Source organism: Phascolarctos cinereus, unplaced genomic scaffold, assembly GCF_003287225.1.
Source record: "Phascolarctos cinereus isolate Bilbo 61053 unplaced genomic scaffold, phaCin_HiC Scaffold_4;HRSCAF=312, whole genome shotgun sequence".
In the NCBI taxonomy this organism is placed as follows: domain Eukaryota; kingdom Metazoa; phylum Chordata; class Mammalia; order Diprotodontia; family Phascolarctidae; genus Phascolarctos; species Phascolarctos cinereus.
In genome coordinates, this window is record NW_027555847.1 from 725,745,923 (window position 1) to 725,807,576 (window position 61,654).

The window sequence follows — 61,654 nt, forward strand, 5'->3', positions numbered from 1 at the left end:
CATAATGACTGCCCTTTCTCTTATCCTCCCTGTCACTCACACACACACACACACACACACACACACACACACACACATACACACACACACACACTCTAGCTGATCTGAGGGAATTGGAATGCTCCTTCCCACCATCACTCAATAACCTCTCCTACACGAAATCCACATCTACCAAAATCCTGAAATCCTGATGCCTGCTGTCTGCAGATCTCCAGGCCACTCCCCCTCCTTCCTCAATGGCCACAGTCAGCACTGGGCTTACAATCTTTCTCTTCTTGCCAACTCACATCCTCGTACTTGGGAACTTCAAAATGCATCCTGACTCCCTGCCCTAAGCTCCTGGTTCCTCTTCCTGCTCATTTCCCATGACCTCCTTCACCCCACCCCAGCCACACACAGAGATAGATTCCCTTGATCTTGCCATCATCCCAAAATGCCCCACTTTTATGTTCATGAACTCTGAAATTCGCCTTGTAACCCCAAGCCCTGTTACTTCTCACTGCGACGTCCAATCCCACAATCCGTCAGTTTTTCCCCCACCCAGGACATCATTCCTGAACTGGCTGCACTCTTTTTCCTTCCTCATCTTGGCTCCTTAGCAAACCAATTCAACTCTACCCTGTCCTCTTCTCCTAAGACCCTTACCCCTTAGCCTTATCACTAATCACATGCCCCCAAGCCTCAGCCTTGGATCTACCAGTTGCTGCTCAAACAAAGATGAAGAGAATCGTGAAACCATCCTGACTGGGTCCTCTACAAAGGTATGCCACAGAGACTCAGTGAGGTGCTCACAGTTGCCAGACATTCCTTTCACAACTTCCTAATGAACTCACTGTCCCATAGCAGCTCTTCCAAACCTTTGTGTCGCTCCTCAACCTTTCAGGGCTCCTCTTTGCCTTACCCTCTCACCTGAGAACTCTGCCTCATATTTTACTGCAAAAAATTGAGGCCACTTACTGAGAGCTCCCTCTTCTCCCCTCCTCCTTATCCCACATCCCCCAGATGCCTTCGGCCACCATCGCTTCCTTTTTCTTGACTCACATGATGAGCTGAAACTCCCTTTTGCCAAGGCCAGCCCCTCTACATGTACAAGTGATCCCATTCCATCTCTGCTCCTCTAGCAAACTGCCTCTCCTATCATCCCCGCTCCTTCGATTATCTTTATCTCTCCTCTATTGGCTGCTCCCCTTCTGTCTGTGAACATGTCTGGGTCTCCCCCATCCTCACAAATCCCCACTTGACCTGTCTTTCCACATCGTTACCCCATCTCTCCCTTGCTGTTTGTGTCTAAACTCCTTAAGAAGACCCCAGTCTCCTTTGCTAGAGATCCAGCTGTGCCTGCTAAAGGTGGGTGCCCCCAGGCCTCTAGCCTGGGCCTCTTTCTCCCCACCCCTGCTGTAGACTATTTCATTTGACGGGCTCATCGGCACCCACAGATTCAATGATCATCTCCATGCGGATTCTCAGATCTCCTTTCCAGCCCTAACCCTCCCTTCTGACCTCCCGTTTCGCATCTCCAACTGCCTGTTAGATATCTCTGGATGTCACATAGACATTTTAAACTCCCCCAAAACTGAGCTTAGCTCTTTCCCTAATGCCCCTCCCCTTGCTCTTCCCTGTTACTGTAGTGGGCAACGTGATCCTCCCAGCCCCCAGCATCACAAGCTGGGAAGCGTCCTAGACCCCTCACCCTCTCTTACACCTCCCTCCACCCAATGCTCATATCCAAGCTGTTGCCAAGGCCTTTCATTTCTGCCTTTGTAGTATCGATCAACTACACCTTTTTCTCTCCTCTGACCCAGCTCCCACCCTCGTGCAGACCCTCACCCCTTACCGCCTGCACTGTTATCATAGCTGCTGGGGTGGGGGTGGGGCTGCCTGTCTCCAGTCTCTCCACTCCAGTCCAACCTCCATTTAACTGAGTGATTTTATCAAACAGTAGGCCCCCTATATCGCTCCCCCTCCTCAGTAAACTCCAGGGGCTCCCTATCACCTTGAGGATCAAAAGTCAAATCCTCTGGTGCTCAAAGCCTCTCATGACCTTCCCCCTAGTCGTCTTCCATCACCCCCACCCCCCCCACACGCACCCCAATGTGTCCTCCGTCCTCCTTGCTGTTCTATGAACAAGTCACATATTCTCCCAACTCTGTGCGTGTCCTCCATGCCTCAAAAGCTCTCCCCTCCTCATCTCCCCATCCTGACAACACCTAAAAGGAGGAATAGGACCACTGTTTGCCCCAGCCTGTGTCTCTGAAAGCAGATGTATCAAACATGCTGCCTGAACAAGTTTAAAATGTAATTGGGAAGGCAGCTAGGTGGCACAGTGGATAGAGCACCTGCCCTAGAGTCAGGAGAACCTGAGCTCAAATCCGGCCTCAGACCATAACACTTACTAGCTGTGTGATCCTGGGCAAGTCACTTAACCCCATTGCCCAGCCCCCCTGAAATGTAATTGGGAAATATTTAACAAAGTAAATAAAATATAATAAAATATGTCACATTACATGTCACACAGTTTACATTCACATGTTACAAAAACACATTACATCTTAAACCAAAGTCACTACGAGGCCCATAGGGATCCTTCGATAGAGATTAGAGGGCTCCGTTTCCAACTGAGTTTGGCCCCTGCATACTCGGTGACACCTTTCCCGCCTGTTCTTCAATGCCAGTCACTCTTGGTCCTGCATGGCGTGGCATCCTTCATGTTGCCATCGAACATCTCTCTGCTGCTCTGGGGTCAAGCTGGTGGAAGGAGAAACAAGGAAGTGAATATAAATTAGTTTGGAAAACAAAAGGTGATTGACCTACTGCCCTGGGTGAGATTTCCTGGGATAGCATTTCCCCCTGACGAAGGCCACAGGACTGTGGGATTTTCAAGATAGTGACGGGATCATAAAGATCTGGGGCTATGTGGTAGCTCCAGGGCAAAGGAAAGTTGGAGAAATGGGAGAACGAAATTGAGGAAGTTAGGCCTATATTCATATAGAAAAATGGGAAGTACATAATTTCAGAGTTGATCTCTGTAGAGGGAAAGTATCATTACTACTGAATTTTCCCAAAGCCTCTGTCCACATCACGCTGAAGGTAGGGTTCTGTATGACTCAGTTCAGGAAATACTGCTCTAGGAATGAATTTTACCCTATGGAGAGATATTCCCAAGGGAGTAGGGGAATTTGGAAAAGACTCAACAGTAACTTGGTTCAATCAGTCAATCAAACAATCCAGAGTCATTTGTTAAGCTTCTATTAATGTGCTTTGGGCAGCTAAGAAGTACAGTGGATAGAGCAGAGGCCCTGGAGTCAGGACCTGAGTTCAAATCTGGCCTCAGACACTTACTGGCTGTGTGAACCTGGGCAAGTCACTTAATCCAATTTGCCTCCGTTCGCTCCTTTGGAAATTGAACTGGAGAAGAAAATGACAAACCACTCAGTATCTTTGCCAAGAAAATCCCAAATGGGATCATGAAGAGTTGGACATGACTGAACAACAAAATTATGTACCAGGTCTTATAAGTACTGGAAATACCAAGTAACAGTCCCTGCCTTCCAAACGGGGAGACAATATTTACATTCAGAAGCGTACAAAGTGAATATGAGTTGGCTTGGGGAGGGAGGTCACTAGCAGCTGGGGAGATCAGGAAACACTTCGTATAGAGGGCAGCATTGCAATTGAGTTTTGTCCGAAGCCAGATTCCAAGAGGAGGACAGAGAGTGTTGTAGGCATAGGGGACCACCTGTGCAAAGATGTGGAGATGGGAAACCAAGCAACATGACTGGGCCAGTAGGGCCTGTCTGACCATAGATGGGCTGTAAAGTTTGGGAAGCAGAGTGACATGGAAGGAGAATGGGAAGGTAGGAAGGGACAAAGCTGTGAAGGGGTTGAAATGCCAGGATCTAGAGGGAGTTGAAAGCCACTGAAGCTGACGGAGTGGTGGGGGTGACTTGGAAGATCCCTTCCTGCTTCTGCGTGGAGGGAGGATCCGTTGAAGCGGGGAGAGGTTTGCCAAAGAAACTTAGCCGAATTAGGAGGCAATGGCAACCTGAGCCTCTCTCCTGACATCCGTGGCGATGGATGGCAATCCAGCCCTTTAGTATCCTCTAAGGAGGCTTAAGCTAAAAGCCTGCGGAAAGCCAGTGTAGACCTTCGTCCGAACTGAGTGGACAACCAAGATCCAATCATGTTTTCCTGGAGCTGGATGGCAGTTTGGTCTCATAGGAGCCATTTTCCTCACTTGATAGATAGGGGCCCAGGATGTAGGACTGGCATGCGGTAGGCACTGGAGAAATGCTTATTCCCGTCCCCTTCCATTCCTGGCTTTAAGCAACAAGGGCTGAGCTCCCAGGTCCTTTGCAGTGCACCATGCTACCACAGCCTGTGTGGGCAGAGTGGGTAATTACTGAGGTGCCAGTCAGTCCCCTAGCCCACCATTTCTCCCCTTTCACCAGCTAACAAGCCTGCTTCCAGCACCCAATTACGTTCCAGTATGTATGTCACCAAAGGCTAGGGATACCACCGTGAAACAACAGGTCCCTTCTCTTTTCAAACTTCCCGTCTAATAGGGGGCACACGACACGGGCACGAATAAACCTTAGACAAGGTAGACTGAGGCAGAGGCAAAAGTCCTGCCACACACACTACCTGTGTGCCTGTAGGTGAGTCATTTCACCTCTTAAGGCAAGCAGGAGGAATTGTACTAATTCCTTCTGGGAAGGCACCACACTGTGTTTCTACCAACTTTGGTCCTTGGCGCAGACCTCCACACTTAGCTATGTCAGTACCTCCAGCCCCGTCCTGATAGGAAGGCCTTTCCCCATCCTTCTCTTCTGTGGTTCTCACAGCCACCTTATTGCCAGGTGAGATGATCTGTCCTCACTTTTGTATTGCTGTTCAGTCATTTCAGTTGTGTCCGACTCTCCATGACCCCATTTGGGGTTTTCTTGGCAGAGACACTGGAGCGGTACCATTTCCTCCTCCAGCCCATTTTACACATGAGGAAACTGAGGCAGACAGGGTGAAGTGACTTGCCCAGGGTCACACAGTTAAGTGTATGAAGCCCAGAATTCTATCCACTGTGCTACCTAGCTGCCCTCCCTTTACAGATGAGGAAACTGAGTCTCAGAGAGACTGTATGATTTCCCTCAAACCAAAGAGCCAGCAAATGACAGAGTTGAGATTTTTGAATCATCCATTGTGAAGAGTCTCAGCAGCTATTTAGTCTAGCTGGCATGTGATCAAGAAGCCCCCTCCAGGCTCTGCTCAGTTACCGGGGGGGGGGCCGGGGGGGCCCTACCCTCTTGTGGCAGCCCCCCTCACTGCGGGGAAGCTCTGAGTGTTAGGAGATCTCAGCATCAAACTGAAATCTGCCTCTTTGCAGCTGTTCCCTCCTGGCACCTTGTTCTCAACTCTCCCAATCAATATTCACTAGATGATTTCTTGGGACCTCTAAGAGGGCCCTATTAAAACACAAATACTTCTGGATAACACCTTGAGTCCAACATTCATATGCAAGTCAGCATAAGCAGGAAGGCACTCTGAGGGAGAGCCAGGAGGCATCATGTGACAGGAGGGTCAAACCACCACCACCACCACCATTACCTGGACCACCATCTTCCCCTGTCGTCCCAGTGGAGACAGTGCTGGCTGAACTGAAGGGCCCCCGGAATGGCAGTGCCCTTCAGATCACCAGCCCTGCTTCTGTCTTTGTCCCCATAGCCGTCACTGAGAGGAGCACTTACTGTGGAGAAGGCACTAGCCTTCTCAACACTGCTAACACCTGCCACTTACCAGCTATTACTGCTGGTCTCAGCCCGAGGGCCCCAGGAATGGCAGTGCCCTTCAGACCACCAGACCTGCTTCCATCCCAGCCCCCATAACCACCATCCTGGGGAGCAACGCCTGAGGAGATGTCGCCTGCCAACTGCTTCTGCAGGTGTGGAACCTTACCTCCTCAGCTCTTTGAAAGACCTAGAAAAAGTTCTCGCCCCAAAGGCCTTGGCGTGGTCAGGTGGCTCAACATCAGAGATGGATGTGATTTTGTCAGTGTAGGTGGCACTGGCTCCCTCTGCTTTCTTCCTGAGCCCCTTGGGCCCCCAGGACCTCCTACAGGTGCTATCTCCCCTGTTAGTGTGGCAGTGTGCTCCTTGACGAGAAAGGACAGGCTCTGCTTTGCTCTTTGTATCCCCAAAGCCAAGCCCGGGGCCCAGCACAGTTCTGGTGTTGCTCTGCAGTCATTTCAGTCGTGTCCAACTCTTCGTGACCCTGTTTGGGGTTTTCTTGGCAAAGACACTAGATTGGTTTGCCATTTCCTTCCCCAGATCATTTTACAGAGGAGGAAACTGAGGCAAATAGGTTAAGTGACTTGCCCAGGGTCACACAGGTAGTAAGTGTCCGAGGTTGGATTTGAACTCAGGTCCTCCCTGGAACTCTAGGCACTACACCACCCAGCTGCCCTACTTGGTATATAATAAGGGTTTTTAATAATATTTAACTGTTTAATTAATATGGAATAAAATTTAATAATAAATATTTTTTATTGCTATAAAACAGTACTGTATCAATACAGGCTGGTAAGTGCTTTTTTCATTCCTTCCTTTATTAGGCTGTTACCTGCAAACCCCTGAGTGGAGGGAGGGATCAGGACTGCCTGGAATGGGATGAAAGGGAGGCTCCTGGCTAGAGACCAGGGCTGAGGAGAGTGATGCACTCAAGGGGCCTGCCTGAGGGCTGGGCACCAAGCCCATTCCTCCACCTGCTTCCCTAACAAGGCCCACGGAGGCCACTGATATCAAAGGTCACCAGCATCGGGCCACCTCCAAGGAAACAGCTAGTTCCTAGCCACTGACCTGCCTGCTCTGGGCCGTACAAGGGTGCTTGGGGCTGCAGCTCAAGACAAAGGTGGCAGAATGGATCGCCAGGGTAGAGCAAACAAATGAAGCGGGAACAATCAAACACCTCCAGCTCGCTCCTAGAACCTCTTGAAGCTCCTGGGAGCAAAGCCGCAGTGGCAAGCAGTAGCTGTCTCTACCCCTGGGGGGACCACAGGCTCAGCCTCAGTCACTGCACTGGAATAGCCAAGGCCCCCTAGGAGAGTCCAGTAACCTCCTTGGTCTCCGTGGAACCGACCCCGCCCAGGATTCAGAAGGTCCGGGCTCACGTTATCGTTCTGCTCATCCAAGAATTGGGTGAGTTGGGCCCACGACTCCCCTTCCCCGGCTTCACCGTCCTCTTCCGTGAAGAGGGGAGCCGGGTGCATTGTAATACTGACAAGGACAGCAGCAGCAGCTTTGAGACTGGCCAGGGATGACCAGAGGACTGCAGGCTGTGCCACAGGATGACTGGCTGAAGGAGCCAGGGATGTGTAGCCTGGAGGAGAGGAGACTGGGGGCCACACCGGGGGCTGACCAACTTGTCAAGCGGCTAATAGAAAATCCCCTCTAAGAGGGCTGGTAAGTAGTCTGGCTTATTTGTCTTCAATATATACCAAGTATACAGCAGAAGCCCTAGTATTTTGTTCATTCATTTCAGTCATGTCTGACTCTTCATGACCCTGTGTTGGGTTTTCTTGGCAGAGATACTGGAATGGCCTGCCATGTCCTTCTCCAGCTCATTTTACAGATGAGAAAACTGAGGCTAACAGGGTGAAGTGACTCACCCAGGGTCACACAGCTAGTAAGTGTCTGAGGCCACATTTGAACTCAGGAAGATGAGTCTTCCTGACTCTGGGCCTAGCAATCTATCCACTGCACCACTTAGCTGCCTTTAGCATATGGTAGGGGCTTAATAAATGCTTGTTAAATAAGTGCAGGGGCCACTTAACTTGTTCAGCTTGGCCTTTTAAGGTCTGAATTGGGAGTAGTGGGTAGAAGCTGCAGTGAGGCAAATTTAGGCTTGCTATGAGGAAAACTGTCCAAAGGAGAATGGGCTGCCCAGAACATGGGGGGGGTGAGGAAGGGGGTCTTTAAGTAGAGGTAGGAGGTTTCTGGTCAGGGATGTTAGAGACTAGATTGGATCATCTCTAAGGCAACTTTCACCTTAGACACTGACTAGCTGTGTGACCCTGGGCAAGTCATTTAACCTCCGTTTGTCTCAGAGGCAGCTAGGTGGCACTGCAGTGGATACAGCACTGGGCCTGGAGTCAGGAAAAGCTGAGTTCAAATCCGACCTCGGACACAAAGTAGCTGTGTGTCCTTGGGCAAGTCATTTAGTCTCTGCTTAATCTACTGGAGAAGGAAATGGCAAACCACTCCAGTATCTTTGCCAGGAAGACCCCATAAGGGTTTGTGAAGAGTCAGACATGACTGAACAACAGCAATATGTACTAAACACCATGCTAAGTGCTTTACAAATAATATCTCATTTAATCTTGTATTTTGCAATTTTGATAAGGTTATTATTTCAATTGATTTTTAGTTGTCTTTCTAGGATTCTGAATATACCATCATATCATCTATAAAAGTTGATCATTTTGTCCTCTCTTTGCCTATGCAGATTCATTCAATTTCTTTTTCTTGTCTAGTATTTCTAGCACAGTTAAACAGCAGTGAGGATAACAGCCCTCCTTGCTTTGCCCCTGATCTTATTAGAAAGACCTCTAATGTTTCTCCATTGATACACACACACACACACACACACACACACACACACACACACTCTTGGATTTAGATAGGTACTGTTTGCTGTGTTAAGGGAAGGTCCTTTTATTCCTCTGATTTCTAGTACTTTTCATAGAAATGAGTATTAGATTTTATTAAAAGCCTTTTCAGCATCAAATCATATAAATTATGTGATTTTTATTATTTATGTTATTAACATGGCATATGTATGTATATTTGTATGTGTATATTTATAGTCTTCCTGTATTCATCATATAAACCCAACCTGTAATCTTTCTAATATGATGTTTTAGCCTACTTAGTAATATTTAACATTTTTGCATTAATGTTCATTAGGGACATTGGTCTATAGCTTTATTTCTCTGCTTTGTCTCTCCTTGGTTTGATATCAAGACCATATTTGTATCATAGAAAAGGACTCAATGGTATCTTCTATGATTATTGCCAACAGTTTATGTACTATTAGAATTCATTGATCTTTGAATATTTGATCAAATTTGCTTGTGAATCCATCTGGTCCTGGAGAGTTTTTTTGTGAGCTCGTTCATGGCTTAATTTCTTTTTCTCATATTGTTACTTAAATAGTCCATTTCTTCTTTTGTTAATCTATTTTATATTTTTGCAAGTATTTATCTAAGTATCAGTTTTGTTAGCATATAATTTATTGTTGTTCAGTCGTGTCTGACTCTTTGTGACCCCATTTGGGGTTTTCTTGGCAAAGAGACTGGAGTGGTTTGTCATTTCCTTCTCCAGCACATTTTACAGATGAGGAAACTGAGGCAAGCAGGGCAAAGTGACTTGCCCAGGGTCACACAGCTAGTGAATGTCCAGGGTTGGATTTAAACTCAGGTCTTCCTGATTCCAGGTCCACCTAGTTTCCCAGCATATGATTAGAAACACAATTGCTGAGAATTCCTTTATTTCATCTTCAGTCACTGTAAGTCCCTTTCCATTTTTGATGCAGATAATTTGGCTGTCCTCTCTCTGTTTAGAATCAGTTTAGCTAACTGGTTATCTATTTTCTTAGGTTTTCCCCCCAAGCCCCCTCGATTCTAGTTTTATTTCTCAATTTAGTGCTCCACCCAAGCTTTTCAGGCTTAGCATACATTACTACAGTGTGGCCAAACCGGCCATCCTATTGTTCGTCACCTATCTCCCACCTCAATGTCTTTGTACTGGCTGTGCCTTCTGTCCAGAATTCACTCCCTCCTCACCTCTGCTTCTCAGAATGTTCAGCTTTCTTCAAAGCTCCACTCAAATACCACCTTCGCCATGAAGCCTTCCCTGATCTCCCCACCTGCTAGTGCCCTCCCTCCCTAGCTCCCCTGGATTTATTTAGTATTGATTCTGCATGTAATGACTTTGTATACACGTCCATACAACTATTCCAGATATTTTAATAGAACATTAATTCCTTTTGGGCTGGGGCTGACTCATTTGGTCTTGACATCCCATGCATCTGATACAGTGCCTAGCACACAGTGGGTGCTTAATAAATGCTTATTGAGTAGTAGGTTAATTCTTGTTAAGCAGATGTACGGGGTAAGGGGCAAGGTCTGAGCTACATCACGAATTCCCACATTGGCTGTCAAACAATGAGTCAGCAGGTGTGGGCTTGTGAATCTCACAGGGTTCCACTTTTGTTTTTCAGTTGTTTCAGTCATGTCCAAGTCTTCGTGACCCCTTCTGAGGTCTTCTTGGCTGAGATGCTCGAGTGTTTTGCCATGCCCTTCTTCAGCTCATTTGACAGATAAGGAAACTGAGGCAAGTAGGGTTAAATGACCTGCCCAGGGGCACATAGCTAGTGAGTGTCTGAGGCTAGATTTGAACTCAGGATGATGTTTTCCTGATTCCAAGCCCAGTGCGCTATCCACTGTGCTACAAGGTCAGCAATTATAATAGAGCTCTGAAATGGGAGAAGTCACTTCCTTTCTCTAGGGCTCTTTCTCCATTTGTATGATGAGGGAGTTGGACCAAGAGATTCCTTCCCCTTTCCAGTCTAACAACATTTGAATCTCTGCACACTGGGCTTGGACTCAGAAGACCTGGGATTCAATCAACCAATCAATCCATCATTTATTAAGCACCTGCTATGAGCCGAGCACCGTGGTACGTGCTAGAGATATCACGACAAAGAAGGAACAGTTTCTGCCCTCACAGGGGAGACAGCATGAGCATATGTAATTATGCCCAAAAGTAGAAACACAATTAAGACAAGGAAACTTTTTTTTTTAATTTGGTGGGGGGAGGTATTGCTCCTGGACAGGGGGAAATAGGAGATACCTCATGGAGAAGGTGCTACTTGAGCTGAGTTATGAAGGAGTGCATTCCAGGGAAGGGTGATCATTGTCTGGGCAAATGCATGGAGACGGGATGAAGCGTCATGCACAAGAAACAGCAAGGCCGGTTTGGCTGGATTATACAGAGTGTAAATCAATCAGTAAATTAGAAAGCATTTATTAAGAACCTCTTATTTGTCAGGTAGGGCAGCTAGGTGGCGCTGCAGTGGATAGAGCACCAGGCCTGGAATCAGGAAGACTCATCTTCCCAAGTTCAAATCCAGCCTCAGACACTTACCAGCTGAGTGACCCTGGACAAGTCACTTAATCCTGTTTGCCTCAGTTTCCTTATTTGCCAAATGAACTGGAAAAGGAATGGCAAACCATTCCAGCATCTCTGCCAAGAAAACCCCAAATGGGGTCATGAAGTGTCTGACATGACTGAAATGACTGAAGAACAACTGAAATGTGTCAGGCAGTATTATAGGTGCTAGGCATATCAAGGAGTTTACAGTGTATAAGGACAGGCAAAATGAACATATATACATACAAAACAGATATGTGGCACTTCCTCTTGGATCAGTTTTTTAACCTGACTTCATGACTTGGGGTGTCCAGAAGCACAGTTGCTACTCACTACTGTCCCAGGGTTCTAAAGGTAGACCTGAGGGCCTATTTTGAATACTGTGGCTCCTGAGCCTCCACCCATATGCTCCTCATTGGCAATCAGGCAGCCAGCCAGATATTTACCATTTACAGATGGCTTGGTAAGAACAGTTGGTACAAAACATAACCCTCAAAACCTGCGGCACACTGTCCCACAAACACACCCAGCAGCCACGGGGAGAGTGAGCTCAAGTTTGAAGCACAATGGTACTGAGGCCCTTGTGTGGAGAACATGTGTGGCAAAGAGGCACCTGCCAACTATTGGGTGACTATTTCTGAACCCCTATTGCAGCTGATTTCACTGTCACTGGCAGCTCCCAATGGATGCTGCTAGCTGCCAGCATGCATCTCTGACCACTGATGGCACCTCTGAACCTCCCAAACTCATAAGATCATCTGAACACTCCTCTCCCAGAACACTTGTTCACTTAAGATCAGGAAAGAATAAATCCAAAGATACAGAGACAACTGTGTGCTTACAACCACCATGGTCAGGTGGGAGACAGGGCTTCTCAGTTGGCTCTCAGGGAGGCAGCTTAGAGCAGGCCTCTCATTTCTTTAAAAAAAAATTCATTTTTACCCACCTCCATATAAAAACAATTTTAATATACTTTTAAAAATTTTGAGCTCCAAATTTTCTCCCTCCATCTTTCCCCTCCCCCTCCCCAGATGATTAGCAATCTGATATAGGCTATACGTGTGCAATCACATAGAACTTATTTCCACGTTAATCATATTGTGGAAGAAAGCTCAAAGAAAGAAAAAAGAGAGAAAAGGAAAGGAAGGAAGAAAAAAAGAGAGAAAGAAAGAGAAAATGGTATTCTTTGATCTGTATTTGGACACCATCCATTTTTTCTCTGGAGGCAGATAGCATTTCTCATTATGAGTCCTTTGGGATTGTCTTGGATCATCGTATTGTTGAGAAGAGCTAAGGCATTCATTTGTTCTTCATACAGTATTGCTACTGCTGTGTACAATGTTCTCTTGGTTCTGCTCACTTCACTCTGCATTAGTTCATATAAGTCTTTACAGGTTTTTCTGAAATCATTCATTTCTTAATAGCACAATAATATTCCATTACAATCACATACCACATCTAGTTCAGCCATTCCCTAATTGACGGGCATCCCCTCAATTTCCAATTCTTAACCACCACCAAAAGCTACTATAAATTCCTTTGTGCAAATAGGTCCTTTTCCTATTTCCAATGTGTGGATTCCAGGACTGGAATGAACTTCCAGGATGTAGAGGTTTCTGGGGCGTGGTAGAGAAAGTTCAAAGTTCAGTCTGGAGAGGAATGAGATATTTATGGACATATTAGTTTGAGATTTCCTATGGGAAATCCAATTAGAAATGCCCCATATGCAGCTGATAATGGAGAAGATGAGTGAGACGAGGGCTGGATCTATAGATCTGGGAGTCATTTGCAGAAAGATGGCAATTAAACCCAGGATAGTCAGTGAGGTCACCAAGAGACAGCGTAGACAACGAAAAAGACCTAGCACAGAGCCTTGAGGAACGCTATGGTTAAGGGATGATGGTCCAGCAAAGGAGACTAAGAAGGAGTGGTCAGATGGGCGGGAAAGAAGCAAGAGAATAGCGAGAGTGAAGAACGGTGTTAGGAGGAGCGAGGCGTCAAGACACAGGGATGTGCTGGGAAACGTTACACTTACTCCTTAGTAACATTGTCTACATCACTTTCTTAAGTCTAGACCAGGGACGGGGACCTGCAGCCTCGAGGACACACATGGCCTCGAGGCTGCAGGTTCCCCAGCCCTGAGACAAACAACAAACAATAAATTCCTGATTCTTAGCATCTGTCAATTTCCAAGGCATAAATATTCACACTGAGAATTTGACAATTGCTTTTCTGAGTTGGTTCAAGCCGGCTTCAGCACACCCCTGGTTGCAGACTCAATGATAGAGTTTGGTCAGTTAAAGAGATTTCAGAATTCTCCATGGAACACTTAAGGATATGGTGAGATCAAGGGTGAAGCTCAGATGGATTGGAAATGCAGGTCATGGAACTGATTAAACTGAAGAACTGGGATTCCAAAATATCTGAGGGAGTTTTGATACATTGAAATCCTTTATTATAAAGTAAAGGTTAGGGGAAGCTAGGTGGTGCAGTGGATAGAGCATGGGCTCTGAAGTCAGGGGGACCTGAGTTCAAATCCAGCCTCAGACCAAACACTTGACACTTACTAGCTGTGTGACCCTGGGCAAGTCACTTAACCTCCATTGCCTAAAAACAAAACACACAAATAAAAAAATAAAGGAAAGGTTAGTGTGGAAAGGAAGACTTTTCACTCAGATACTGACCTCCTTGAGAAAAGTGAGAGAAGGAAGTGAGGGTTAGTAGATAGGATCTGGTGTGGGTGATTAATATGAGTACTGTAAATTCAGAGAAGGAACAGATGCTGAATAATGGTGACAGGGGAGAGGCTGGAAATGGCAGTGGGGAGCAAGGGCTATTCTGACTTCCCTTCTTGGACCAGTGTGGGGATAGGGAGGAAAGGGAGATGAAAAAATATTTCAACACAGGCTGGACATGATGGTCAGGTTTTCCATGTCATCTGGGGAGAGCCAGAAGATGGAAAGATGGAAAGCCAAAAGATGAAGAGAGTTAAGAGATTCCACTAATTGGCTGTATGACGCTGGGCAAGTCAATTGTCTCCTCAGTTTCTTCATCTGTGAAATGGGGGTCTCGCCACTGCCTACCTGTCCGCTCAGTCAATAAGTATTTATTAAGCACCTCCTGTAGGCCAGGCACTGAGCTAAATGCTGGGGATACAAAAAGACAGTTCCTGTCCTCAAAGAGCTCACGATCTGAGAAACAACAAGAAACACACGTGCAAACCAGTTATAGACAGAACAAATATGAACTAATTAAGAGGGGGAAGGCACTAAAATTAAGAGGGGTTGGGGAAGGCTTCCTGTAGAAGGCCGGATTATAACTGCCACTTAAAGGAAGCCGGGGAGGTCGGGGCAGTAGTTGGAACAGAGGAGGCAGACGGGTGCGGACAGCCAGGGAGAATGGCCCGAGCTGAGAGATGCCCGTGGAACGGACAAAAGCCCAAGGCCTGTGGAAGAGGACCCGTTGAAATGGAAGGGGGGAGAAAACAGGAAAGGGGGGGGGGGGCGGGGGTAGATTACGACTGCCTAATAGAGAGTGTTGTATTTGCGGCAGGGAGTTTAGTGAGAAGGGAGGTGACTCGATCGGACCTACGCGTTAGGAAAATCGGTTTGGTGGGTGAATGGAGAATTGACCCAAGTGGGGAGAGCTCGAAGCAGCGGACCCCACCCGGCGGCTATTGCAATAGTCCAGGCGATGGCGATGAGGGTCTGCACCAGGGCAGGGGCAGCATCGGAGGAGAGAAGGGGGCTTATTCGAGGACTGTTAGGAAGGTACCATTAACAGGCCTTGGCAGCAGCTTGGACATGGGGGGGGGTGAGGGGTCCAGGACGACTCCCGGGTTGGGAACCTGGGGCGGGGGTCGGTGCCCTCGACAGCAATAGGGAAGGGGAGGTGGGGGAGGGAAAGAGCTCAGCTTGGGGCACGGTGAGTGTAAAGTGTCTCCTGGACGTCCAGCGGCCGCAGAGAGGTCAGGGCTCCTAGGACTGCAGGGCCCGTCATCCAAGAAGCATTTATTAGGCACCTGCAGTGTGCCAGACCCCCGTCCTCTGCTGACATCACATCCTATCCCGGAGCAAGAGAGAAGACGAAACCTACAAAGTCCGTCGGACCTTCCCCGGGCCGGTCTCCCTCCTCTCCAGCTGTCCAGAGCGGGTCGGACCAGGGCATGCCCCCTCGCCCCTCTCCCGCAGCGCTGGGCTTGAAGTCAGGGAGACCTGCCCAGCTGCGTGACCCTGTGCCCGAGCCTCAGTGTCCCCTTCTGTAAGATGGGCACGACACTAGCACGGCGGTGGGCCTCGCGGAAGGCAAGCAGGTAAGCTCGCTGATCCTCCTCCTCTAGGCAGGCCTCCGGGACAGGCCCCCTGCTCCAGGCAGAGGGTTCCGAAACGCAGCTCCACGCGGGGGAGCGCGTGCCACCCGGTCCCGCCCCCAACACGCTTCCCCGGGCCTGGCCTCGCCCACTGCGCGCCCCCGAGGGGCAGAGTCGGGGAGCGAGAGGGGCGCGCGTGCGCGTCGCCCGCTCCCAGTGCGCGCCTGTTGTTCGCCGAGCTCCCGCCCACCCTCGAATCGAAGCCTCTCCTCTCATTGGCCGCCAGGGCGGCCGCCCCTTCCGGCTTGGCCAATGGAAATGCTCGAAACCTGTGAGTGGATGGGGAGGGCGGGGCGAAAACACGTGCTACGTTTGCCTTATTGATTGGCAGTCAGGCCCTTGGTTCGAGTCAGTCAGGCCGTAGTATGATTGGGAAGGAGCTGTGCGCGCCCGGGTCGAAGGAGAAGCGTCGGCGCGAGCGCAGAAGGCTGATGGGCGGGGCCGAAGGAGTGAGAGGAGAGATGGGCGGGGCCGATGCAACAGGCTGGTGCGCGGACGGACGGGAGGGGGCGGGGCCGAGGGAAACTGACTTGACGGCTCGCTGATCCGCTGGAGCCGGAGGGGCGGGGCTGAGGCAGCAGTCTGGCGCGCGACGGGCCGGAGGGGGCGGGGCAGAGGGAGCGGGCTGGCTCGCGGGCGGGCGCTGATTGGCTGGCGCGGGCTTCCAGCGCAGTTAACGGCAGCCGTGGCAGCTGCCGCCGCTTCAAAACAAAGGAGGCGGCGGCGTGGAGGGAGCGGAGCGAGCGGCGGACGGCGGGGGATGCCTCGGGAGCTGCTGAGGCCGCTGTGGCCGGGCCGCTTCTCCGGGGCGGCTGCCTCCGTATGAGCGAGCCCCGGCGGCGGCGGCGGGGCTGGCCCCGGGAGGGCTGAGGGCGGGCGGGCCGGCGGGCGGCCCCTGTATGGACACAGCGGAGCCTCGGCGGGTCTTCCTCCTCCTGCCGCCGCCGCCGAGGGTGGGGGCGTCGCTCGAGCCCGCCCCGGGCCCCCGCCGCTGCCGCCCCCTCGGGGAGCTCGCCGGGCCGCTGCGGTGAGTACCCCCGGGGGTCACTTATCCCGTGCCCGGCCCGCCGTCGCTCCAGGGAGACCCCCGTGTCACTCCTCCCGGGGCCCCATTAGGACCTCCTGGCCGCCCCACCCCCGCCACTCCCCAGCGTCTCGGGACCCCCTTGGCAGCTCAGTCCCCTGCCCCTGGGGCGGCCCCCGTCTGCGCAGCCCCCCGCCCACGCGGGAGCTCTGGGCTCCTCCGGGGGAGGTGGCGGGTTCGGCACAAGTTTGGGGCTCGGGCGATTCGCCTCTATTTTTAGCGCCTAGAAATGACGGCAGGAGCAGCGCGATCAGGTGCTCCCCTCGCCCCTCCGGGCTCGCTTTTGTGTCGAGGTCTGGGGAGGAGGGGGCCAGACCTCCTGCCCGGCTGGGCCGACCTCCCGTGCCCCCACAGAAAGCAGCCGAGCGCTGACCCCGCTGGGATGACCCAGATGCCGAGTGACACCTTCAGGCCCCCTCCCCTCCTCCTCAATTCTTGCTGCGCCAAAGAGCTATTTCCAGGCTCGAGGGGGCCGCCGGCTTCTTAAACACTCCGCGGCTCGGTGGCTTTTGTGATTGTTCCTCGCTGGATTGTGGCTTGTGCTCGGGGGGCGCAGAGCCCTTTGTAGGAGGGCTTTGGCTGGGACCCAGGCCAAGAGTTGTGTGACCATGGTGGCAGGTGCGGTTACTGCGTGCCAAGAAAGCCAAGCCTACCTTTCCTTCCTAGGGCACCCCCCGCTGGTGCCGTGTGTGTGTGTGTGTGTGTGTGTGTGTGTGTGTCTGTGTGTGTGTGTGTGTGTGTGTGTCTGTGTCTGTGTCTGTGTCTGTGTCTGTGTGGTTACGTGTCACAGAGTGTGTGTGCTGTGTGTGATCTGGTGACATTTGGAGGTCTCCTTAAGCACGTAGAACCTGGCTTGGGGGAGTGGGGAGAGGAGGTTTCAAACTCAGGATTGATACAGACTCAGGCTCGGGCTGCTTTGGTAACAGTTTTCCTTTCGGAGGTTAGACCTGCCTTGGATTGGGTGTTTCCTGAAGTTCAGTTACTTTGTGTGGCAAGCTCCAAGTAGGCAGAGATTACTTAGTAGCACAGGAGGGCAGGGCGGCTTCCCGTTAGCTGGGGGCCAAGTACACATAATGTTAGGCGGATGATGATCAGGGAGACTTGAAATGAGGAGGCTGAGGCTGGGGGGGGGGGTTAAATCTTCTTTATTATCTTTGTTGCCTTGAGCTGGTCAGACATCCTCTCTGAATCCCAGTTTCTTGATCTCTAAAATGAGGAGAAGGTTGTTCTAACTAGTACTTGGGGTGGGGAGGGCGGGAGAGGTCCTTTCCAGCTCCAAACTCATGATCCTAATCTTCTTTGACATTTCTTAGTTGTTGTGAAAAGCATACAGAGATATTCCTTTTGGATGTTGGGCAAGTCAGTGTCCCTGGGTTTCAGTTTTCTCCTTTGTCAGTCGAGTCAATAAATAAACGTTTATTACGCACCTATTGTGTGCCAGTGCTAAGCACTGGAGAAACAAAGGAAAGTACAAAACAGTCTCTCAAAGAGCTCAGAGTCCAGTGAGGGAGAAAAGCTGTGTACAGACAAGCTCCAGGCAGGAGAAATTGGAGGAGAGCGCTGGAATTGAGGGGCTCTGTAGAATGAGGGCTTTGAACTCGGTGGCCTCTGAGACCCCTTCTAGCTTTGACTCACTTGTCCCAAGAGGGAAGCACAGAGGATTTCTGCCAAGCACCAAGTGCCCTGGTTTGGAGACTGCACCATTAAACTGTTTCCTGTGTGTGCTGCCCAGACCCCAGGACCACTGTCTCTCCCCTTGCAGGACTGCCACAGATTGCTTTTTGCTCTGTTCTCCCTTTATTTTCCAACCACACCTACACATGCAAATGCCGGTCAAGAATGGAAAAGAACCAAGAATTTATCAGATGGTCTACTTGAGAACTTGAGAGTTTTATCATATTTAGGAAGTTTTACAAATCAAATCCTTAATTTTATTTAGAAACATACCAGGCAGACCACAGGCAGGGTAGACCACTACTAGAATCTGCTTTCTCACCAGCCACTAAAAAGGGCCTTTTAAGTTCAATTCTTTGTGATATCTGTGATAATAAAACTTTGAAAGTCTTAAGTTTTCCAACGTAAGCTGGCATTTCTAGTGTAATCATAGCCGATGTTTTCTATAGCGCTTTAAAGTTTCTAAGTTGCATGGAAGGGCCTCTTACAGTTGTGAGGTTAAAATACCGTGTCTTTTTATTAAATACGTGTTGTGTGTGAAGCTTGCTGCTAGGCATGGAAGGAGATGGAGTTTGGATAAGAGAGGGGTCATACTCCTGAAGCTGAGCCTATAGAATCTCAGGGCCCCACAGGCCAACCCTCTCATCTTAGAAGAGGGGAAGCTGAAGCCCAGAGAGAGGAAATGACTCCCCCAAAGGGGCAAAGCTGGGATTTGAACCTAGGTTCTCTGACTCCAGAGGCAGGTCCCATGCCACCAAGCTCCCAAGCTACTTGGGGAACGTCAGGCCACAGAAATAACTCCAAGTAGATGTTGAGGGGTTTGGGGTTTAAAGGACAAGTAGGAATTACCCAAGCAGAAGGGAAGGGAGGCTGTTCCAGGCACAGGAAGCTGCCTTGATGAGACACAAGGGGAGTGTTGGTATCACACCCATTTTTACAGATGAGGAAACTAAAGCTCTGAGTGTTATGCAACTTGGTCACGTGGCTAGTGAGCGCCAGTTGGAATCTGTTCCTACATCCCTCAAAATCACAGAGTCTGTATTTGAACTCATGTCCTTTGACTCCCAAACCTATGTTCTTTCCTCTTTTCCCACAGTGGTATCTCTTAGCCTACTGTGTCATTATTGTATAGTACACTTGTGTCTTTCTGAGATCTCCTCTCCACATAACATTTTATAAACCGTCCTAAACACCTTTGTATCTCTCTCAGCTCCTAGGACGGTGTTTTGGGATGATCAGTCAATCAACATTTATTAACCACCAATTATGTGCCAGGCATGGGCTAAGTGTGGAATAAATGCAAAGTCTTATCCTTAGCATAAAAAAAATCAATATCACAAATACAAGATGGGAGACGTGGTTAGACAACAGTTTATCTAAAAAGACATGGAGGTTTGGGGGGTGGCAAGCTTGAGGTGTGTCAGCAAGTGTGATAGGACAGACAAAAAAGTTGATTTGATTTTAGGCTGCTTTAAAACGGGCGCGAGTAACTCTCAAGAATGATATAGGAGATGTTAGTCTGCATATTTCTGTGTTCATACCACATCTGGGGTCTTGGGTTCATTTCTGGGTCATAAATTTTAGGAAGGAAGTTGATCAGCTGGAAATGATCCAGAGGAGGGCAAATGGGGTGGGGAAGGACCTGGAATTCATCTTGCATGGGGGGGGGGGACACGTTGGAAGGAACTGGAGAAGAGAAAACCAAAGTGGTGGTTGGTGTTACCTTGGGGGTAGCAGACAGGAGCCATAGCAAGTATGTGAAGGACGGGTGTGTAGAAGGAGGCTTGTTCTCTTTGGCCCCAGAGCAAGAGAGCAGAGCTAGGCAGAAGAGCCCTGTTTTCTAAAATGTAGAGCTAACTCTGAAAGTGGAGTGGCCGCCTTGGGAGAGAGGTGGTGGCTTGAAGCCCCCATTGCAGGTCCTTGAAAAGGCCGGAGAAACACTGGTTGAGTTTGTTGTAGAAGGGTTTCTTTGGGTTGGACCAGATGGCCAGAGGACCTTCGAGTTCTGAACGTGGGATTCGAGCAGTAACTAAGAACAGCCAGATGGGTTGGTTGTAAACATTTCGTATTTACTTCTAGTGCATATATTTTCCCTCCTCCTTCCATAGACTGTAAGGTCCTTGAGGGTGGACACTGTTTCTAGTTTTTATTTTCATGCATCCCTAGTGGTCAGCACATAGGAGGTGGTTAAGAAATACTTCTCTCATTGAGTGTTGGGCACTGATGAGCTGGAGGCGGTCCAGCAGTGGGGAAGAGCTTAAAGGTGGTGCCATGGGAGTTATCTGATGAAAGAACTGAGAAGGGCTGGGTAGAGACAGGAAGGACAGCTGTCCTGAAGCATCCTCTACAAGAATGTCTGAAAGAAGACAGACTGAACTTACTCTACTTTTCAGAAGAGAGAATGCAGAACAATTAGTCCAAGTTGCTGAGGCAAATTCAGGTGTTGGGATAAACTGCTAACAATTGGAGCACTCCCCAAATGGAATGGGCTGCCTTGGGAGCGTTGTCTTCCTCCTTTGAGGTCTGGAAGCAAAGGATGAGCAGGCACTTACTAGTCAGGCATGTTGGGAAGAGATTCTGGCTCCAGAACCAGAGGACCAAGATGGTGGACCAAGATGGTCTCTGAGGGCACTGCTAGCTTTGAGATTCTGTGATCTCAGTTGTCAGAGCCTTTCAGGCATAGTCCTGGAAATGATCTGTGTGTGGGCTGAGGTCAGTGAGCCTGGGGCAGGGGTGGTGAACCTTCGGCCCCTGGCCACATGTGGCCCTCTAGGTCCTCAAGTGCAGCCCTTTGACTGAATGCAAACTTCACAAAACAAATCCCCTTAATAAAACTTGGACTCTGTCAAAAGGTCACACCCAAAGACCTTGAAGGATCTCTGGCCTAGGGGGTAGGGGCTTAGGGTCTTTTTTAAATTACAGAATCACTCAAAAATCATCTGGTGAAAAGAGATCATACAGATGGGAAGGGGACCCACATGTACAAAAATATTCATAGCAGCTCTTTTTGTGGTGGCAAAGAATTAGAAATTGAGAGGATGCCCATCCATTGGGGAATGGCTGAGCAAGCTGTGGTACATGAATGTACTGGAATACTATTGTGCTGTAAGAAATGATGAACAGGCTGATTTCAGAAAAACCTGGAAAGACTTGTATGGTGTGATGCTGAGGGAAGTGAGCAGAACCAAGAGAACGTCATACACAATAACAGCCACGTCGTGCGATGACTAATACTGATAAACTGAACTCTTCCCAGCATTACAAGGATCTAAGACATCTCCAGAGGCCTCGGGATGGAAAATGCTGTCCACATCCAGAGAAAGAACTATGGAAGTTGAATCACTATCGTTTTTTTTTCTCTTCTGTTGAGTTTTGTTTCCTCTTTCTGATGGTTCCTCCTATTGGTTTTAATTTTTACTTACAACTTCACTAATATGAAAATATGTTTAATAGGAATGTAAATGTATAGCCTATATCAGATTGTGCGCCGTCTTGGGGAGGGTAGGGGGGAGGAAGGGCAAGAAAAATTTTAAATTCAAAAGCATATGGAAGTGATTGTTGATAAATCAAAATAAATCAATAAATTTTTTTTTTAAAAGAAGGGAAAAAAATCATTTGGTGAGATATGAGGAGGTGCTATCTGCACCACTGCAGGCTGTGCCTGCCTGGAGAGGAGGGAGCCTTAAAAGAATCAAAGAATATTGCTGAATCATCATGGCTGTTTCTGGCCCCCTGCAGCCCTGTGGGTTCGCACATGGCAGCTCTGGATCAGCTTAGGCCTGTGGCTGCAGAACTCATCCGGTAAGACCTTCTTCATTCACTACAATACTGTGAGGCAGGGAGTGAAAGAGCCGTTATATTCCTATTACATATGAGGAAGAGAGACAATTCAGGGCAAGGGGAAGAGTGTTGGCTTGGGAGGCAGATGACCTGAGTGCAGATGATCTCAATTGTGCTTCTTACTAGCTCTGTATGTGTGATCTTGGACAAGTCACTTAACTGCCTTAGTAAAATGAAGGGTGTGGACTAGATGATCTTGGAGGTCCCTTCCAACTCTTAAAATTATGTTCCTATAAAAATGAGGTACAGTGGTCACAGAGCTACTAAGTGATAGAGCCGAGACTGAAAGCCAGCTATGACTCCCTGGAGGCCAGAGCCCTCTCTGCCAGGCCACAGGTACCTTTAAAAGGTCCACCCATTCCCTGATGTTATTAAATGTAGTTACCAATGAAAAAGAGACAGTCTAAGCACAAGGCCTCGGTTAGGCCGAGGAACCTACCCCTCATCTGAACAGAACTCCCCAGGGCTTCCATTGAGCGGTCACCGTTCTTCTGCTTGAGGGCTTCCAGTGAAGGGTGACACAGGTCACTCTTCTTTTTGGACAGCTCCAGCTTCTCAGCATGCTCTACTTTGCGCCTTTGCTACTTCCCTCTGTAGTGCCTAATTCTTTCCTCTGAGGTGAAACAGAATCAATCGAATCTTTTTCTCACTAGGTGGCCTTTCCAGTCCTCGAAGACAGGAACCGTATCCCTCAGCCCTGCCTTCCCTGGGCTTCAGCTGATCGACGTAGAACATATTCCACAGTCCCCGCACCACACCGTTCTGGTTACCCTCTCATGGACAAATGTTTCATCTTTTGTCTGTCTGTCTTAAAACGTGAAACAAAGTACCGTAGAGTGTGGTCTGGTAAGGGCAAAAGATGAGAGATACAGTCTCGCAGTGTGGCCTCAGACTTGTCAGCTTTTCCCTACCATGTATGCCATTAGCTTATTTTTGAGCTCAGAGTCTGCTAACACCTTCAGATCTTGTTCTTTTTTTCATTCTTAAAATGTGGTGGATAGCTTTTGTTTTTATTTTGCCTTCATTGCTGAATGAATACTTCCTTTGCCATTTCCCTAGACAGCAAGCAATCTCTTATAACAACAGCAGCAGTGACTTAAAGTTAGCTCAGTAAAATTAGTCCTGATCCATGGTGTCTGCTCTGTGTTGAGTTCTGGGCCAGCCCCAAAAGTGCCGCTATGACTGTTTCGGTGTTTATGGGCCCCCCTTTTTTCTGTCTTTGACCTCCTAAGAACTAGCTTGTGCCTAACCATGGGATCCCTGGCCTGAAGAGTGGCTCTTTTATTGTGGTGGTGGTTTTTAATGTAACTGCTTAAATTGCTTTCCAGAATATTTGGACTGGATTTACAATTCCATCAACAGCAAAGGGCTGTGTGGATTTTCTGCAGCCACTCCCACATTGACTCTTCTTATCCTCTATCTTCTTTGCCAGTTTGCTCCCCCAGATCTTTTTCACAATGCCTGGGGTGTCTCACCATTACGTCACCATGTTGTGCTTGGGAAGCTGAGATCCTGCACACCAGTGGACGGCTTGCATTTATTTCCAGTTGTATTTTGTCCTCTTTGTTTCAGGTCATGCTTGTGACCTTTGGAGATTCTTGGCATCTGGACTCTTCCCACCCAGCAGCTTAACTCCTCTGTCTAGCTTTGTGTGGTGCGCACGTTTCCCAAGCCCCTAACCCAGGTCACTGATGAAAAGCCAGCCAAACAAACCTGACGACCAGCGCTTGGCCAAGGACCTGGGACAGTCCACTGGTGTCTTCTCCCACTTTGACAGCCACCCAGGAGACTACTCTTTGGGTCTGATCAGTCAGCAAGTTTAGAATCCACTTAACTGTTCAATTATCCAACCTACATTTCTTCATTTTACCCATAAGCGTAATAGCAGGAGAGCCTGTCAGGTGCTTTGCTGAAATCCAAGGATGCCGTGTCTGCGATGTTCTCCTAGTTTTGTTACCGAGTCAAGAAAGAAATGTGATGGATCTGCCTTGATCTGTTCTTGATGAAGTCACGGAGGCTTTAGTCACCATAGCTTCCCCTTCTCATTGCTTAGGGCCTGTGTCCTTAAAAACGCGCCCTCAAGTGTCTCCAAGAATAGGAAAATCAAGTTTGCTGGTGTGTCTTATAGTGTTTCATCTGCTTCAGTGTCTTCTCCTTTTCCTCAGCCCCCTCCTTCTTTTCTTCCTCTCTCTCCTTCCCCTGCCTTCCTTTTTTCCCTCTCCTTCCCTCCTCCCTCTTTGCCCTTCTTCACAAAAAGGATTTATCTAGCCCACTTAACACTGTTCCCATTTTCCATATTTCAAAGATCACCTAAGTGGACTTTCCAATCACACCTGCCAGTTCTTTGCTAGAGGCAGTGTGGTGTAATCAAAAGATTACACCATGGAGCTGGGTCTAGAAACTCATGTTCAAATTCTGCTTCAAGTGCTTAAGCAACTAGTTAAGTGCCTGGAGCCCAAGTGGCTCTACCTTTTCTCACCTGTTTCCTAGCCTGTAAAATGGCTATAGAATGATAGCCCCTGTAGCATGAGATTGTTTGAGGTTCAAATGAAACAACAAATTTCGGTCTTCAAGTGCTATGTAAACATTGGCCATTATGATGTCACCCCAGCCCAGGGACTTGAACTCATGGAAGGTAGCAAAGATGCCTTCTTCCAGTGGAGTGAAAACTCCATTCCTGCTTTTCATTTCTGGTCTCCTGTTTTTAGTCCAAGAAGAGAAAACAAGAAGAATAGAAGGATTGGGCCATTCAGCCTCCTACTCCTCATCTCCAGTCAGCCCATCTACCTCAGCCACCATTTCTGATCCTTTTCTTTCCCTTCATCAGAACTTTACTCTCTAAACTTTGTATGAGCCTGGATAGCTTGTCTCAACCAATAATCAGGAAAGGTATTCGAATGTGAACTCTTGAGGACAGGGATCATTTTGGCCTTTCTTTGAATCTCCAGCAGCTCTTCTTCCAGTGACACATGGCAGGCCCAAGCCATGCTTGTTCGTGGCTGCTCTCCTGCTCTCTCTGCTGTCCTTGGCATGACTCCCCGTCCCTGCACATTCTGAGCAGCCGGGCCCTGGTGCAGGTCTTCGTGGGACTGAGCCACTACTTCGTATTCATCTTCAGCTGCTTGGCCTTGCCTCCATCTTGTGTATGTGTCATTTTTTTAATCCGAATTTTTCAGGGAGCTAGTTCCCTGTGAGTTCTTCATGCAGCTCCTCTTTCTCTTCCTAATTAGAATAATTTCTGTTTGTATCTTTGAAAATTCATTCTTGAGAGCTTTCCCCTCCTAAATATTTGGCCTCTTAAATCTTCCCCTCTGAACGCTCGTGAAAGTGGTGCTCCCCAAGTGCAGGTTACATGACCAACAAGGCCCAGCTCTCCTCTCCACCAACTTGAGCTTAGAGGACTCACTTGTCCCCAAGGTGCCTGCCTCTGCGTTAAACAAGTCTTCCGAGTCAGAGTCAGATGGACGGCAGCAGCTCCCTTTGCTGCTTCCTCTGTTTCCTGATGCATGGAATGATCGTGCAAAATCTGGATCCAGAGAAAGGGTTGATGGGACACAAGAAAAACTAGAGAAGCGGCTGTTACGTCTGCTGTCAGATGCAGTCTCCTGCCAGTTGTTTTTGTTAACTGCCTTTCTTTGTTACTGGCAAAGATTCAGCCAGAGAGGGAAGGGCATTATATTGGGAAATGACGATGGCTTCTGTCAAGCTCAAAAATTATCATTGCCTGCCATTTTTAAATTAAGTTGCTCTGCCTTTGGTGAAGAGAGCAAGGTAGTGATGTCTAGCATAGCAGAGTGCCTCCCATGATGATAGCATTCTTCCAAGCCATGTTTGTGGTCTAACAAATGAAATCTTTCTGTCCTGCTGATATGCAGTGTGCTGTATCCCATGATGACGCATGTATTTCTACTTCTGTTGACACTCACAGAGAGGCTTGCCATCCTGTTTCTACCTAGAAGTTTGCAGATTTCCTCACCTGAGTAATATATTTTAGTCCATAGTGCTGGTCTCCATTTCTTGTATCTATTCTGTTTGGTTTGAATAAGATTTGTCTTTGCAGCCATGACTCCCTTTGCTCCACGGCTCAGTATCTATAGTCATCCTTTTGAAAATACAAATGTGTATTGTGCAGCCACAGAGATGATGCTGTGTTCATGACTGGAGGCACTGTAGAATCTCAGGACTGAGGTCCAATCTCAGCTTACCACTTACCATATCCATACTACCTTAGGAAAGTCCCTTTCCTTGTTTGGGCCTCAGTTTACTCATCTGTGATCCTGTGTTCCAGGCTTAGGGAAAATAGTGGGAGAAAGAGTGAGCCCCCAAAGTGTGCCCACTATGAAAGAGCACAGACCAGGGCTTGGAGTTCCAGAATGATAGTCCCAGAGTTTGATGGCTCAGAATAATAGGGGCTGGAAGGGACCTTGTGGATCCTTCTCTGTTTAACAGAGGAAGAACTAAGGCCCAGAGGGGTCACCCAGGCAGAGCCAGGATTGGAACCTAGGTCCCAAGTTGGGCCTTCAAGAAAGGTGATAAAGGACAGTGTTAGGGCCTGAGCAAGGTGGTGCTCACAGGATCTAACGAGGAAGGTGGTTATTATGTAGTTGTGATGGAGTTTTTCTTCTAGAAATATAAGGAAAAGGCTTAAAACCAAAATAGGACAAACCGACTTTGAAAGAGGATGGTGGCTGGTTGAGAGGTGAGCTCTACAGTTGCCTTAATGATGCCCCCTCCCCAATATTATCTTGGCCTTATCTTCCTAAAGGGCAATCTGGCAGGTTTGGGCTTTTACATAGTACAAGCCTGAGCCACTGTGGTGATTGTGTCCTGAATCAACAGCAGAAGACTGTGATGTGGCTCTTTACCTGGAGGAACTTCTCTCAGTTTGTGGGCAGGATTCTTTGTACGAAGCTGTAACTTCATTTTCTCTCTTTTACCAAACGCTTGGGCAGCTTCCTGTAATCTCCATTCAGCCTGCCCTTGAAGGTCCTTCTCAGTCTGGGCCCCTGGATTTTCCATGCCTCATTTGGTTCTGCTCCTCTCCATCCATCCGTCCCATCCATCTGTCCATCTCTCCCTCTATATGTGTGGGTGGGTGTATATACGTATACGTATATCTATACACACACGTACCTATATCTTTATATCTATCTATGATGTTCTACACATTGTAGGCCAGAAAGCTGGGGCAAAATCTCAAAGATATCATTAAAAAGGAAGCTGACAGCCAGCATTTCTTCAGCCCCTACTGTGTGCAGGCTTCCACGCTAGCGGTCTCCCACTTCAAGGAGCTTGCAGTCTTACGGGGGTAGACAACATGCCAACAGCTGTGTACTGACAAGCTGTGGAGAGGCTGAGTGGGTGTGGGACGTACGCTGATGGAGAGTGCCAGGCCAGCCTGGCTTCATCAGTGATAAGAGCTTGTAGGGAGAGTGCTCTTACGGTCTGCAGAGCGCTTCACAAGGATTGTCTTGTTTGATCCTTACAACCCCCTGGGGAGGGAGATGTCTTTATCTTCATTATACAGTTGAGGAAACTGAGGCAGCCAGAAGTGAAGGGCCTCACACAGCTTGTAAGTGTCTAAGGCTGGATTTGAGCTCAGGTTTCCTTGAGCCTGGGCTCGGGAGCACTTTCTGAACCATCACGCCACCAGCCACCTCCAGGGGCCCCACCAACGTTATTTCCCTTTGTGACAGACTCACAGAACCAGTACACAGGAAGAACGCTCCAAGTACGGTTCATTCAAACTCAAGCCAGTATTTAACAAAGTCTCTTTCACCTTGGGCCCCTACTCTGTGGCCTTGTCCAGCACACAGGTGCAGCCAGGTGGGCTGCGGCGCAGCGATAGTCTCTTGCTCACTTTTAAAGAAAATAGCAAGGTGCTTCATTTATGCACTGTGAGAACTGATGGATTGGAAGGTGGGACAATTACAAGATAAACAAATTAGGGGCAGCTAGGTGGCGCAGTAGGTGGAGCACTGGCCCTGAAGTCAAGAGGAACTGAGTTCAAATCCAGCCTCAGACCAAACACTTGACACTTACTAGCTGTGTGACCCTAGGCAAGTCACTTAACCCCAATTGCCTAAAAAAAAAATTGATAGAGTGGGTGGGGAAGGACTGACATGAAGCAGAAAGACTGTATCCATGAAAGCTTCAGGTCTTTTAAAAAAATTATTATTATAAAAATGATTTCTTATGATTATCTTCAAACACAAACACACATTTGCAGTTTAAGAATGAATTTCTACATGTACTCTCCCTATAGCAACTTGTTAGTTCCACAGTCTATATCTTCTGGTCTCTGTTCATTTGTGTGTGTGTGTGTGTGTGTGTGTGTGTGTGTGTGTGTGTGTGTGTGTGTATGTGTATACAATAGATAACACAAAATTTCTTTTCATGTAGTCTCAGGCTCCTTTCCTCAGGCCCTGCTCCAGCACCTGGTGAAATGCCATTGCTGATCAGTCCTGCCAGGCTAGGCTTTCGGTGCAAGCTGGGGGGTGGTTGTGTCTGTGGCCTGAGTATGAGTGCTGAATTTGCAGAGATTAATAATCATCAGGAGGCTCTCAGGGTGGGGACTCTTGCAGATAGTGAAAGAATGCATAAAAGGGAGTTGCCATCTGGCTGCTTGGCAGTGAGATCACGGATGCTTGAAGGGACAACATAGTAGTGTGTATGCTCTTCTCTGGCTTTGGGTCAGCTTGCTTCTTTTTCTCTATCCCGATTTCTTCATGTTCCATCTTTTTCATTTTAATGCCATGAGACATTCACAGGCATTGTGCTATAGTAGACAGAGGGAGTACCTGGGTTCAAATCTCACCTCTGACCTCTGCTGGCTGGGTGACCCTGGGCAAATCCCACCAGCCCTTTGGGCCCAGGCCCCTCTAAGGTGTAGAGAAGGTGCTGATCTGCACTGGCAGGGAACACAGGCCCGATCTTTAAAGCCAAAGCCTTGTCTTACACCAATTAGATCATTCCGCCTTTGGGCCACTTTGAGATCTCTTCTGATTCTTTGCAGTGACTCAGAATGCTGCCAAATATGTGTGTGTTTCTTTGGACAGAATTTCTTTTATGATGTTATCCTTTGGGTAAGATTAACACGGCACGGTTGGGTCAGAGGCACAGTTATTTTGTGTGACTTTTGTTATTCCTGCCAAATCGCTCTCCCGCCACATGATGATGTCACTTGGTGGTTCTTTAAGTGAGGGAGGGGAAAGGGCGCTGTCTCTTCCCAACTCACCAGCATTGGCTGGTATTGTTGCAGATTGACTAAGTGATGTAGTACCTCAGAGTTGTTTTGTGCTTTTCCAATTACTAGCGAGCTTTAATATTTTAAAAAAAGTGATTGTTCACAGTTTATGTGTCTCCTTTTGCAAATAGCTTCTTTGTATTCTTTCATGAAGAACTCTTTTTGGTGCCAGTTAGCTGCACCTCCTTTCCTTACCCCGATTGTCCTATGTGTTGGCTATTTCTCAATCCTCTTCAATATTCTTATGAGTGGAGATGATTAGAGGGTGGGTGGGCGGGGGCAGCCCAAGATCAGAAGGGGCTAGAAGACTTCAAGATGGTAAGGAAGTGAGCTTTTCAGGGTCACACAGGTAGAGGAAGAACACAGCTGAGATTTCGCCCCAGATAGGTTGTTCTCACTGCTGCACCAGGCTGTGGGGACCATGCTGAATTCTCATTGGTTTATTGCTGCATGGCTCCTCTTCCTCCAACTTTGCTAATAGCTGAATTGTTTAGGGCCTCTCACCTTCCTCCTCCTCCTCCTACACATGAGAAGCAGGAAGAAACCCCAGCCTTCTGGATTTTCTGAAAGAAAACCCTACCTTATGACTGAAGCCCAGGGGAGTATCTATAATGAGGAAAACAGCCAACTTCATTGCAGAGAATGTCATTATTTCATTTAATAATGTCAGTGGCTTCAAGTGCTTTGATAGATTTTTGTTGTCTTTTTAAAAGAAGGAGTGACCCTGGGATTTGAACCATTTAGGCCTATAACTTCTGTGATACAGGAATACATTTTTCATTACTGTTTTTACTAAGATAAAGTTAAAGATAATCGCATTTCCTTCCATGTTTGCCAGAGAAACAGACGGTCCAAAATATACTAGATCAGCTGTTTTCATTAATTCTTAGTGTGCAAAAGTAGTTTAGTATATTTCTTCCAACTAAATCTCTGGACAATTCATTTTAATCTCTCTGAGTCTCAGGTTCTTCATGTATGAAAGGAGGGGGAATGGACTAGATCCATAAAGGCCTTTTTAGCTCTGAATTCTGTGCTTTAATCCTTTTTACAGATGAGTAAACTGAGGCCCATCTAAGCCTCATAGGGAGTGAAGGGCAGAGTCAGACCTCAAATGTGGGTCTCATAACTTTCTAGGGTCTCTTGCTTTTGGGAGGCTCATCTTCCACCAGAGTCCTTTTTCATAGTGTGGAGGTGACCCTGGGTCTTCCATCCAGAACGCCTAGCTCCGGCAGGACCTTAGTACTAAGCTGGACAGGTACCAGGTCAGGCTGGAGACAGATGGGTGGCCTGTCACCCAAAGATTTACCTCACTAAGAGGCTCCACACCACAAGTTGCCTTACAGCCACTTATGGGGATGGGCTGTGAACTGGGTCAGCCGTGAGAGGCCAGCCCTCAGAGCAGACATTGAGGTGGTCATTGTTCATGCTCAGAAGCTCAGTGTTTGAGACCATCCCCTCTACCTGACGCCCAACAGCTGCTTATCTAGTCTAGACCCCTGGTGATTAGAGAATGTGCTCTTCGGCTTCTGTACCTACTCTTCCCTCCTGCCTTAGATCTCCCCAAACTTTCTACACTTGTCAAAAATGTTGCTTGGATACATTTTGTATTTATTAGACCAAGCTTCTTTTGGGCAGGGATCCTGCCTTTCCCCTCACCTCTCTTCCCAGCCACATCCCAGTGCCTAGCACAGAGCCTCCCATTTACACCGGGAGTGGATAGACCCCAAGATATGGGTCTGGTAAGGACTGTCTGTCCTGAGCTGCAGTTACGCAGTCAGCCCGGTTCAATGTGGGGGCTCATCACCAGTGGTTGGGTGTCCACCACTGAGTTTTTAGGATGTCACCATCTGAAGACTGCCTGCTATGAAGGCATCCAAGGAAGGATGGGATGGAACCCTCCACATCATGTCCCAGGTGGTTGTGAGAAGTGTATGATCGGGGCGGCTAGGTGGTGCAGTGGGTAGAGCACTGGCCCTGGAGTCAGAAGGACCTGAGTTCAGATCCGGCCTTAGACACTTACCACTTACTAGCCGTGTGACTCTGGGCAAGTCACTTAACCCTAATTGCCTCTCAAAAAAAAAAAAAGTGTACGATGGCTAAGAAGCACGGGCTGCTGTGCAGTGGATGTCTTCTCCCTTGCCAGACTGCGCTCCCCCTCCCTTTCCTAAGCCCTGTGTTCTCCCCCGACCCTCGCTGCCGAGGTCGCCCACTGCAGGGCTCCGTAGGTGACGAATGCATGTTTGCTGTACGGCCTGGCGCCCGCCACGCCTTCTGATAATGCCGGTGGCTTTGCTCTCTTTGGCAGGTGGTGGCGGTTTCTCCAGTGCTGTCGCGTGTGGAAGGGGCGCCACGCCCTCCCCGACAGCCACGCCTTCTGGTAACGCTGGTCGCTTTGCTCTCTTTGGCAGGTGGTGACGGTTTCTCCAGTGCTGTCGCGTGTGGAAGGGGCGCCACGCCCTCCCCGGCCACCACGGCTTCGGCCTGCCTGTTCCAGCGCTTCTTTTGTCAGCAAGCCCGGCAGAGCCGTCCCTCGGCGCCCCCGGCAGAGGAGATGGCGAAGATGACAAAGGCCAAAGCTTTCCAGGCTTACCTGCCTCGCTGTCACCGAACTTACAGCTGCATTCACTGCAGAGCCCATCTAGCCAGCCATGACGAGCTGATCTCTAAGGCAAGTCACTGGTGTGGGTCACGCCGCTGGTAGAAGACTTGATGGCAGTGATGCTGTTTGCCAGCACGGCCAATAGCTCGGGCAGTACCTCGAATTCTGGTCAGCCGGCTCACAGCGAGCAGGCCCGGGGAATGCGCCGACCGTGCCAGACGCTGATAGTGCCCGGCCTTCACGGAGCACTGGAGGGGGAAAGCTGGCTCACACTTGGCCCTTGAGGCTTAGAACGTGCCTTACTCCCCACAGCCCTGGGCCACAGGCAGGGAAACTGAGGCCCACCCGTGGCCACACAGCTAGCGTCAGAGGCAAAATGTGGACTCAAGACTCGTTCCTCTGCGTGCAGCATTCGCTCCCATCATGTCACTCCCCATCTTGCTTACGCTTCTTAAACAAGGTTTTGTTACTTTTCCTTCTCTGGCCTTTACCTGGGCAAGAGTACTTTGAGGATCTCTGGTTCCACTGCTATGCGTGACCTGGGTCACGTCGACTGTTTTTAAGATTTGTGGCCCCAAACCTCCAAACCCCCTGCGGCCAACGTGGCGATGCTTCGCTCACCTTTAAGCTAGCCAGTGTGCAGGCAGCAGAGAACCGCAGTCTAGCTCGAGGTCTGTCCTTGAAGCCTTTCCATCCTGGAGGAAGCTGTCAGCGTTTGCACCCACTGACATCCCTCTGAGCGTGCCCCACCACGTGGGGTTCTACACCAAGTGTAGAACAGAAGGCCTCCCCTGCCAGAGCACTCGGGCCCAAGGAAACCAGAAGGACAGTCAGGGCTAGCATCCCTGCAGGGTCTCCTTTGATCCTCGGCACAGCCATGTTATAAATAAGGATACCGCACCTCAGGTGATAGGAGAGGACACACTCAAGCCTTCCTCCTTCAGCCCCTTGCTCTGTCCATTAGACTCTTCATGCTTTTCAGAGTTGATTGACCTGCCCAGCCTTCCCTGAAGGGATATGGTTTCTAACAGTCCTCAGAGACAATATCCCGGCCTCCTCTGCTGCCATCTTCCAAAAGCTCTGGGTATTTTCATAGAGAAGTGTAAAATGTTAGAGCTGGACAGAGCCCTTGAGATCAACTGATCCTGCCCTGTCATTTGATGGGTGAGGAAACAGAGGGGAGGGTCTGAGCTGGGCCAGAGCTTCCCTGGTCTCCTGGGGGCCCAAGGCCTGTGTTATCTATGAGCACCACACTGTCTCCTGTCACTGTGGGGATCCTCAGTCTCCCTGCCCCCGAGGGTCACCCGAGCTGCCTTTTTTAAAGGCAGAATTGGAGTCAGAGAGAGGAGGAGCAATTGTCCCAGACAGATAGGCAGGCTGTCAATCAGCAGCCATGCTGAGAACAGCCCTCAGCTGCCTTCCCCCACAGAGAGAAGGCACGTTATTTGACCTTTCCTGCTTATATCTAGTTTTTCCCCTAAAATATGTCTCAGAGTTTTAAATTGCCCAGATACCGTCAGGTCCAGTGAGATGTGAGGGGTGCCGACGGAACGTGTGTGTGTGCTGCGCAGGTGGCCTCGGGCCACCCAGGGCTATGTACCTCAGCCTTCCTCCCCTCCTGAAGCCCCACTGTCTCTAGAGAGAGAGTGAATTGCCCCAGAGTGGCCTCACCTGAGTCAAGGCCATCCCTGTAGTCAGGCCCTCTTCCCCCAGCCCAGGGCTCTTTCCACTACTCTCTGTTACTTGGGCAGTGCAGGACCCCTGCCTTACCCATGCCACAGAGCAGTGGTATCATTTGCAGTGTATTTTTGTGTATCTAACTAGGGGAAGACAAAACACATTTTTAAATGTGAGGAAAATGAGAGATGTGATGTCACTGGCAATAGAACTCTGGTGCAAATTCTAAAAACAAGTCTCCAAACATTGAGTTGGCTCCATAGATGCTTGGCCATCTGTTTCCATGCCTCGCTTTCACCACCGGCACTGACCTGGCAGAGCCTTTGAAATCTGGAAACTTTGGGGGACAAGCCCCAAGTGTCTTTGGATCTAGTCAGACCGGATGTGGGCTGCAAGAGTAAAGATAATCCTTGCCCACTTGTAAATCCGAATCCAGCATGGATTCTTTAATAGTGTTATCCTTGGGCCACATCAAGTCTTCTCTATAGTGCCAGGATGAATCCTGCATATCACTAAGGAGTCTTGTGTGTTTATTCTCATTCTAATAAATGGCTTAAAATTATATACTGTTGTAGCGGCTACCCAGCACTGTCTTCAAAATACCTCTGTCAGGTAACAGCTACTACTACTACTGCTAGCATTTACACAGTGCTTTACAAAGCAAAGTACTTTCCAGATAGTATCTCATTTGATCCTTACAACAACCCTGGGAGGTAGGTGGTGTTATTATTATCCCCATCTTATAAATGAGGAAACTGAGGCAAACGGAGTTAAGTGACTTGCCCAGGGCCACAGAGCCAGTAAGTGTGTGAGGCTGGATTTGAACTCGGGTCTCCCTGGGCCCAGCACCACTCACCTGTATTAATAGTGCTGGCTCCGTCTTACCGGTAAAGAAGCAGAGCTGGAGCTTCCTTCTGTGACCAGCCTGTGGATGTACAGCGAGGAAGCATTCGCCCTCCGACTTCACATGCAGAGCCGAAATGCAGCGTTGTTTAGAGCCCTGCTTTGTGTGGCCACATCTTTGGCAGACCTTCTCTTCTCCTCGGTTCTAATCCAGCCAAAGAGCAGCTGGTGACTGCCACTATTGCGGCCTATGGCCTAGTGGGAAGGACCAGGGGTGTCATCGTGGCTCTGCCAATTACGGAGGTCTGTGACTTGGGACCTATTTCTCAATTTACGAAGTGCAGACAATATTTTTGCCTGGCAGAGTTGGTAGGATAAAATGGAATTTCATTCACACACAGACATATAGACAAAACACCAGAAAACACACTCAACAGATAGTCAGCACCTGTCATGTACATGACACTCTGGGGGAGGGGAGGAATAAAAAGATGCATAAGAAATTATCTGTGACCCGAAGGAACTTCGAATTAGTCTAGTAGAGGACAATCATAGAATCCTAAATTTAGAAAAAGACTTCTAGTCTGACTTTCTACCTATGCAGGGATCCCACTTACATGCTGCATTTGGAGGGGCAGCTAGGTGGTGCCATAGTGCACAGAGCACTGGGCCTTGGAATCAGGAAGACTCATCTTCCCAAGTTCAAATCTGGCCTCAGACACTTACTAGCTATGTGACCCTGGGCTAGTCATTTAACCCGGTTTGCCTCAGTTTCCTCATCTGTGAAATGAGGTGGAGAAGGAAATGGCAAACTGCTTCAGTATCTTTGCCAAAGAAACCCCCAAATGGGGTCACAGAGAGTCCAAAGCAACTGAAACAAGTGAACAGCTACCGGCTGTATTTGACAAGCATCATCCATTGTCTCCATCTGGCCAGGTTGATTTGTAGGACAGTCCTACCGTGTCACTTCAGCTTTCCTGTCTTAGCTTTATGCACACTTTCTTGACCATGTCATTCATTTTTTCGAGGATATGTCTCTTGCCTCCCATCTTCTCCTGCCTCTTCTGTTAAATCCGTTTTCTCTGTTTCTTTTAAACGAGGCATTTTGGTTTTTATGATCTTAACAAGTATGAACATTTTGATACACAAAGAGCAGAAAAGAGGATTGTAGATGAAACTATTCACTTATATTGCACACAGTGAAGTTTTTAAAGAGTGTATATTAAAGCAAGCGTGATAGTCCCAAAATGGCTTTGCTCACCTCTGTCCCCCGTGCTCTTCCCTCTGCTTTCTTGCTTATATTTTAAAAAATGTTTCGTTGGCCCCTCTTTTCTGTATTTTCTTTTTTTGCATCACTATTATTACCCACCAACTCCGTTTTGCAAATAGAAACTTTCTCTTGCAATAGAAATTGCAACACATCAGAGTAGTCAAGCCTGCCTCTTACGGTGAGCCGTCTCTAGGCCGTTGCCTTTCTGCTAAGAGGAGGGGAGCATGCTTCACCCGCAGTCTACTAAGCTCTGTTGTTCCATCACTGTATTCCAGTTACAATCCATCTCAGCCAAGCGGTGGTCGTAGCAATGTTCACTTTTTAAAGTGTACTGCCTATGTTGATACGGGGACCTTTGAGTCCACGCTATTCCCAACCCTTTCCCCTCTTCTGTTGTTTATTTTCCATTTCAAACATTTTTGTGAATGGCCTATACAGGACTAGAAGTGGTTTCGCTGATTCACCCCTGTGGTGGGGTGGACAGCTAACTTATTCTGAATTCTCTCAGGAATCCCTGGCTCCTGTATCTGGCCCTGAGGAGTGGTGATGTGGCTGATGGATTAATGGGAGTCCTTGCCAGCCCCCAGTCGAGCCCAGGCTGATGTATTGCCTCTGGGGGTGGAGTCAGGCTACTTGGCAGACTTCTGTCCCTCACCCCAGACAGCATCTGGCTGAAGTATCCACTACTCCCCGTTAGCACCAGACTCATGGCTCCCTGCTTTTAAATCTTATCAGCTCCCGAGGAGAGGAAGAGGGTGCCTAGGCCTTGGGGTGGGGGCGGGGCAGAGCTGAAAAGGCTTCTGGTACCACTGGTGGGGGGTCGGGTGGGTTCCCTTTCCCCAGGGTCAGACAGCTCAGCCTATGCACAATAGCTGAGGAGGCCCTGCAGTGAGCGGTTTCCTGGCCTCCTGTGAGTCACTGAGCCCCTCCTCCAGGTCTGTTGCATGACAGAGTTTATGGTTGTCATGCTCCGTGGTTATTCTCAAATCCTCCACATCAGATTGTAGATTAAGGCCCAGTTGATTGATTCTGTCTGTGGGTCTCCTGACAAGCACATTCGGGAAAAGCCTCCGATGTTTCAGCACCATCTACTTTGCCCATGACCAACTTCCAATTTCTGCCTCTTTCTAAGTCCCATCCTCTACCCTGCTCAGACCAGACCTGGAGTTCTGTGGTCTGTTCCAAGTTGAGCATGTTAAGCTGACAAGTTGGGAGGCAGACAGAAGAAGGTGACAAGAATAGGGGGGCAGGGGGAGGACTGGAGATGGTGCCATTCCAGGGGTTGAAGGTCAGCCTGGAGAAGAGGAGATTGGGCCTGATGAGGAGGCGGGTGGAGGGCTGCCATGAAGGATTAGCTTGCTCAGTTTGGCCCTAGTGGAAGTGGGGAAGAAGCAGATTTGGATTTTATAAGGAACAAACACTTTCTGATGAAGAGGGATGTCTCCAAATGGAGTGGGCCACTTCGGGAGATGGTCCTCATCTCTGCAGAACGTTAAGCAGAATTTGTTAGAGAGGAAGGCCTGAGTCAGGGAATGGTTTGGACTACTTGGTCTCTGAGATTTTCTGGGGCCAGTGAATGACCTTTGGCCTTTCGTGGCCTTTCATCTCGGCCCTGGGGTAGCTGCTTCCTCCTCCCTCAGCTCTGCTCAGTTGGTGGCCACTAGCACTCATTTGCTCAGTGATGGTTCAGCCCACCTTCCTTAAGCAGGCTCAGAACATACACCCAGGAGTTCAACAGCATCTCCCCTCTTTAGTCACCCATCCCCTGGCTCCTGGAACGTTCCAGCAGCACATGAGTGCAGTGCCATGGTTTTCCTTACTGTAACTGATGGCCATGAGCTCAGTTCTTCCACTAAGAAGATGATGTATTTCCTCATGTTATCAGTATTGGGAGTTATTACTTTGCATCTGCACAATGCCAAAACGGTTGGGCAGTGTAGCCAATCTAGTCACTGTGTAGACATGGCTTTTGTTATCCAAGAATAGTAGGAAAAAGTGACTTGGAGGAAAAAGTCGTACAAGTAACTCAGTGTAGAATCCCTTGCTATAAAATAGGAATTTTAATTGTGTTACAGTGAGTTGCACTCCACCCTCCCATGTTTCCTCAATCTGAACAAAGTCAGAGTTCCTTTTTATCTTGGGCTGTTGGCCCTGCTTACACAGCTTCGTTTCTTGTTCTGTTTTAAAACTAGACTTAGTGTCACGTCATCGTGAGAAGTACTTAGGATAATATTGGACCGGGGAGACTGCAGTTTTCATATTGAATGTTCATTTACTTGGGTAATCAGGGTAGGACTATGATTCTATAACTGACTTTTTAAAAATTACTTAAAGCTGATTTCTAGATCTTATGATGCCGTGTAATTACTTAATGATGTGAGCGATCAGGCTATGCATTCCAGTAATACCAGGAGCTCCTGTTATGGCCGACAGTGCTGTCCACACCGTGGACTGTGGGGCCAGTGCAGAGGCCGTTATATGTGGAGACAAACAAATCGACACGTTCTAGATGTTGGATAGATGGGAAAACTAGTGGGTCCAGAGAGGCCCAGCACCTTGCCCAGGGTCACACAGCAGGAGCATCAGAGCCTCCTGGCTCTGATTGCGACTTTCGACTCTCACAGATTCAGAGGCTTTCTACAGGCCCAGAGCTGGAAGGGTATCAGAGGTCATAGTCCAACTGGCACTCCATAGTTATCAGCCAGCATTTATTAAGTGCCTACTGCATGCCAGGCCCTTCGACAGCCACCTTCTTTGCACGGATGGAACGGGGGCCAGTTGTCGTTCAAGGGCGACATTTGGGTCCTGATCCCAAATGTGAGTCCTCATTAAGCACTCGCCCTTTGCCATCACTCCCTGTCATTTTGGGAGGAGGAAATTGAGACCTGCCTGGAAAGAAGAGGGAGTGACTTGTCCAAGGTCACACCGGCGGCGTTCCCCCGAGCCTCTCTCCCAAGGGCGGGAGAAGAGAAGGCCTGCCTCTGGCTTGTTAGTTCTCTAGTGTGTGAAGTACATCCAGTCACGAGGCAGAAGCTTGAGACAGGCTCTTCGTGACCCAGAAAGGCAGAATTGGGAGGAAGTTAGGGGAGGTTGATTTTGGTTGGCTGTAAGGGAAAGCTTCCCAACAATTAGAGCAGAACCATGAGTGATGCAGGGGAGCGACAAAGAAGCTAGGTCAGGTTGATGTCCCAGAGTGGAAGGGGCTCCTGTCTCCCCACCCCACTGTGTGCGGGTTGGACTAGCCACATGGTTGCTGAGGTTCCTTGTGAGTCTAGGCTTGCATGATAGAGCTATCGAAAGGACATTATCTTCCAGGGAGGGGAGTGGTCAGTTCCCCATCACCAGAGTGTTCATATGGCAGCTTCATAACCATAGGGAAGAAGGCTTCCTACTGAGGTTGCAGGTTGGGCAGATGGTCCCAGGAGCCCCTTTGAGCTGAGCTTTTCTAGGCTGGAGATGTGCAACCGCTTCTGTGAGCTCTGCCTTCTCTTCCTGAAGTTCAGGAAGAAGAGCTTGCCAGATCTGTGGTGCACTATGTTCCCTCCACCCCTGAAAGAGAAAGGGCCCTTGGCCTCCTGACTGAGCTGCTCCGAGGACCCATGTTTCTCTAGCCTCATTGCCTTCTGGGGGGGTTCTTTTCTCCTGCTCACTGACCTTGGAGTCAGACTGAGCTTAGGTGTGAGTCCTGGCTTTGCCTCTTAGTAACTTTGTAACCTTGAACAGTTCAGTTCAGTAACCACTGAAGTGCCTACTGTGTGTAAGGCACAGCTCCAGAAAGTTGGGGCCTTCTTTACTGGCCTACTCTGTAAAATGAAGGCACTGGACTCTGAGCCCTTCCCAGCTGCAGTGGGCTGACTTTGCCAACTTTGCCTTTCTGCCCATCCCATTTGATTTGCCTCCAACTGTTTGCAGGCCAAAGTTGTGTGCCAGGGATTTGTGTTCCAAATCCCACCTGCCCCCTCCCCTCCTCACGCACTGCCAGTGCTGCTCCCCTGTCCCTCTCCTGGACAGCAGAGCAAGCCACTAAGGGTTAAATGCACTTCTTTACAAAGTACTTTCTCAATGTTTACCCTAGGAGGTAAGTAGTGCAAGGACTGGTGTTCCCCTTTCAGAGATGAGGAGCCTGAGGTTATGAGTTGGTTGCTGGCCCCCAAAGTCTCACCAACCAAGCACTTCAGTGTCTTGGGCCCCAAGGCTAATGCCCATTGTGCTGTTGACCTTACCACCCTCTATCTTTTCGATCTGTACTTTCATTATCAGACTTGTTAAGTAAGATGACCAGATATGTTGTTTGAGAGATTCCTGAAAGATCATCTGATCCAGTCTCATTTTACTTTTAAAATGTATTTATTTTTATTCTGAGCTTAACTAACACGAAATAAAGTGGTCATTTCCATATATACAGTAGAACAGCAACAGGATTGTACAGGAAACTGCAGCTCTCACTATGTACCACTTGCTTTTCTTTTGAAGTCTACAATAAATTCAGCCTGTAGCTTTCAAAGCTGTCCTGTTTGTCTGTGCTTCTTTCTGGCCTGCCTTCTTGTTCTCTCTACCCAAGTGATTGTCTTTTCTTTTGTTTTTGCTTCCTTTTCCCCTCCCCCCTCACCATTCCACCCATCCTCTGTTGGAAAAAGGAAGGGAAGAGCAGATGAGCAGAGGGAAGCCAAACAGATTCCCTGTTGATTCTGTCTCTGAAAACATGGGTTTTCGGAAGGTGGTCTGCAGCGTGAGGCTGCCCCTGTCCTTTCCCTCAGGTGTGTAGGAGATACTTGTTGAGGAATGGGTTGATCAGCTCTCTGTCCAGAGATGGGGAATACGATTCCTCTCCATCTCGGGAACCCTCAGCCTCTTTATTTTAAACAGGAGGAGATTAATTCCGGCTCAGAAAGCCGCGAAGTGGCAGTGGGGTACAACTTGTTCAGAGTCACAGAGCAGGTGTGAGTGGCTGAGAGAATGTGAATCCAGGCCTCAGGAATCCTAGATGAGGCCGATACAAGCTTGTCCTTGATTTCAGATGGCCAGCTACTTTGTAATCCTTGACAAGGATTTGGAGTAACGGAAGTGAGGTGTCTGGGTTTTGTTTGACATCAAACAGGGCCCGGAAGACCTTAAGCTGGTCTTCCCAGGGAGGTTTTGAATTGGCTCTACCTCTTACTGCCTAATAGGGACCATGGATTTTCTTGGACCCCTAGAGGTAGGAGGAAGCCATCGCTGGTCACTCCCACTTCCCATTCAGCAAAGGCCAAGTCAAGAATGCTACGCACCCTGCCTCTCTGGGACACCAGGCATGGATTGCTGCAGTGGTCAGGAAGGACAGACTATCAAATGCAAACTTAGAAGATGTCCCGAGGTCTGGATTTGGGAATGGGAAAGGCATCTGGAGAAGAAGAAACAGACTGATGAATGGAAATTGACTCTGAGGTCTTGAATTGAAGCTGAGGACTTTGGAGGTGCGATGGCATTGACTTAAGAATGGAGAAATAAGACAGGGAGGGACCATGAGCGACCTTGTCACGTCCAGTCTGAGGTGGCAATTCCCTCAGTTCAGGTCAGGTGGAATGCCTTCAATATTCAGCCTTCGAAGCTGGGGCCAATGGTAGACCGATTTCCAAGAGTTGGCTGATTTAAGTATGGGGGGCCTTCTCTGAGGACGATTTGCCACGGGAGATGAATTTTTTCGGACACAGAAGTCGACTACGTCTTTGAGGATATAACAAAGAGAGAGGCTCCCTCTGCCATGGAGACCCTGGAGGTGTGGATATTGATGGGTGTCTGGCGTGGAAGGGTCCCGGGACAAAGCCTGCCCAAGGGCATGATGGGCAGGCATCAAGAGGAGCCCAGAGCACAGGAGGCAAGTCCATTCAGAAGTCTCTCTTGGACCTGGGGGGGTGGGAAGTTCTGCAGGGTGAGTGGCGGCACAGGGCATTGAAGGAAGAAATGAGATGAGTGAGCACGGGGTGCAGTCGGTTGCAGGTGGAAGGTTTGGCCTGTTGAAAGGAAGAGACTCAGCAGTGGATAGAGCACCGGCCCTGAAGTCAGGAGAACCTGAGTTCAAATCCAGCCTCAGACCAAACACTTGACACTTACTAGCTGTGTGACTCTGGGCAGGTCACTTAACCCCAATTGCCTAAAAGTTAAAAAAAAAAAAAAGGAAGAGACTCTGAGTTATCATATCATCACAGGTTGGAAGGAGCCTCAGCCACCATCTTCTCCAGTTTGCCACAACCCCACCCCCTGACATGTGGCCCTGCCACCTCAACTGAAAGACCTTCCTAGGAAACCATCCTGATATTTTAACCTTCATTGGCCCCTTTATAATACCCCTCCCCCACCGCTCCTGCTTCTGCCTCCTAGGGTCAAACAGGCCCCCTGACCGCTCTTCAAAGACTTGAAGTCAGTCGTCATGCCCCCCCCCATCCCTCTCTGGTCTAAATGCTCAGTTCCTTCAGCCAAGCCACATATGACATGGGCTCTCTTGGCATCCTAGTTACCTTCGCTGAATGCTCTGGCTTCTCAGTGCGTCTGCCACCCAGAACTCAACACAGATCAAATGAGATGATATTGTAACAAGCACTTGGTGCAATGCTCAGAGCACAGTAGGCACTAGATGAATGCTTATTCTCTTCCCTCCCCCTTCAGTAGTACTCCATATAAAGTCTGAGGAGGATGAAATACAGTAGAACTGAGTGCGGCCCAGAATGGCATTGGTTTTGTGGGTGACTAAATCCCATGGTTACCCAGTTCATCGTGAACCCCAGATCTTCTTCAGAACAAGCGTTGCCTTTCCCCATTATTAGATTCAGCTGGATGTTCTCTCCCGTCAGCTACCGCCCCTCCCGGCTTCTTGCCATTTGCACATTTGATGAGCGCACGAGCTATCTGTGCCTTAACCAAGTCATTGATAAACTTGTGAAATAGCACCGAGCACAGCCCAAGACCTCCTTCCACAACGACTTAGGTAATGACCTACAGCTGCTCTTTGACCCGAACTTTATTGTCATCTGATCTAGCTCGCTTGCCCTTCTCTACAGAATGGGATGAGATGTACTTTTGGGCTTCGCTAACCTCCGGGTGACCTATGTCCGCAGCACTCCACTTACCTCCTCCTTCCATCGTCAGTAATCACAGACTCTGAAAATGAGGCGTCTGGTGATTCACACGCGCTCAGTGACTCCTGTCTGCAGCATCTCCTCCAAATCGGCCCACACTGGCCATCGTCAGGCTTCTGCTGAAGACCTCCAGTGACAGAGCATTCATGAAGAATCCCAGACTCTCGGGGGGAAGGGACGACAAAGTAGCTGACTTATGCCTTGAAGGATGGAAGGACCGCAACGGGAAGAAATTTCAAAGGACAGAGAAAGGCCCATCCAGGTATAGGGAAGATGTGGGAAGTGTCAGTGATGCCAGGCTGCGTAGCAGCGCCGGTGTGTGTTGTGGGGAGTGGCAGGAGGTGAGACTGACTGGTGCCAGTTAGGCAGGGCCTTAGATGCCGACCAAGGAGTTTGAACCTCACTGGCTAAGGGAGCCGTGGAAAGGGCTGCGATGGGAGTGATGCCCAGGGAAGACCTGTGTCTAAGCAGTGTTCTTTGGGTAAGGGCGTTTGTCAGGCTTCAAAGACACAATAGTTACCTCTGACACCCAGCTCTTTCGTAGTGATGCAGAACTTTATAATTCTTTTGTTTTTAGGCAATTGGGGTTAAGTGACTTGCCCAGGGTCACACAGCTAGTGTTAAGTGTTTGGTCTGAGGCCAGATTTGAACTCAGGTCCTCCTGACTTCAGGGCTGGTGCTGTATCCACCGCGCCACCTATCTGTCCCCTTAAAATTCTGAATGTTTGTGATTAGAAGACCATCCAGATTAATGTCCATGGGGAGGCTTTTTTCTGATGATAACTGGGATCCATTTCCACGGGCCAGACCTCCTTAGAGCATCTCTGCTGGGCAGATCTGCTTCTTCCCCCAGCCACCCATGGGCACACGATGCCTTCAGGAGTGCTGAGTGGGGTCCTCACAGACAAGCCCAGCTTGTGGTTAAGGTGCCAGAGACTCTGTGTGCCCATTCAGCGGATGGGAAAAGTTAGGCTGAGAGTACCGTGGGCTGACATTCTTCCCACAACACTCATCAAGCCGGGAGCCATTTCTTCTCAGTTCTAAATTCCAACTCCAGCTCCAACCTTAATCCCAATATTACTCCCCCAGAGGCATGAAGGGAGCTGGAGCCTGTGTGAGGGCTTAGGGAGGCCTGACTTGGTGAGCTTCTCTTTATCAGAAATGGACAGAAAGATGACAGAGAAGCCCAGTGTGCACTGAGCCAGGGCTGTGGTAAGATGTGGCTCTTTCAAGGACTGACCATTTCTTTAATCATGCAAGGCAGTGTATGTTAAATACCAAATAATTGATAGAGAGGATTAGGGTAGCAGATGTTAAAAGGAAGAAGCAAAGGAAGTAGAGCCAAGATGGTGGAATAGTTGGAAGCCATGTAGCAAGCTTCGCGCACCCGCCCCCACCCCCCACATACACACACCCACGTGCGCGTGCACACACACACACACACACACACACACACACACACACACACCCCAGCTCTAGAGAACACAGGAAAGTGAATCCCTATTGGGAAATCCAGGAAAAAGTCATTTTTTTCAGCCTAGTTCAGCGTAGGGAAACAGAGAGGTCTCAGGATGTCGAGGAGGAGGCCTAGCTAAGAGCAGGCAGTGTGGAGCACTGAGTGTATACCAGGTCAAGAGGAGATCCCAGATCCAGTACAGAGGGTTCCACTTGTATAGGGTTCAAGAACAGTGTCAGCTGGCAGCACTATTGCTCATTACCCAGTTCCGGGACATAGATCTAGGGCAGACTGAGGAAGAGATCTATGCCTAGAGGTGTTGGCATTCCAGGGTGAGTAGTTGTATACTTCTAGGCTGTGTATTGAGCCAGGAACAAGTTCAGAAGCAAGCAGCTATGTGGCTTAGACTGAAGGGGGTGGAGTCTCAAGTCTGTCTAAATCTCGATCTAAAGCCTACAGAGGGATAACCTTCACAGGAATCCTAAATTTCCAAAGGGAAATCTACAGTTCTGTACCTAAATCAGCAGGACTTTCCAGCTGTCTGTTAGTGACTGTCCACTGAAACTCCAAATGGGGCAAGCCCACAGGCATGTTGCTCAGGCACAAACCCAAGTCAAGAGCTTGCAGAATTTAGACAAGGGGTCTAGCAATTAGACTTTGCTATAAATCATAACACTTGGGGAATACTGAAAGCTTGCAGATCTCCAACTGAGCTGTCCCTGAGATCCTGGGGTAACACAACACTCAATACCCCAAGAAGGCAGCAGCATTTCCTCCATAGTGCACAGAACCTGACCCTAACATTGAGTCCAAAATTAAAAAAAAAAGTAGGAAGGATAAGCAAAATGGATCCTACCCAAAAGAGCTATTATGGTGACAGGAGTGCTTAAGACACAAAATAAGAAGAAAACTCCAATGTATCTATGAGTTTCAAAAACACAGCTTGAACACATTCAACTAAAATTCCTGGAAAAGATGAAGCAAGAGTATATTTTTTAAGAGCTTAAAATGTTTTTGTAAATGAACAGAGTGTTATAGGGGGGAAATTAAATGAGAGCTAAGGAAGAAAGAATTGAGAAGGGAATTTTAAGGGTTAGGCCAAAGCAGGAGGTACAAAACCTTAAGGGCTCAAGCAATAAAATCTTTGAAAATTAGAATGGACCAAATGAAAGCTAATGACTCCATGATACAAGAAGAAATAATAATGTGAAAAGACTAGAAACAAAAAACAGAAGAAAATGTAAGGTATCTCATAGCAAAAAAATAATTCAGAAAAGAGATTGAGGAGAGATAATGTAAGAGTTATTGGACTTATGAGCAGTTAGGTGGTGCAGTGGATAGAGTACCGGCCCTGGAATAAGGAAGACCCGAGTTCAAATCCGGTCTCAGACCAGACACTTGATACTTACTAGCTGTGTGACCCTGGGCAAGTCACTTAACCCCAATTGCCTTGCCAAAAAAAAAAAAGAATCATTGGACTACTTGAAAGCAGTAATAATAAAAAAGAGCATAAATATAATATTTAAAGAAATTATAAAAGAAAACTTCTCAGAGCTCTTAGAACTCTTAGAGAAAATAAAAAGAATCATTGGTTATCTCTTAAAATAAACCACAAAATGAAAACTCTCAGGAACGTTATAGCCAAAATATAGTTTCCAGATATATGATATAAATTTAAAACATGGCAACCAGCCAGAAAGAATGAGTTGAAGGCTATGTAGACACCAGCAACAGGAACCCTTGGCTGCACTCAGTCTACCAGACACTGACACCCATGATGCTTCCTGTGCTGCTTCCCAGCCCAGCCAGCTCGGCCACCAGGGGCAATGGCCAACCCTAGTGTGTACTTTAACAGTTGAAAACAAGCTCCTAACACAAGTTACTTTCCAGAGACAGAAAAGCAGAAAACTTTCATGCTTTGAGCACTAGAGAGAAGGAATTTGATTACAGGAGATCCACAAAACCATTCCTGGGCTTGTGCCAGGGAGGTAACTTCACATGCCATCTACAAGGAGAAATTTGCTTATGAGAACTTCATTCTGAAGCACGCTGTCCTGCCATATCGTCCATGGTCAGTGCTGGGCCCAGCTCTCAGTTGGGCTCTCAGTTTTTCCTCTTAACTGCTAAAACGGACTGGTTGGATGGCAGGCACTCGGTCTTTGACAAGGTGAAAGAAAGCATAAACATCACAGAGGCCATGGAACATTTAGGGTCTCAAGGTAATACAAGATCACTATTGAATACTAGACAACTCCCATGAGGTGTGGTTTTTTTTTTTTTTGCTTTGCTTTGTTCTGGTTTTTGTCTTAACCACCAAGCCATTCCTCTGTAGCTAATAGGGGGACACCTCCAAATCCTGTCTGTTCTTATAATCTTTGTGCACTCATTTGCTGCATTTTTTTGGATTTCATTCCTGTCTTCCTTCTAAAAGTCTGGCTACATTGAAGAGTCAAGTTTATGATTATGAAATAAAAACTATACCTGGGGGAAAAAAGGAAAGAATTCAAGCACTGAAGAGCCACAGTCAATTACACATGACTTAGCAGCCACCACTGTGGAAGAGTGGAGATCTTGGAATATGATATTCCAGAAATAAAAGGATACATGCTTACAACCAAGAATACAGCAAAACTCAGTACAGAGGGGGAAATGGACCTTTAATGAAACAGATGACTTCCTAATGAAAAGATCAGAGCTGTGTAGAAACTTTGAAGTGCAAATACGTGAATCAAGAAAAATATAAAAAGGTGTACATGAATGAACAATCATAAAGGACTAAGGGATAAGTTGTTTACCTTCTCCTAATATGGGGAGATAATACATGATCTTCTCTGAACCTTGCCATCATCAGGAGCCATAGAAGGAAATCTAGACAGAAAGCCTGGAAATGTTTTGTTATTTTTTTTTATCATCTTAAAAGAAGAATGGGAAAGGAGGGGAAGAGGAATATACTAGGTGAAGAAAGGGAGAGGAAGATTAGAGAAAATTATCTCATATAATTGGGATGCACAAGTAGAAGACTATGCAAATGAGGGGGAAAGGGTTGGGGAGAAGACTGACCCTTTCACTTCACTCTCATCTGAACACACACAGAGTTGGGTACAGAAATGCATTTCACTCAATAGGGAGTTGACTCAAAAGGGGAGAAGAGGGAATATGAAGGGAGGGCATGTTAGGGGTTAATTGGTCCTGAGCAAACAAACTCTGAATAAGGATGTACAGAAATACAGCCAAAGGGGTGCCCATCAATTGGAGCACACCTGAACAAGTTATGGTGCGTGAATGTGATAGAATACTATTATGCTTTAAGAAATGAAGGGGGTGGTTTCAGAAAAACCTGGAAAGACTCGTATGAACTGATGCAGAGAAAAGTTAACAAGACCAGGAGAACAATTCATACAATGACAACAGTATTATAAAGACAACTTTGAAAGACTTGGGAATTCCGATTGGCATAATGAAACCTATGTGTCCACATCCTGACAGAAAGATGACAAGATCAAAGTGAAGATTGAGACATTTTATTTTTTGGATATGGCCAATGCAGAACTTTGTTTTGCTTGACTGTATTTGTAATGGAAGTTTTGTTTTTCTTTCTCATTTGGGGGTGAGAGAGTGAGAAAGAAGGCGGATTTTTGCTGGTTGAAAAAAATAAAATTTATTTGAAAAGGAGAAGTCACTGTGGACTTCATGGAAGAGGTGAGATTTAAGGTGGGCTTTGAATGATGACTATGACTTGGATCATGAGAGGAAGGGGAACAGCATTCCAGGAAATGGGGACAATCCGGGCAAAGATGTGGCAAATAGAGGTGCAGAAACACAAAATCAGAAAGTAGCAGGAGCTTATGATGTTCTAAACTCCACTGACATTTTTTTCATCTTCAGTATTTTAGAAGCTTCAGAAGATCTTTGATCCATATGTACCTTCTGCACTCATGCAGACCTTGACTCCCATCATGTGTTCATTGACAGTTAAAATTTTTACATCTATTTGCAGTTTCTCTGTATCCTAATATAGTCTTTTTTAAAAAGTATTTTTTCTGAACTTAACAAACGCTCCCAAAATGAATATTTTCTATATACAGAATAGAACAGAAAAAGAGGATGATATGTGAAACTCCATCTCTATGACATGCAGCTTGCTTTTCAAACTCGGCATGTCACTTTCCAGGCCATCCCAGAGCAATGTCTCTTTCTGAACTTTTCACCTGAGCTTTTATTTAGATTCAGTGACCCTCTGTTTCTGTTTCTGTTTTTTGCAACACTAGCAATTGTTATTCTCTCTTCCCCTTCTATCCTTCCCATGGAAAAAGACAAGAAAAACCCAATCTTGATAAGAAGTCAGCACACTCACATAAAGACTTATTCTGCACCTTGAGTCCATCATCCCACTCCGAGGCAATGACTGGTGGGCTTCCTCATTGGTGCTTTAGAATGGTATTGGTGAATGCATCAATGCATTGATCAGAGCTATTAAATCTTTCAAGAATTGTTTTCCTTTACACTGTTGTTGTTACTGTATAGATCACACTCTCTGTTGGTACTTCCTAGAGCAGAACAGGGTTGCAGAGGGGAGCTCCCATAATCCAAAGCCTATGGTCTTCATTTTTCCAGAATTGAAACCTAGTTTTTAATTGCTTTAAGTCTCTAAGTCCATGCAAGACTAGGTGAGGTGGACCCAGGAGGTGAAACGTAACCTTGAGACTTGAAGAAGTCTCATTGGATTTGCTGCTTCATAGGATTACGGATTTAGGCCAGAAAGGGGCTTCAGAGTGAGATCATCTAGTGGAAACTCTCTCATCTTAGAGAAAAGGAGAAGGAACAGGATCTGCCTGAGGTTATGTCTGGTTGTAGAAAATTAAAAAGGGGAAAATGAAAACAAAGTAAATGGTAGACATGGAGCTTCAGCCCCAGCCCATCCTCTGGTCCTCTTCCATTGTGACGTGCTGCATTTTATGCCTTGTGATTGCCTAGAATGGATCACCTAGGCTAGGCAGGGAGGTGGATCTTGTGCTGGGTCTAGAGTCATGAAGGTCTGAGTTCAAATCCAGCCTCAGACTGTAGCTGGGGGACTTGGTTAGGTGAGGAAGTCACTTCACCTGTGTTTGCCCCAGTTTCCCCATCTGTGAACTGGGGATAATAACAGCCCCTTCCTCCCAGGGTTGTTGTGAGGATCAAATGAGACAGTATTTGTAAAGCATTTAGCCAAGTGTCTGGCACTGTGAGTACATTATAGAGTTATTACCATCAAAAGGGGGCAAAAAGAGCTTCAACACTGACAGAGCAAAATGGATGAAATGGGGCCGTAACAGGTTTGGGAGAGGTGCCTCTGACCTTTGGAAGTTGAAGGGGAAGAGGTATATCTTCATTCACATCTGGTGGTGGTATGGACAGAGGCAGAACTGGGAGTGGATGGGTTGTATGGTACAACTCAGTTGCTCCTGATATCATGCAAAAAGCTAGCATGGGGTGGAAGATAGAGGGTTGGCCTGACTCGGGAAGATGTGGATTCGAGTCATGCCTCTCACATACGGGCTTGTGGTCCTGGGCAAGTCACTCTTGGTGCCCCAGGCACCTCCCACCTTAGTCTAGGAAAGATGCTGAGTCCTCAGGGATGGAGAGATTTCTGTCCTTAAGAGGACAGGCTACTTCTCCCAACATCTTGGGGCCTAGTTCTGCCGCTGTGGCACCCCACTTGGAAGGAAGCTGTGAATCCAGGAGGTGGGGATACAGTGGGATGAGGAGTGTCCCCTTGGAGCGGCGCCTCATTCTGGGCTCTCCTCTAAAGTGAGAGGACGCATAGAGCTGATGGAGAATAACATGATTTCTGAACGAGGTTTGAAAATGGATTTGGCCGCAGAGCCCCCGGGAGGCGAAGTTTTTACTTTGGGGAGTAAGGATATCTTCATAGTCTCTGACAACTCTGCAATTATTCATTATTGAATTAACAGAAGCACTTGGGAAACCCCAAATGGGGGTACTGAGTTCCTGGCTTTGAGCACCCCTGGTGGTAAAAACTTTTACCCCAGGTGCCATCGAAACCCCATAAAACACAATCAGAGGGTTCACTTTCAGAGTTCATGGGCATCCATTCTTTCATTTGATCCCGTGAAGCAGGGGCAGCCTAGGGATTGTCACCCCCATTTTATAGCTGAAGAGACCTACCTGGTAGCTCAGTAAATTGACTTCCCCAAGGTCCCATAGCTATCAAGTGGCAAAGGTCCCTACTCGATCTCGTGTCTTAGCGCCAAAGCAGAGAGCTCTTTGGGATTCCCCCACAGCTGCCTTTGGCACATCAAGATCAGACCTCAAGCCCCCAGGAAGCCCCCCAAGGCTTGAAATCCCAGGACACTGGTAGCTAATGGCCCCGTGGTGTCCAGACCTGGGGATTCCCAGGGCTGGTACTCTATCCTCTGAATGAGAACTTCCCACCCAGCTCCTAAGCCCACTGTGAAAAGCCTGCCTCGCAGGCTCTGTGGCTGTCCGAGGGGGTTTGTGAAAAGTTATCAGACGTGTGGAGGAGGGGGAAGAAGAGGAAGGTGTGGATAGTAGATCGGATGCCTCTAGCCTTAATCCATTTTCTAATCCAGAACTGTGATTCCGTTAGTGTAAGGAACTTCTGGTATGGGAACTCCCTCTGCTGATTGCTGGTCAGCGATCCCTCTGTAGCCAGTAGTCTCAAAGACTGGCCCGGGGCCCAGAGGGAGGGCACTCTCCAGGGTCAGCCAGGACGCTCAGAGGCGAGCCTTCTAGCCACATCACCACGCTGTTTCTTGTCAGTTTGGTTGTAGTTTTTTAGTGTACGTATATCTGTATATATTTTTAAAGTATATATACTGTGTATGTATACGTACGTATCCATGCATCTCAGCTAAACCTTGAGCCACTCCCTGAAATAGAGAACATCTGTAGTTCTGAAATTCAGAGGCAAAATTTGAATTTATCCAACAAACATGAAGTGCCCCGGCCAGACTGTGTCAGCTGCAGGAAGAAGGCTCAGTGCACAGTTAGGAGAAGGGGGACGGTGGGAGCCAAGGTCCAGTCCCACTTCTGGAAATGGTTTTGTCTGAGTCTCGTGTAATGGAAATAGCCAATTAACAGACTTCCCTTCCCTAGAACTCAGATAGTATAAATCGATTCTACAACTTTTTGGTCACTTTTTTAAAAAAGATTGTATTGGCTTTTTCTTTGCAGTCTTTTCAGGGAAGCCAGGGACGAGCCTACCTCTTTAATTCTGTGTAAGTATCTGTGGTGTATCCTTCTTTGCCAGCAGTTTTCTCCTATTCCATGTCAGATTATCTCTTAATTGTTTTGTGTGTGTTCATTTGATAGTTTTTAAATTTATTAGAAGTTGAGATGGGCCACAAAATAGGTCTGCTAGAGAATTCCGGGTCCGTATGATTTTCCCTTCCATTTTAGAACTTCCCAGAGAACGCGACCATTTGTGAGGTTTGGGATCTACCTTTCCCCCAATCTATACCATCAAAGATCTGTGCTGTCCTTGGGGCCCCATTCCTTTCACTAGTTAGATCCCAACCCCTCTACGTTTAAGGAGCCTTTAGAGGTAGCCAGTGCCAAAAGGGTTCATCCCCTGGTGGGGGGGACACAGTCCAATCCCTGGGACCCTCTCCAAAGCTTATAGGACCTGCCGGAGTTTGTGGTCCCTGGGACGAGCCTCCAGGCTTGCCCAGTGCCAGGAGGAGGCAGTGGAGGAGCAAAGCCACCCTGGGAGGGAGGGAGGCTCAGGGAGGGGCCAAGAAGGAACTTGCTGAAGGTCACATGATTAGTGACGAGGCTCTAACATTTTCTAAGACAAATTCCCTAAGGACAGGGAGCATCATATGAGAATCCCCACCCCCACCACGACAAGGGGCTGGCCTTGGGTTTTGCTCCCTCCTCAGCTGAGGGATTGCATCTGCCTTAAAAATCACCGAACCCTGAGGGTCCATTTCCCATGTCCATTCTTCATTGAACTGAGGGACCCTAAGGGGCTGGAACGTAAGCTTGTGTTCAGCCCAGTCGAGAACATCAGTCAGATTAACGGTGCTTGTCTTGGCTGACGCAGTCTGGGGGTTTGTGTTCTCGGGCTGATCTAGGAGTAGCAAGTGGCAGAATCCTGCCCCAGATCGACTTGGTGTGTCTTTGGCCAAGAAGTCTACTGAAACTGGTGCTTATTCACAGGCCTCCAGGGACAAACAGTTCCTCACCTGATGGCCAAGCTTCCAGAAATGAGGCCCTCTGGGGGGCTGTTCGTTGGCTACAAATTCAGATATCACTCGCTTTGTCTCAAAGTTCTGTGGTCCAAATTAGGCTCTGAGGTCAGACCAGATTTGAAAATTGTTTCACCTCTTTCTTTGGGTAACAGTGCTGTGAAACTCAAGAACTATATGTTTAAAAGAATGGAAGAAATACCTTAACAAAAGTCATCCTTTCTCTTAGTCCAGCTGTTTTCCCAGCAGACATCTGTGTTCTGGCAGAGGCTGTGTGACCATCAGCAGTTCGCATTTCTCCGCTAGCCTGTGGTCTTCTCTATAAAAAGAGAGGTTGGCCTCAGGGAGGTCGGCCTCAGGTCCCTCCCCGCTCTGATGTTCCCTTGGCCCGTCAATGGCAGCATTGTTCCTGAAGCAGAGCGGAGCCGGTGCTTTCTGAGCCCAGTGAGGATGCTCACCCTGAGCGAGACGAGAGGCTGTGCTGGACCTGGCAGAGCCCATGACTCCGAGGACGCACACGGGCTTCCAGAGCAACAAGGACCTTGTGGGCTTTTTGAGCCAATGATGACCGATCTGCTTAGTCTTTGTCGGTCACACAACTGACTCGTTCTCTGCAAAACGTGTCTCCGTGGCCCAGGACGCTTGTGCTGCATTCCCGGGGCAGATGAGGTTTCTCTGAAAAAAAACGAAGGCGGTCTAGGGTGGAAAGGCTGAGTGAGAGAGCAGGCGCCTTGCTCTGGGCATCACTGCCTCTGACTCCTAGAAATGAGACCAATCATCTCCCTCCTCTGCCCTCAGTTTCCCCACCTGCAAAAGGAGGCCATTGGAGTAGATCCCTTCCAAGGGCCCTCCCACCTTTGCCATTCAATGATTCCAAGGTTGGGATGGCTGAGACCCAGGCCTGGTAATGGGACTGAGCCTCTGAGCCACACATCCCTCCCTTGGTTAAGCTTGGATTAAATAATTCTCACTTCTAATGAGGAAACTTTTGGGTCAGACCAGTGTCCTGGGACAAGTCATTTCACCTCATCTGGACCTCAATTTCTCCCTGTAAAAAAAAAAAGAAAGTTCTCAAACGCTGTCCCCGTCTATAGAAATCATTGGCATTCTTGTGCGTAAAAAACTTAACCATCCTTTGATCACTGCTCTATGAGGAAGGTGGCATGAGGAGAAAACTTTGGCTCAGAACTGTTAAGTGACGGTAAGCATAGCAAATGTGTCCCCCACCCCAGACTGAGGACGATGATGATGATGATGAAGATGATGAAGTATGTAGTGATCTGGGGTTTGCAAAGTGCTTGACATTATCTCATTGGATTCTCACGAGACCCTCACCTTGTCACGGGAGGACCCCGGGCTGAGGAGGCTTGCTGGAGCTCCCTTCCAGCTCAGGAAGAATCTGATTTGATCAGGGCTGGCCCTCTCTCGATCCTACAAGCAAGAACAGGCCTCCGCCAGTCAATAAGGACGACTGGACTTTGTTGTCCTTTTTCTGGCTTCATCCTGGTCTTCCCAGTGTGGAGAAGGGCAGAGCTCAGCCGCACAGTTATACCCCAGGACTCGGTGCCCCGCTGCACGGGGGTCTGGATCAAGATTGCAGGAAGACAGCACTCCCTGACCTCAGGCCTGACCAGGCTGAGCCGTCATGGGACGGATCAGGATGAGGCATGTGAAAGCGGGGGCTGGGGTGTGACCAACAGTCAGACAGAGGCTCAGGACCCCACAGGGCCATGCAAGTGATCTGATTGCTAAATTAACCCCAACCAGCCATAAAGACGAGGACAGTTGTTGATATGCAGGGACCCCCACCTGGCAGCAAAGTGGTCCAGTGGCTAGAGCTCTGGGCCTGGGTTCAGCGAGATCTGGTCTCACTTTGTAGCTGCCACTAGGGCAAGTCACTCCTTCTCAGTTTCTTCATCTGTGAAATGGGGATAATAACAGCAGGCTTGGTGTGAGGATCAAATGAGATAATGTTGGTAAAGTGCCTGGGACATAGTAGGTGCTTTGTAAATGTTAGCTATTGTTGATGTTATTACTTTGCCAAGCTGTGTGAACCCCGCTGCCAGGCAGAAGGAAGTTCCCCATCTTCTGAGGACTGTAAGTGGGGATTAAATGGGGGGACCCACACCCAGAAGGCCCTAGAGAGCCCGAGGCTGGGGAAGGGCCAGGACCTCCTAGCCCTAGTGCTTTTATTCCACTTAGAAAATTCTCTTCAGAAACTTAGCCAGACCTGTGGGAAGGTTGAGGCATTTGTGCTACTTTGTGACCAAGTGCAAACCTTTCTACTTTTGTTTGTCCGGGTTTGAAAGGGAAGAACTGGGACGGTCCCGCGTGTAGCACTCGGAGGTTCTGAAAGGCTTTCCTCCTCATAGCCCGAGGCACGCAAACCACCCCCATCCAGTTTGGGGGAAGGGTCCCAAAGCTGGAGGAGTTTGCTCAGATCCCAGCATGGCACTTTACAACTAAATCTTTTTCCCAGAATACCACGATGGCCCTACACCAAACCGGTCCAAAGCCAAGACCAAACGGAAAACGTTTTATAGGGACAGAGGACCCCAGTTAGGCAAGAATTTGTAGCGCTCCAGTGAGCTGACAGGTCATGAGGAATCATTCAAACGGATGGCAGATAGAAGACACTGACCAAATGGACATGGCCAGCATAGGGTAGTGAACACATGCTTTTTAATGGTGGCTGTGTGCCAGGCTCCCCCATAGCTCCAGGCGCCATGCCGCCCATGAGGTGTGCTAGAAGCACAGGCGGTGGGACGCCCAACGAGAGTGACCCCGGAGGTCTTCTTGGCCATGCTCCCCATTTTCCAGACAGGCCAAAGAAAGCCCAAAGAGGAGTCAATTCCTCAGCATCTCAAACCCAGGGCTCCTGCCTCCTGGTCGGTCCAGTGGTCTTTCCGGGCCACCCACGATAGGAATCCTCTCTCTCCATGTACCAGCCTCTGGTCACTGAATTTTACAAGTGCCTGATTCTGATACCAAACTGAACACAGGAAGTGATTTAAACAAGTCTGTAATTCCAGAGTCTCACTAGTTCACCTTTTGTTGAATCCCATAATCCCCATCGCTGAATGCTGTCTTTTTCAAAGCCAGTTTTATTCAGAAAACTCTGTGATGCTCATAAGCCTTTTCCCTTTTCCTGCAGGGTAAATGTGGGCTGTGGCCCAGCAGAGGAGAGGGTCCTTCTCACTGGCTTACACGCTGTAGCAGATATCTACTGTGAAAACTGTAAAACCACTCTGGGTTGGAAATACGTAAGTAATCACCTGAATGAGATGAGTTTTATTAAGGACTCTGGGGCTCCCTGGGGCAAGTTGTAATGAAGCATTTCATATATGTAGGAGTCTAAGTATATGGAGTAGATAAGAATATACAGATCAATAGAATGATTTTTTAAAAATATTATTTCTGAAAGCAAAGTAGAATCCCATCAGACTTGTAAATAGTTTCTTTGGGAATAAATGACACTCTATGGGGTATATTCATGCACTTTAGACAGCTACAACTAATATTTAGCTGTCAGTTGATGGCAAAGCAGAGAATGCCCCCAGGATCGTGTAGGGCTCGAGGCTGGCCCTTTGAATTCATGGAGGTGAGGCAAGTCGAGGCTCAGACAGAGGAAAGGACTTACCAAGTTGTTGTTTAGTCGTTTTTCAGTTGTCTCCGACTCTGTGACCCCGTTTGGGGTTTTCTTGGCAAAGATACTGGAGTGGTTTTGCCATTTCCTTCCCCAACTCATTTTACAGTTGAGGAAACTGAGGCCAACAGGGTGAAGTGACTTGCCCAGAGTCACACACAGCTAGATTTGAACTCAGATCTTCCAGAGTCCAGGTCTGGGTCCTCTATCCACTGTGCCACCTTGATGCCTACAGACTTCCTAAGTTGGCAGGTTGCAAGGCCTGAGGATCTCCCATATACATCAGAAGGTGGAAGAAGACTGAGCTCATGGATAGAGTGACATGGCTCCCCACACCCCCCGCCTAAGAGAGGAAAACCTAGGCACAGATCGTTGCTTCAGGTGACTGGAGGGTGTGGTGTTTGCTCTTTTTCACTACAGAGTGTGTGGGGCTCAGCACAGGGCTGGATACACAGGGCAGGCACCCAATTTTCCTCAAACAGTGATGGAGAACCTGTTATGTGTAGGACATTAGATAGGACTGGGAATCCATAAAAAGAGGTATAAGGCCTGGCCCCTGACCTCCAGAGGCTTACCATCTAATTGGAGAAACAAAGCAAGCAAGAATGATGTAGCGGTCGACCTCCAGCCTTGGAGTCAGGAAGTCCTGGCTTCCAATCCTGCCCCCGTGGCTGTGTGAGTGAGGGCTAGTCATTCAGCCTCTCCAAGATTCAGATTCCTTCTCTATGAAATGAGGAATCCCTGAGGAGCTCTAAGATCTAAGAGTCTCCAACTGTCCTATGAAATGCTCTGAAATAGAAATAAGTTTAGATTTTATCCCCGTGAAATGATTGTAAATACCTGGAAGCATCACAAGGGATGTGAATCCATTTTAAACCTATGTAGAGATTATCAAAGCACGGCTTGCATCACCAGGACAGTATAGAAGGGTGTATGCGTGTGTCTTCCCTCCCAACTTCCCTTCCAGCTCCTCCGTATCTGTCTCGTATACCTGGGTGTTCCATGTGGTCTCTTCCACTAAGATGTGGCCAGGGACAATTTTTCCCCTTTCTTCGTATCGCCAGAATTAATACAGAGCCTGGCCTGGGTAGGAAGCTTGTTGACAGATTAGACATATGGAGGGAGACTCAGAGCCGGGGCTTAGAAGCAGGCTGCCTTCTGCCTGTGCCTCTTCCCCATCAAGCCACAAGCATTTAAATCTTAAGCACTTACTCTGTGCCAGGTGCTGTGCGAAGCACCAGGGATACAGATACAAGCCCCTGCCCACTGAGAGCTTGCATTCTAATGAGGGAATAGAACTCCTAAATGGAAGCTGCAAAGGAGGTGGAAAACGGAGAGAAAGTCCAGGAGGAGGGTCCGGAGAAGAGTCAGCCATTGGACTTGAGGCTGAGCTTCTTGTTGGAAGAGAAGTTGGGATCAGCTCCTTTTAGAATGGGGGGAGGCACGGCTCAGAGAGACTCAGTCGGGCTCCCAGAGCGAGTCGGTGGCAGACCCGGAACTTGAGCGTGGGGCTCCTGGCTCCAGAGACAGCCATACTTTCCTAGATCTCCGAGCCTCAGTTTCCTGTTGTGTGATGTTAGGCTTTAGTCTTCCAAAGCTTTTTTTTTTTTTCCAGTGTAAATGAGTGAAAGGGAGAAAGCCACGGAGATAGCAGGTATCATTGTATCATGACTTGCTAGAGTGGATGTGTGGACAGCTCGTGGCCCAACCTTCCTTCTCTTCCTTTCTCCTGTCCAGGAACATGCCTTTGAGAGCAGTCAGAAGTACAAGGAGGGAAAGTTCATCATCGAGTTAGCTCACATGATCAAGGACAATGGTTGGGAGTGAGTGGAGGGCAGGCATCAGGACCCTGCCGGCCTCGGCCTCGGCCAGGCAGACAAGCCCAGCTGGAAGGACCTCTGATGGGCCCAGGCTTGCCATAGAAAAAGGTGGCCCGACAGTTGTCACTTGGGGTTTCCAATAGACTTGTTCAAACCTCTCTGGGGATTCCCTTTCCTGGTCACTTCCTACTGTGACCTTGTGCTGTTCAAGCTTGTCCCTAAGACACCCCTGGCCTAGACTAGCAGAAAGTGGCTGAGAGTCTCTGGGATGGGCACAGGGATGGATAGAGACTCCAAGCCCCCAGTGAAGGGCAGTGAAGGTGCCCAGGACGGCCACTGGCACCAGGCCCCAGAGAGGCCGCCAACCCTCATCACCTCCTTCCAAATGGATGCCACCTACTCTTCATTTTCTTTTTTTGTACTCTTCATTTTCTTTTTTTGTTCATCTTCTCCCCCACCCCTACCCCCGAATCCAGAGGATATTGCTTGTATGTAGGCTGTTAACAAGGAAATTTATTTAATGGAAGCATCTGCCTTTTTCCAAGAGCAGTTCCAAGCCGCTGCCCGCTGACCCGGAGTGGGCACCTCCATGCCAGTACTTGCCGGGAAAACCACGGAGCGTCACTTCCATTTGGATACTGATGCTGCGCCTTTAATGGGAACCGCCAGTGTCCTAACTTATTCCTGGCTGGCTCCCTCTGGTGGCAGAGTTTAATGCGCTGAAAAAAGCAAAGGGAAAAACACACAAAACAAAACGAAATTCTGCATTAATATTTTACTCTTGGTGTACTTGAACAAAGATGATTATTTTTACATAGGAAAGGGGCCAGACTAGACAGGAAACCCTTTATAAGTACTTGAGAATTGTTCGTTTTAATTTTCTTCAAAAGTTTAAATTACAAGATAGTTTAAAATTTTTAAATAAAAAGGGTGTTTGGTTTGCTGGATAAATCATCCCCTGAAGCATTTTTCTAATAAAATTAATAAGAAGTCACCCCCTGTCCTCCTCCTCCTCCTGTTCCTTCTGCTTTCCTCCCCAGTTGCTTTGAAACTGGATTGATGTAAACAAGCACCTTTTTTCGAGGCTCAGGAGGGCTATGCACACCGTCACAGCGGGTGAGTGCAAGTCTCCAAAGAGCAGCTCCATCGCCTCTCAGCTCCCTGGCTGTCCTCCAGCAGCCCATCCCGCTGCGGGGCGACGGGGCCACGTCCGCAGAAGCCCCCGCTGTTCTCTTTGTCACCTGCACAGCTTTTTGACTGGAGCTGCCCTGATCCCAGGGAAGCCTGTGCCGGCCCTTCCCAGCTCCAGTGACCCATTCTGCCTTTAGCATTGGATCTCACTGGAAGCCGGGAAAGGAGGGAGGAGGCTCCAGATGCCTGGGTTAGGAAGAGCCTTGCCCAGGCATCTGGGAGCTCCGGGCCTTCCGCAGACGCTGCGTGTATGGGGTTCCGGCAGCGTACCCAGTGCAAGTAAGGGGGAAGGGAAGTGGATTGCTCCGCGCTTAGTTCTTGGGAGAGTTAATTCTGAGCAGCTCAGGGGGAGTCGGGGTGAAGAATGCACTGGCAGACTGTGCTTTAATAGGCTGGATTCTCTCTATGGCACGAATCAGTGCCAACCCTGAGCCCTGAGCTGGTGATACAGAGGTTGGGAAAGAGATGCTGGTCCCTTTGACCTTGTGGCCAGTCACACAACTCATGAAGGTCATTGGCGACCCTGCGCATGGTTCCCAGACTGGATGGCCTGAGTGGGAGCGCCCTCGTGTCCAGCCGGATGGCCAAAACATCCACCATCTTCAACGCTTCCATTCTGAATGTAAAGGAGATTTCCGACAAAACCTTCTCAGGCTCTCGGCGATCGGGACGTCGGCCCACAAAGGGCCAGCCAGAGGCAAGCTGGCTCTCGGCTTTCTGTGCAGCTTTGTTTTCAGCGCGTTTGTTTGTACTTCGGAATATGCTGAACTGTTTTAGGGCCCCATGACCTGGATTCTCTTGCCACCAAGGTGTGAAGCTCTGAGGTGACCCGTGCAGCTGCCTCGAGTGCCTCTCGCCAGCTGAGAAACCCACTGCAGCTCGGTCTGCTGGCTGGGCTGGGGAGAGGAGTAATCAACACTAATGAATCCCGGCATTTTCTTGCCTTGCCTTTCCCACTCCTGGAGAAGATCCCGTTGCGGAGAGGCAGCACAGACGGCTGATGGGGGATTTGGGCAGAGGGAGCATCTAGATCCCGGGGATTTGGGAAAGAGGCCAGTCTGGTTACTGAGCCTGCTTCCAAAAACTTGTAACTTTACTTGAAGAGAGAATTTTATGATGTGTTTTCTTCTAACCGAGTCTGTACATAATATTAAGATGACGTTTAAAGTTTCCATGTATGTTTTGGGTGAGCTTGCTTCCTCTCCAACGGGAGCACCTTTGCGACTTGCTCTGTCCGTCCTCTCTGTGGTATATACACACACACACACACACACACACTTTGTACTACTGGTCACAACACTGACATCCCTTTGTAGCTGAGACCACAGCTTTTACCAGTTTTTGTCGGTGGCAGCGTCTTGTCGGGCGCTGGCCTCCTCCTCGGACTGAACAAGCAGTTCGAGCGGGCCTCTCCTGAACACTGACGTGCACAGGAATGGTTCTTAGGACTCGTTGGGCGCCCAGGCAGCATCCTGGCCTCCTCCCCGGGCAGTTCTTGGCGTCCGAAGTCTTGGGAAGTCTTGGGTTTACTAGGAAGGTATGTCTTATGCTCACATCCTTGGAGAACAACGGGGGCTGCGGGGAGGCTTCCTGGCGCCATCTGTCTCTAGCTGCTCATCCAAACGTGTTGGTTCCTAAGCTTGCTTTGATTTGGTTTTTTTTCTTTTTTTAGGGAATTGGGGTTAAGTGACTTGCCCAGGGTCACACAGCTAGTAAGTGTCAAGTGTTTGGTCTGAGGCCGGATTTGAACTCAGGTACTCCTGACTTCAGGGCCGGTGCTCTATCCACTGCGCCACCTAGCTGCCCCTGGTTCTTTTCTTAGATGCATTATTTTTCTACCTTGAAAAAAAAAGTCCTTCCTTCGATCTCTTGATCGATCAGAGCGAGTCTGAGACGTTCCCTGGGCCAGCTTGGCTGCAGCGTCCCCAACGTGGTGCACTCGTGTGTCCTTGGTGCTCGTGGGAGCCTTGTAACCAGCGTCTGAGGACGTGGGGCCAAGGCTCCTATTTTTTTTTTTTTAACAATGCATTTCTCTAATGGAAAGGGTGAGCCTGTGGCCGTCCCCTCCCCAGCCTTGCCCTCTGGTGGTCTGCTTGCCACACTGGCTCCTGGCTATCCCCACGTCGCCAGGGGCTGCAGGCTTTGGTCATGGTGGGAGCCTTTCCTGTGGGCTGCCCCTTTACGGCCCAGGACATGTCACAGTTGTCACAGAAGTGACCATTTTCCAGTGACCCAAAGGCCTAGAATGCTGGATTCCTTCACTGCTCTAACTTTGGGTTGTAAAGCTGTTACGACATCTTTTTTTTTTAAACAACAGCTTTCTCCTCTCCTGTAGCTTCAGCCAGCTGGGCAGTTTGGTGGGTACCGAGCATCCTTTGTTTGAGGTTATGCTTGACTGGATCTGTTCTTCCAGATATCA

The 61,654-nt window shown here is 48.5% G+C and overlaps 1 protein-coding gene across 1 annotated transcript; it reads left to right on the forward strand.

The window, feature by feature from the left end:
• Nucleotides 1–16,452: 16,452 nt before the first annotated feature.
• YPEL1 (yippee like 1) lies at nt 16,453–58,465 on the forward strand. The gene is made up of 5 exons (XM_020996567.1): nt 16,453–16,594; nt 31,820–32,079; nt 51,563–51,606; nt 55,733–55,841; nt 57,962–58,465. The coding sequence occupies exons 2-5, from the start codon at nt 31,963–31,965 to the stop codon at nt 58,049–58,051; spliced, it is 360 nt and encodes a 119-aa protein (XP_020852226.1). The 5' UTR covers nt 16,453–16,594; nt 31,820–31,962; the 3' UTR covers nt 58,052–58,465.
• The last annotated feature ends 3,189 nt before the right edge of the window (nt 58,466–61,654 follow it).

What these genes read in the sequence shown, in the direction of transcription:
- YPEL1 (XM_020996567.1), top strand. Translation starts at nt 31,963, where the DNA reads ATGGCGAAGATGACAAAGGCCAAAGCTTTCCAGGCTTACCTGCCTCGC. An exon ending in GCCTACCTCTTTAATTCTGT is followed by an intron (nt 51,607 to 55,732) that starts GTAAGTATCTGT and finishes CTTTTCCTGCAG; the next exon opens with GGTAAATGTGGGCTGTGGCC. An exon ending in CCACTCTGGGTTGGAAATAC is followed by an intron (nt 55,842 to 57,961) that starts GTAAGTAATCAC and finishes TCTCCTGTCCAG; the next exon opens with GAACATGCCTTTGAGAGCAG.